Genomic DNA, 72,089 nt, shown 5'->3' with positions numbered 1-72,089 from the left:
CACACTATGGAAATGGAGAGCAAACCAACTCCAGCCGGTGCTTTGTTTCGCGTGCCACCATTTATGCCTACGAAGGCCGGGCTCTGGTTCTCGATCCTAGAGAGGTATTTCGACGTAACCGGCATCAGCCACGATAAGGAAAAAGCCGTAACCCTCATGGGATTCCTTGACCCAACATACCTCGCCAAGATCGAGGATACCGTGACCCACCTCCCTGATACCAACCAGTACGATAAATTGAAGAGCGAGCTGATCCGCACCCTGACCGAATCCGACAGCGCCAAAGTCGAAAGGTTAGTCGAACGCGAAGAGATGGGCGACAGAAAGCCCTCACAGTTTTACAACGACCTAAAGAAACTAGCCAGCCCGCTCGCGTCCGACGAGTTCATCCTAAACCTGTGGAGGAACCGCCTCCCAGACCGTATCAGGGAAGTCCTGGCCGCAGTTGACGTTACGAGCATAGAAAAGCTGACCAAGACCGCGGATAGAATCGACGAGGCGTACGTTCGCCACGGCCACCGCGCGCATAGGGTGGGCGCAGTCGCCGAGCCACTGGCATCATACGAAGATAAAACCGATGCACTGGCCGCCGCCGTCACCAGCAGGGTGCTAGACGGAATGAAGGCTATGAGAATCGACGGGCATCGTCGACCACGAAGACGCTCGAATTCTCTCACCCGACCCCGCCGCCGTTCGCGTTCGCGAGATAACCCGCGCCAGGACGGAATGTGCTTCTATCATGCGAGGTTTGGCGATCGCGCCAGGAAATGTAACGCCCCTTGTAAGTGGAAGTCGGGAAACGACACCAGCCGTCCGTAAAAGCGGCGAACGACAACGGCTTGGGATCTCGCCGCATCTTTGTTTTGGACCAGAGAACGAAGACTTCATTCTTAGTTGACACCGGTGCTGATATCAGCGTTTATCCCCGAAGCAGGCTATCCACGGACGTAAAGAAAACAGCGTATGAAGTATTCGCTGCCAATGGGACGCGCATCGCAACGTACGGCACTTTAGCGATGGAGCTAAACCTGTCCCTACGCAGAGCATTCAGATGGAACTTTACGGTAGCCGACGTGCAAACCCCCATCATCGGCATGGACTTCCTAAGCCATTACGGGTTGCTCGTGGACGCGCGAAACAAAAGCCTCACCGACACGGCAACTCGAATGTCATCGAGGGGATACACCGACACGACAGACGAAGTGTCCGTTAAGACCATTATCGGCGAATCACCATATCACCAACTCCTGGCAGAATTCCCGGACCTCACCCGCCCACCGATTTTTGGAAAAGAGAAGACTCGACACGGCGTGGTACACCACATCGAAACCACGCCTGGCCCGCCGGTCTACAACAAACCCCGCCGTCTTGCACCTGATCGACTTAAACAGGTAAAGGAGGAATTCGAGCTCATGATCGAGCAGGGCGTGATGCGACCATCGAAAAGCCCGTGGGCATCACCTCTGCACGTAGTGCCGAAAAAGGACGGAAACCTGCGACCATGCGGCGACTACCGCGCGTTGAACGCCCGCACCGTACCCGACAGGTACTCACCGCCGCATATCGAAGACTTCGCGCATCATCTGTTTGGTAAGCGAATCTTCTCAAAGATCGATCTCGTCCGCGCGTACCATCAAATTCCGATCGCGCCCGAGGACATCGAAAAAACCGCGATAGCAACACCGTTCGGCCTCTTCGAAGCAACAAACATGATGTTTGGGCTTCGGAACGCCGCGCAAACATGTCAGCGATTCGTCGACGAAATCACACGTGGGCTCGATTTCGTCTACGCGTACATCGATGATTTCCTAATAGCATCGGACGACGAAAGTCAACATCGCGAACATTTGAAAATTCTGTTCGACCGCCTCAACAATTACGGCGTCGTGATAAACCCCACGAAATGCGAATTCGGCGTGCACGAAATTACTTTCCTCGGATACTCGGTAAACTCCGACGGAATTAAACCGCCGCCCGAACGCGTCGAAGCGATTATAAAATTGTCGAAACCCGCGAACGCTAAGCAGCTACGTAGGTACCTCGGTATGATAAACTTCTACCGACGTTTCATACCGGGGGCCGCAAAAACACTCAAACCGCTCAATGATTTGTTAAAAGGCGCGAAAAAGGGCAACGCGCCCATAGAGTGGTCGGAACTGGCGGATAACAGCTTTCGCGAATCGCAACGCGCTCTCGCGGATGCCACGATGCTGGCGCATCCGATACCAGGTGCGCCTATCAGCCTCTCGGTAGATGCGTCCGACTACGCCGTGGGAGCGGTATTACAACAACACGCGAATAGCGAATGGCAACCGCTAGGGTTCGCAACGAAATCTCTGACCCCCACGCAGCAAAAATATAGCGCGTACGATCGCGAACTACTCGCAATATACACCGCAATCAAACACTTCCGACACGCTTTAGAAGGCAGAAACTTCGCAATATATACCGACCACAAACCTCTTACCTACGCGTTCAGACAAAAATTAGAAAAGTGTTCGCCGCGACAATTTCGATACCTCGACTACATCGGTCAATTCAGCACAGATATACGTTACATAAAGGGGCTAGATAATAACGTAGCCGACGCTCTGTCGCGCATCGAAGCAATAGGGAAGGCCGTGGACCATCAAACTCTCGCCGCCGCGCAAGAAAACGACAACGAACTAAGCGATATCGTCAACTCCGGTACAACCGCGTTACGGTTAAAGAAGATACGCTTTCCCGGTTACGACGCAGAAATATACTGCGACGTATCAGCCGACATTGTAAGACCGTACGTACCGAAATCCTTGCGGCGCGACGTATTCAATTCGCTCCACGGACTTTCCCACCCCGGGATACGTGCCACGCAAAAGTTGGTGACGTCGCGTTTCATTTGGCCGTCCGTAAACAAAGATTGCCGGACTTGGGCACGACAATGTATCCCGTGTCAACGATGCAAAGTCACCAGGCACGTATCCTCACCCGTCGGAACGTTCGAAACAACAGCAGGCCGGTTCGAGCACGTACACATAGATATTATCGCGATGCAATATTCGCAAGGCTACCGATATTGTCTAACGTGCATCGACCGTTTCTCGCGTTGGCCTGAAGCCATCCCCATCGCCGACATGGAAGCGACAACCGTTGCCTCGGCCCTCCTTTCTACATGGATAGCTCGTTTTGGCGTGCCTGCAAAAATAACAACCGACCAAGGACGCCAATTCGAATCAAACTTATTTAACGAACTGTGCCGGTTGCTCGGCATTAAGCATCTACGCACGACAGCCTATCACCCCGCGTCCAATGGGATGGTAGAGCGTTTACATCGGCAATTAAAGGCAGCAATAAAATGTCACAATACGAGCAACTGGGTAGAAATCCTACCAATTGTTTTACTTGGCATAAGAACCGCTATCAAGGAGGACCTGAACGCGACGGCCGCTGAAATGGTTTACGGCACCGGCATACGATTGCCGACAGAATTTTTCGCACCGACAAAGCAACAGCCCAACTCGGAATTCGCGAACCGTTTAAAGGAGCGAATTGAGAAAATCAGGCCTCGTTCGATTACGCGACACGGCGACAGGAAAACCTTCGTGTTCCGCGAGCTCGAAACATCACCATACGTATTCGTACGCCACGACGCGAGCGGTGGCCCGTTACAACCGCCTTACGACGGACCTTACCAGGTTATACAGCGTGGAACAAAGACCTTCACCGTCAAAATAAACAATAAAAACGTAATAGTCTCCATAGATCGTTTGAAACCCGCTTTTATTGTATCCGACGACATTGAACAACAGCAACGAGAAACCAGCGCAGAAACCCTCGTTACGTTTATACCGCGTAAAACCACAACTACGCAGAACACCGAGCAGGCACAACAAAGCGAAGATGACTCAGGAGTTCATCACACCACGCGCGCGGGCAGGAGAGTTCGCTTTCCTGATCGCTTTCAGGCGGGTCTGCGATAAGATAATAGGTCATAACTACCTGCGAGATGTAAGAAAAAAAGATAAACGTTGTCACTGGTAAGGGGGTACTGTAGCGGCACTCGAGCACGGAACTTTCCAACGGCTTCGCGACACAAAGCGCTATACCTTCAAAGCGTAAGGCCGACGTGCCTAATGTGCCATCGATATCCCTATGGTTCTTCCGCCGAATATTCGGAAGAATGCACGCACGGCAACCGCCGCGGTACATCTAATAAACGCGTGTGTAGTGGGGATATCGAAGGGCAACTAAGAAAAGAATCCGTTTGGTTTCGAACAAAAGATTCATTCTGCCTCCAACCGCGAAGTGCGAAAGGTTCAGCATCATAGCGAAGCAAACACAAGCCGAGATACGCGATTGTAAACTCTCGATGGTTAATCATAAGTGTGAATCGTATAAATTGTTGATCTGTTGATTGTTAATAGAAATAAACTTTTTGTTGAACATCTGAGGATTCCTTCCGCACCTATCACGACACACCACCTCAAAGAAGTAGAGGACGTAGTGAGGGCAACCTAAGGCACGAAATAAGTTTATCCGCTGCTCGTACGGCGGTCGTCGTTGGAAGGTTACGCTGTTCTCTGAAAATTTCGATGCGAGATCGCCCCATCGATGTTGGACTAATAAAATGTATTAGACTCTAACTCGTGTAAGTACCTTAATTTGACTGCTCGCTCTTGCGAGAACTTGAATCGGTCTTATCCGGATTCAGAACTGTAGCGTGAAGCTTGAAATAAAATGGTTTTACTGAGACGGCAATGTGTTTCAGTCACGCTAATACTATCGGTATCGTAATAGGCCCATTATTGAATATTAACTACAATGTATCACCGCTGCAATTGCAGATTTGTCGTCAATTAGATGCGAGATATACTTCTCATTGCCTGCCAAATACAGCTCACATCTACTGGCTCGTGCTATTATATCATCTCTGGTCCTCGACATATCAAGCTTAACTGCAGTTTTACAAATTAAGGTTAACATATTCAAATGAATGTATCTCCGTTTCTATTGCACATATGGCGACAAAGCGATGCCCGTTACATTTCACATCCGATGTCATGTGCACCGCACATCTGCTGGTTTGTACCATGTCAACTCCGGTTTCTGTCTAACCTAGCGAAATTGGTGCTTTGCATATTCATGATTAATTATTCAAATCACCGTATCGCCGTTTGCATTGCAGTTATGCCGACAATTCGATGCGCGATATACGCCACTTTTGCTGCCAAACACAATGTATATTACCTGGTTTGAGCTATGTAACGTGTGGGCGCAGCCAAACTAAGCGTATACGCAATTATGCATTTTCTGGAGAAATTTTCAAATATTACATATTCAAATGAACGTATCTTGGTTTCTATGTCGCCTATTCGATGCGCAGAATACTCCACATATGATGCCAAATCAGCCGGTCTGTGCTGTGTCAACTCTGGTCCCTGCAAAATCCAGCCCAAATGCAATTTTGTATGTTCAGGCTTAAATATTCAAATCAACGTGACTCCGATTCCATAGCACATATCTCGACAATACGATGCGCGTTACATTCCACATTGACTGCCATACGCAGAGCGCTTCATCTGGTTTAAGCCGTGTTAAATCCGGACCGAGTCAAATCCAGCGTATTTGTAGTTTTGCATATTCATGCCTAGTTATTCAAGTGAAAGTATCTCCGTATCCATTGTAGGTACGTCGACAATAGGATGCATGTTATACTCCACATTTGCTGCCAAATACAGCACACATCAGCCCGTTTGCACACTGTCAAGACTGGACTCGGAGAAATCCAGCGTAATTGCAGTTTTGGATATTAATGCTTACATATTCGAATCAAGGTATCTCCGTTTGTTTTGCAGAAACATAGGCCATGCTATGCGCGTTATATTCCGCATCTGATGCCAAGTACAGTGCACATCATACGGTTTACGCTATGTAAATTCTGGACCCAGCCAGATCCAGCGTAGTTGCAGTTTCGTATATTCAGGATTAAGTATTCAAACCGACGTATCTCCGATTCTATGGCATACATGGCTACAATTAGAGGCTCGTTATACTCCAAATTTGCTGGCAAACACAGTGCACGTTTTTCCGTTTGATGCATGTAAAATCGGGACCCAGCCGAACCCTGCGTATTTGCAGTTTTGCATAATCAGTATTAAATATTCGAACCAACGAATCTCTGGTTCTATGGCACACTTACAGACAATTCGGTGCGCGTTATATTTATCATCTGATGTCACATACAGCGCACATCAGTAGGTTAGAGTTATGTGCGCTCTTGTCCCTGTCAAATACACCATAATTGCAATTTAGCATATTCATGCTTGAATATCGAGAGCAACGTATCTCCGTTTCTGTGGCAGATATGACGACAATTCGGTGAGCGTTATGCTCCTGATTTGCTGGTGAGCACAGAGCACATCTTCCGATTCTATCATCTCTTCTGTCTTACGTCTTCTCTGGTCACTGACAGATTCAGCGTAACTGCTGTTTTGCATATTCATGCCTAAATGTTCAAACCAACGTATCAGCGCTGCTATTGGATACATATCGCAAATGCGATGCGCGCTATACTCCACAATTTCAGCCAAATACAGTACTTATGCGCTTTGCTCTACGTCGACTCTGGTTCCTGTTATATGCAGTGTAATTGTAGTTTCGCAGATTCAGACTCAAGAATTCAACTCTACGTTTCTCGGTTGCTATTGCTGATATGTCGACAATTCGATGTGCCTGGTACTCCACATTTCTTGCCAACTACATCGCTTACCAGCCAGTTTGCGCTATATCCACACTGGTCCCAGGCAGATCATGCATATATATGTCGGAGATGAAAGAACACCGGAACCTTCCCTTCGGAATTTTGGGAAGACTCCTAGTACTGTAATTTAGATTTCACCATAGCCGTATTATGAAACTGTTGTCATTCGATCCGACTGTACTTATTTGAGATTTATGATAGTGAGCTCGGGCTCGAGGCGACAACCAGTCGCCGAACGTAGTCGCGGTCAAGGGATAAACGTTTTGTCTAACAAAGGCATGAAGTAACGCTATAGCTCTCCTTAAAAGAAATACTTGGGACGGGGCACGACGGTAAGCATTTCAACGATTTCAGTCCCGTGGCTCGCCACACGCAGACTCTATTCTTTGAGTAAGATGATTACCAGATGTCGACACGTCTCGACAGTATATGTTCAGCTAGCCCGAGGACCGGCTATGAATCTTAAGATTTGTTTAACTAAAGTCCTTCAAACCGACAAACAGTCCTCGTTCCAACTACGAGAAAATAGGAGAAATCTATTTTTCTCACGAACGACGCTACCTCTTCTCGAAGCTCTTAAGGGCGGCTAGCACCCTTCCCTAACCACCAGCATGGAAATTGACCAATTAGCAGTAACGCCAATTTCCCTCACTTTCCGAACGAAGAATTTTCTCCACGAATCCGATGATTTCGTGCCCTTAGGCACACCCATCATAGTTTTCCTCGACAGCGTTACCGTGACGGAGAAACACTCTCCCGTACGATCACGACGACGATTCAAGTAACCCTCTGATACGTAATGATTGCCCCATGCATTAACATTGAGTACAACTTAGACGCTAAAGAAAAGTAGAGTTCGTCATCCCGTTGACCGCTGATTCGTTATTGAGCCTAGGATCATTGTCATTAGCTTCCCGAGTATCTAATTATCGCGATTACTTGTCCAATTCCATCATAGTCATATTTGCACTAGTAAATATCACCTCTATTGCATAATCATCACGTCTAGCGCCAATAGGGATTCGTTTCACGTCCTTAACCCTAACTCTAATTTTGACGCCAACCCGACATCTGAAGTGGGATCAGTGCCGACTATAACAGTGCTAGAACTTAAGACCATCGTGCGCAAGTAATTCAGTCGCTAGTGCAAAGATCGAGTGTGAAACCTAACAATTTTTCGCTACCACGTTTTAACCCTTAAAATCGCGTGCTCCGACTCCGCTGCATGGGGCGCAACTGCCAACCTGATTATGGAGGGAAACTATGATTTCAATAACGAGTGGCGAGTCGACTCGTGCGTACTGGAAGCATCAACGGATAGATCAAGTCATCTGGGTGAATCGTTTCCATTGTACTCCGATTCGGGAGCAGAGCGTTCACTAATTAAAGAGTCCACGGCCTCGGCATTTTCTGACAAAGGAATGACTGACATATTAGTAATGCGAGGAGTAGGGAATACCTGTATTAAACAAATGCCAACCATTTGTTCATCGTGTGTATTAATGATTTTTACATCGAAGATAATTTCTCATGTCCTTCCTGATAGTTATTTAAAATATGATATCGCGATTTGTTGCGGAACTCTAAGTCTGGGTTTTGACGTAACATTACACAAAATAGCCTCGCTATGTGTAAAACAAAAATAATTAATGTCTGTAATGAAACCACTGCAAACGAGATCGTCGTTAATGAAGTTGACACTGATGTACATGGTAATAATAAAAGTCGATCAATTTCTCTTCTCGTCAAATTCAAAGATTCATTCGTTACGGGTTTCCTACGTATTCGCGCAAATACAGGCCGGTTAGAAATACGATTAATTGATCCTAACACCACCGTACGAGGAAGTTCTTATAGACTTACCGAGGAGAAGCGAAGAGCGGTACGTGAGAAAACGTGCGTTTAAATTAATGCAACGATCATAAGGCCTAGTAATTCGCCATTTGCGAGCCCTACGTAACTCGTGAAGAAGAAAAACGGCTCAGATAGATTATGAGCAGGTTCCCGAGAGCTAAGTCAAAATATGGTCGCGGATCGGTACCCTTTACTCCTTATTGCGGATCAAGTCGCGAGATTGCAAGAGGCGAGATACTTTATTAGCCTGGACATGGTCAACGGGTTTCACCAAATTCCTATTTATCCTAATTCAGCTGAGTATACAGCGTTCGTTACCCCCGACAGATAATATGAATAGATATCGATGCCGTTTGGACTGAAAAATTGCACCGTCCGTCTTTCGGAGGGCCATTCGCAACGCCCCAGGCGACCTCGCTCATTCGTACGTTGTTATTTATTTCGATAATGTCCTAATTATTGCCGACTCGATAGATCAAGCTTTAGAAAGATTGAAACACCGTCTTAGATACCCTCGTAAAAGCCGGATTCTCTTTTAGCTTTGCGAAACGTTCTCTCAAGGACATCGGTGCTCTATTTGAGATATGTAATTCATAACGGAGGAGTTCGTCCCGACCCGGGTAAAATACACACCTTAAGTTCTTTACCTGTGCCAACGACCGTCACACAGTTCATCCCAAAATTCTCACAGATGAGGAAACTACGCGCTCATCCCTGTACGCGCTCATCTCAGATAACAGAAATAAAACTTGGACAGATAGACACGAAAAAATAAGACAACAGGTAGTTTCCGTCCTGACCGACGCGCCGGTGCTAATGACATTCAACCCCAATTACCCGATAGAACTACCTACTGATGCTAGCTCGGAGAGTTACGGGGCGATTTTGACGCATCAAGCCGAAGGTAAGAACAAGGTAATAGAGTATTACAATAATACAACCAGCCCCGCGGAATCCAGATATCACTCCTATGAACTCGAAACATTAGCTATCGTAAACGCCGTAAAACATTTCCGTCACTATCTACATGGACGGAAATTTCTTGTCGTCACGGATTGCAACTCGTAGAAAGCGCTGAGTAATAAAGTACATTTAAATGACAGGGACCAGAGGTGATGGACTTACTTGCAGACTTTTATTTATGAATTTATGTATCGGGAAAGTAAACGGACGGCTCGCGTAGATTTCTTTTCGCGAAACCGCACAGGCGTTGACCCTATTAAATTCGACAAAATCAAAGAGAAAATAGTTAATCTGGCAGAAATTTCGGAAGATTGCCTGTTAGCGGAACAACGTCGTGATTCTCAAATCTTGGAAATCGTCAAGGAATTGCAAAACGATGGGCTAGCGGGAGACATCGCGAATACATACGAATTAAGGTCCGGTACTATTTACCGTAGGATACAAAGAAACGGCAGGACTCTCTGTTTACCTATAGTCCCAAGTGGTTTCAGATGGTCTGTTATTAACCGTGTGCACCAGTCAATTATGCAGTAAGGTTGGGAGAAACTATACGAATATTACTGTTTCGAAGTGATGGCGAAGTACGTTCGCCGATTCATTGAGAACTGTCATGCTTGTCAAGATTCGAAAGCTAGTTTAGGTAAGGTACAAGCCGAACTGCATCCTATACCTAAGACCAGCATACACTGACATACGGTCCACATGGACATAACAGGCAAGTTGAATGGTAAAAGCGATTCAAAGGAGCACGTCATTGTTTTGATCGACGTCTCCACTAAATTCGTATACCTGCATCATACTCGTAAGATAGATTCCCTTAACACCATTAAAGCGCTTAAATCCGCTATATTTTTATTCGGGAGGCCCTGCCAGATAATAGCAGATTAGGGAATATGTTTTAAGGGTAAGGAATTTCGAGAATTCTGCGAAAGCAAACGAATTAAAGTTCACTTGATAGCGACCGGTGCTAGTAGAGCCAAGGGACAGGTAGAGCGTGTTACGGGTGCGTTGAAAATTATGTTCACGGTAGTGGAAACGACCGGGCGGCCGTGGCAAGACGCGATTGGGGAAATACAGTTGGCTTTGAATTGCACCACCAACCGCGTGACAAACTCAAGCTCATTTGAACTACTAATAGGTAGAACGACAAGACCGTACGATCTGTTGTTACCCGATAACATCAAAAGTATCGATATCTCCAATATAAGACGACAGGCAATAAAGGGGATGGAAACTAGTGCTAGGTATGATGAGGATGGATTTGACAAAATTAAAGCTAAAGCGGTTAGGTTTAACCTCGGTGATTTCGTATTACGCAAAATGAGGAACGAAATCAAACCAAATTAGATCCAAAATTTAGAGGTCCATTTGTAATAGCAGAAGTTTTGAAAGGAGGCATGTATATCTTAAAGGTATTAAACGGTAAGCGATCGTTCAAGTACAGTCACGACATGTTGAGGAAAATGCCAGATGGTTGCACCCCTGCCGAGTTGGATGTCTGTAGTGAAGGCCATAACAGTGGCCATGACGATATGAGTACTTCGATCTCGGAAGATTAGTAGCACTATGCTAATAACACCCGGCAGGGGAAGTTCGCACGCTTTTCATTTCATGGTAACAGTGTGATAAAGCTCAGAGAGAACGTGTGATGTGGCTCACACACTTTTCATGGTAACAGTGTGATAAAGCTCAGAAAGAACGTGTGATGTGGCTCACACGCTTTTCATGGTAACAGTGTGATAAAGCTCAGAAAGAACGTGTAATGTGGCTCACACGCTTTTCATGGTAACAGTATGATAAGGCTCAGTGAGAACATGCGATGTGGCTCACACGCTTTTCATGGTAACAGTATGATAAGGCTCAGTGAGAACATGCGATGCGACTTGCATGCTTTTCGGGGTGACAATATGATAAGACTCAGTGAGACCGTGGAACGAAGCTCTATGTGCTCATACGATCTAGAAGACCGAGATCCTTTGGAGTGCGAAATCGAAAATGGTCCATCATGCCGTTACGATCCGACTGATAACCTGCAGGATGCAACTATCACATTGGATACTAAGTATAACGCTACTAATTTTCATAATCTTTTATTTTTTTGCTGCCAAATCCCCGAACAGGATTTGTTGCTACACTGGACCCTTGCCTTATTGGAACATCTAGTTAAATTGTGAATAATGTTAATTGTATCGAGTCTAATGTTAGGAAACTCAATATTTTAGTTACACACGAGGACGCGTGATAGTCAGAATGGCCGTGTCGGAGATGAAAGAACACCTGAAACTTCCCTCCGGAACTTTGGGAAGACCCCTAGTACTGTAATTTAGAGTTCACCATAGCCGTATTATGAAACTGTTGTCATTCAATCCGACTGTACTTATTTGAGATGAGGTAACGTGCGTGATAGGTATAGAAGAATCACTCGGTATTTTTTAACAATAACTGTTTATTTGCTTGTGTTCGTGATATACACTAGCGCGCCGAAAGCACGGTACAATTATCGATTCAAGATTACAAGTTCAAGCTCGGCGTGATACTTTACGCGGTGGTTCGAGTCGAGACGATTGCACATACGTCGAGAGATTCAGATTCGCTATTACGTACGACTGCGGACGAACAATCCAGAAGGCGTCTTCCAACTTGCCTCGCGGCTCGCGATAGAACAGAATGAATTTGTGTCGCGATGATGCTCCTTAGGAAAACTATGTTTGGATGTGTCTAAGGATACGGGATCATCGGATTCGTTAAGAAAAGTGTTAGTTCAGAGAGTGAGGGAAAGGGACGTCGCTGTTAATTGGCAAAATTGTGAGTTGGTTGTTGGAAAGGGATGACCGCTGCCCTTGAGAGAAAGTTGCTAGCGAGGAGCGTCGTACATGAGAAGAAGCAGATTTCCCGTAGTGGGTGGTATGTGTAGGGACTACTGAGACAAAGACTATTTGTCCCTTTAGAGAATCTTAGCTGCATGAAACCTAAGATTTATAGCGGGTCCTTAGGCTCGCTGTAAATATTCGGTGAGAGTGTATCTGACAGACATCTGGCAATCATCTGTTCGAAAGGTAGAGTCCTTGTGTAGCGAGGCATAGGACAGAAACCGTTGGGAAGTTTGCTGTCGAGTGCCGCTACAGAGATTTATGATAGTGAGCTCGGACTCGAGGAGACAGTCAGTCGCCGAACGTAGTCGCGGTCAAGGGATGAACGTTTTGTCTAACAAAGGCATGAAGTAACTCTATAGCTCTCCTTAAAAGGAATACTTGGGACGGGGCACGACGGTAAGCATTTCAACGATTTCTGTCCCGTGGCTCGCCACACGCAGACTCCATTATTTGAGTAAATACATGAGCAGCTAGTACGAGGACCCGCTATAAACCTTAAGATTTGTTTAACTAAAGTCCTTCAAACCGACAAACAGTCCTCGTTCCAACTACGAGAAAATAGGAGAAATCTATGTTTCTCACGATCGACGCTTCCTCTTCTCGAACTCTGTGAAAAGATATAGAATGGATTCGGAAATACAAAAAATTCCCTTTATTTAGCACACAACTGTTATACATATATCTTATACTCTTAAGACCTCAAAAACCTACTCGCACGCACGCTTGTTGTCAACCGACTCTTCCAGATACTTCTAACGACTGGCTCTTGTCTTTTGTCTCAACCAAGACCCGGACGTCCTCTGACGGTTACACACACATTCACATGTACAGTGTAAATGTATCATATTCCCAACAATATCTTATACTCTAAAGACCTCGAAATCCTACTCGCACGCACGCTTGTTGCCAACCGACTCTTCCAGATACTTGGAACGACTGACTCTTGTCTTTTGTCCCAACTAAGGCCTGGACGTCCTCTAACGCTTACACGCACATTGTCATGTACAGTTTAAATGTATCATGTTCCTAACAGCCACGAAATAAGGTTATCGATCTCGATAACCTTATTTCTGTTAGGATAATCGGGGTGGTTCAATTAAGTATACACTGATTTAACAGGTATAAATTACAGTTCATTCAAACAACTTGACTAGAGAAATATAAACTGCTAGAGCATAATTAGAAACGTGACGCTAGGCAAATGCCTCAGCGATCAACAGCTACAGGACGTCGAAGACCTTATGACAAACACCCCCAGACACGGGACGCTAGGATACCGACATTGCCTGGCGAAAATCGATCGTTTTTCGCGTTAGAACGAAGCCGTTCCCATCGCCGACATGGAGGCGGCAACCGTTGCTTCAGCCCTCCTTTCCACGTGGATATTCCGTTTCGACGTACCTTTAAGGATAAGGACCGATCAAGGACGCCAGTTCGAATCAAACTTATTTAACGAATTATGCCTGTTCCTCGGCATTAGGCATTTACGAACGACAGCCTATCACCCCGTGACCAACAGGATGGTAGATCGCCTGCCCCGACAACTAAAAGCAGCAATCAAATGCCACGATACGAGCCACTGTGTAGAAATCTTGCCAATAGTTTTATTGGGCATACGAACAGTTATTACGGACGTGAAAACGACGACAGCCGAAATGGTTTATGGCACCGGCATATGATTGCCGGCAGAATTCTGTGTACCAACGAAGCAACAGGCCAAGTCGAAATACGGAAGCCGTCTAAAACTACGAATAGAAAAGATCAGACCTCATCCGATTACGCAAAACGGCGAAAAAGAAACCTCCGTGTTCCACTCGAATCATCGTCTTACGTATTTCTACGTCACGATTACATCGGAAACCTCTTACAGCCACCCTACGGCGGACCGCATCAATTTATATCGAGAGCAAAGAGGATCATTGCGATTGAAGTTAGCAACAAGAACGTAATCGTACCTTTAGACCGTCCAAAACGCGTGAATTTTTATTGCACGATAACATTGAACACCATTACAGCGAAAATCGCGAAGCAATAATACCACCTGATGTTTGAAACGAGCAAAACGAAGACGACTCAGGAATTCATCACTCCAGGCGCTCGGGCAGAAAAGTTCGCTTCCCTGATCGTTCCCAGCCAGGCCGTCGTAAGCTAATCCGTAAGATCTACCAGCGACATAAATATAAGTCGGAGATGAAAGAACAAAGGAACCTTCCGTTTGAAATTTTGGGAAAATCCCGTAACATTGTAATCTAGATTCTACCATAGCTGTAATTCAACAATTGTAGCCATCCAGTCCGATTGTAATTGTTCGAAACTTGTGATACTGCACTTGTCCTCGAGGCGACAACCAGTCACCGAACGTAGCCGCGGTCAAGGGATGAACGTTTTTTCTAATAAAGGCATGGAGTAATTCTATAGCTGTCCTTAAATGAAATAATCGTAGCGGCACGTGACAGTAAAGATTCCAACGGTTTCTGTCCCGTGTCTCGCCACACGCAGACTCTATCCGTCGGATAAGATGATTGCCAGATGTCAACTCATCTCAACAGTATATGTTTAGCTAGCCTGAGGACCCATTATAAACCTTAAGATTTAGTTAATTAAAGTCCTTAACAGTCCTAAACAGGCAAACAGTCTTTGTTCCAACTACGGGATGATAGGTGAAATCTATTTTTCCACGGACGACGCTTCCCGCTAGTGTCACGTAAAAATATAGAGAAATTTTATAAGGAAGAAGAAGACTTTATTTTCACTTGGTTTATACAAGTATAAGACACTTCCGAGCTCTAGCCGTGACCGTACGAGAGTGAGTCTCTTGCAATCTTTTTACATTCGGTCATCTGTTCTCTCATTATCCCCACTACCCTGTAGGCGTACGTGACCGTTGCTACGCTTCTGGAACATTTGGTGGAAGGACCGTTAGGCCATAAATGAATCCTCAGGTACTCCGCCAATATACATTGTCGCCAAGGTCGCCATGTGTTTCTCTCGTCGGTCCATCGGGTTCGAATTATGCCGACCGGGACACCATCCTGCCCGCGGTATGTGTGTGTGTCCTGGTCTCTGATGTGATTTACGTTACATACCTCCCTTCTTAGATTGATTTTGGTCCTCCAAAATCTCAGTGTTTCTTCAGGATTGTTTTATGGAGGCTAATTGGCTAAAAAGTGTGTTTTCGTCTTTGTCTTAATCAACAAGACAAAACAAAAACAAAGTGCATAACTGCTACTTATGGAGAAGGTGAAGACCGTCCTGGAAAATAAGGTTTAATACGATTACCATGTATTTTCCTAATCGAGTCATTCACCATTATTTCGTAATAAGGGGTTTTTACTTTTTCAATGGTGTATGGCCCTAGCCGTTCAGTATCTAACTTGTGTTTTTTATGATCATTATGAACTAATATTAAATCTTCTTCTCTAAAAATGGATTGAGGTTTAATAATTTTTTTTCTTTGATCTCTTTGGTATCTTTGTTTACTCTTCATTAGAGTTTCCCTGGCTTTAAGTAGCTTGGCATCCCATTCTCGTTTCCTGAAGCTGACCTCATCAGCGTATGTTCTTTGCGGATTTTGGGATATGGTAGATGGGAGATTGGCCTTGTGTCCAAATGTTAGTTCGAAAGGGGTATATCCAGTGGCATCATGAACCATAGTGTTATATGCTAGACACACAAAATTTAGGTTTTGATCCCATTCTGTTTCATTATCGTTTTGTATAGCTTTTAACATGTCGGATATTACAGCATGTGTTCGTTCTAGGCTTCCGTTGGATTGTGGATGGAATGAGGTGGTTTTTATGTGTTTGATCCTAAATGCTTCTTCGTATCGTTGCATTAGCTCGCTAATGAAACTTTGTCCTCTGTCAGTTAATATACGTTTCGGTGCGGAGAATATATAAATGTAATGATTCAATAAAGCATTCCAGATTGATTGGGTCTGTTGTGTTTTTAGGGGCACAAGTATTAAATATTTGGTTAGTTCATCGTGTATAGAGAGAATGTATTGGTTTCCTATCTTGGTCTTTTTCAACGGGCCTATCACATCCATAGCGATTTTGTCGTTAGATTCTAACGGGGTGTCGGTTATCTGTGGTTCCTCCTTTCCTCTTATCCGAGTAGTCTTTGATGTTTGACATGTCGCGCAAGTTCCTATTCTGCTTTTTATTCTGTCTATTAGGTGTGGGATATGATATTTGCCTCGGATTCTGTCGTACGTCTTTTGTATTCCGGGATGTCCTACCAAGTCATGATTTTCTTTTAGTACTTGTTCTATTTCCTCTTCGCTTAAACTCTGTATTGGTTCGTAAGCAAATTCTATGTCGTCGCGTTGGTCATTGAAAAATAAAAGAAATCTTTTTATGTGTGCTTTGTCTTGTGCGTTTAAGTTATTGTCTCCTATTCCTATCTTTCTATTTGTTTTAAGTATGTCTGATATTTTCTGTAACCATACGGTTTCGTCATATGGGCCCAGATATGGTTTCGTTAATTGGAAAAAGTTGTCTTTGTTAGATGTTAGTTTCAATAATTTTGGTATTTCTTCTGATTTTTCCCAGTCTCTGAATTGTCTTAATAAAACGTCAGTTTGTGTTATCGCGTGTACTCTGGATAGGGTGTCAGCGGCTACGTTTTCCTTTCCTTTTACGTACTCTATATCGTATTCCTCTAATCTCAATCTCCATCGAATCAATCGACTAGAGGGGTCCTTGCAGTTGTGCAGCCATTTAAGGGCTTGGTGGTCTGTTTGAATTTTGAATTTGCGGCCTAGTAAATATTGCCTAAATCTTCTAACTGCCCAAACGATGGCCAATAATTCTTTTTCCGTCGTAGTATAATTTCGTTCAGGGGGGTTTAATGTCCTTGAAATGAAGCAACAAGGGTGTCCGTCTTGTGAAAGGATGGCTCCTAGACCTTCATTACTGGCGTCCGTTGTTAACGTAAATGTTTTCGTATAGTCGGGGTATTTTAGTACTCGTGCTTGGCATAGTCTTTCTTTTAATGTATCAAAGCTAAGTTGTGTTTTCTCAGTCCAGTGGAATTGTATGTCTTTCTTAGTTAGTTCCGTTAACGGTTTGGCAATTTTCGAGAAATTCTTAATAAATTTTCTATAGCATCCGGCTAACCCAAGGAACGATTTTACATCCGTAGGATTTTTGGGTAGTTTGAAGTTCTTTACTGCGTCTATCTTTTCAGGGTTAGGTTTTACTCCGTTTGCTGTCACTAAGTGTCCTAAATATTCCAATTCGGGTTTTAGGAATTCACATTTATCCGGTTGTACTTTTAGACCTACTTCCCTGAGTCTTTGGAGTATAATGGCTAGGTTTTTATTATGTTCTCTATCGATTGCCCGAATATAATGATATCATCGAGATAGACGAAACAATGATTATTAATTAAACCTCTTAACGCGGTGTTCATCATTCTTTGAAAGGTAGCGGGTGCGTTCTTTAGCCCGAATGGCATTCTGTTATAGTGGAAGTGCCCTTGTGGTGTGCTAAATGCAGTGTACTTCCTCGAATTCTCATCCATGGGTATTTGGTGGAATCCCGAGGATAAGTCTAAAGCGGAGAAATATTTTGCGTTCCCTAGTTGCGATAGTATATCGTCAATGTCGGGTAATGGATATGCGTCTTGGTCCGTTAATTCGTTTAACTTCCGAAAGTCAATCACTATTCGCCACTTTTGTTTCCCCGACGCGTCGATTTTCTTTGGAACGACCCAGACGGGAGAGTTATAGGGAGAGTCGGAGGGTTCTATAATCTTTCTGTCTAACATTTCCGTCATTTGTTTGTTTATTTCGATTTTATGGTGTTCGGGAGGACGGTAGGATTTTACGTTGATGATTTTATCTTCTTTAAATGTAATGGAATGTTTAGCAAGAGATGTACACGGTAATGTTTCGCTGTCTAAATTAAATACATCCATGTAATAGAGAAGAATCTTTTCTACAGGTTCTCTGAGAGGTTTTTCTATGTGCGATAGTCGAATCGAAGATTTCAATTTTTGGATTTGATCTATGGTATTTGTATTTTCGATAATGTTAGAAACTTGAATTGAAGACTTACCACCATTTATAAAGCACACTGGCGTTGGCTTCCCTTCGAGGTATATAATTTTTTGAATGGTTTCTCCTGGTGCAAGGGTTGATTCTTGTTGCAGCAGAAGGGTGTTGTTATCTAATTTCAATGTTTCGTTGGAGAGTTCGAATCGATATTGATTCAAACCGGGTAAGCCTAATATGCCATCTTCTATAATTGGGAAATCGTCATCTATTAAAGAGAAGTCTATCTTTTTGTCGAACAAATTCAACTTGACTTTGGAATTAGATTCGTATTCGGAATGTCCCATGGAGAATTTCTTTGTGTCTGGTATTGTTGTCTTTCCTGGGTAGCATCTTTGTTTAAGCAAGTTGATTCCTGCCCCGGAGTCAACGAGAAATCGCAATCCTGGTCGTCCTGGTAATTGTAATAGTATTGTGGGTAATCTTCCTGAGGTAGCATTGTTAATTCCGATTGTTCTTGAACGTGGTTTATTCCTGGAGGGGCTTTTCTTTGAGGCGGTATCCGAAAATTTTGGCATTGATTGGGAAGGTGTCCCAATCGATTGCATTTGGGACATTTCGCTTGCGTCCTTTCGCTTAATGGTCTGTTCCCAAACTTCGTAAAATTGTTCGTTCTTGGTAGAGTATTTTGTGTGAGTGGAGTTTTATTATTTGTGTTACTTGTAATAGCGAAGCGATTGTCTACTGGATGAGAAGCCTGGTTACGATAAAATGGCGGGGCGGTTGTCTGTCGCGTCATCTGTCTGCGAGAGCTGTGCTCGCGAAAGTATCTTTCCATATTCATTGCTTTCTTTTCTGCTTCGATGAGATTTGGGGGGAGATTAGCCATTAGCGCCTGCCCTATTTCTGGACGAAGGCCTCTTACATAGTCGGTCACAGAGTCCATGTATAGTTGCTCGTTCATCACCCGTCGAGTTAGTTCGTCTCTATACTCGTTGGTAATGCTGTGTTGGAGTTTGTTAAAAACGCTTCGAAATCTGATGTTATAGTTTTGCACGCTCTCGGTTAATCCTTGCCTCATTCCTCTTAATTCGTCCTGTTGTTCTCTCACTGATACTTGCGCAGCTACATTACGTCTCAATGCTTCGTACAGAGATTCGAATTCGGTAATACGAATATTGCGGATTGCCATTGCGGCTTTTCCTAAATCTTCTCTATTTTAATCACTTTAAGTAATAGTGTTGGTTCGCTACACATCATTCTTACTTCTTGTATTTCATGAATAAAATCCTCCACGTCTATATCATCCTCTCCGTTTAATATCGGAATGCATTTTAATGCACTCTCAGCTTTTAGCTCTGGTTGCGTATATTGTTCAGGAAAAGTCCTTTCCCAGGATGGTTGAGGTGGTGTTTGAAGTAATGGGCGAGGTTCTCGAAGGACCGATAGATCTTTAGCGGTGTGGGTTACTTCGTCTACGGTTATTAGGGAACTGGCCTCCGATACATTTCCCGTTTTTGTTTTTGCTACAACTTCATCCATACGCAGTGTAAGCATACTCATTTGTTGGGTCAGTCTCTCATTCTGCTTCTGCATTGCATCAAGCAAAGCTTTATCTGTTGGGTCTATTCCGCTGTTAGTTAAAGCGGCGCTAACAGTTCCGGTTCTGTCTTCTCGTGGCGTTGCCATTGTTATACTAATTGTGCTGTCTGTTCTCAATCTGTATTTGACAAAAGAATCCAGGGCTTGCTCACCTTGATCGTTTAACCCGTAGGAAAGGTTCCTTTGCGGTGTTCCTTTGTCGAAACGTCGAAAGTGTCTGCTCTGTTACAGTGGTCCGCTGATCCTCAATCTTCAAAGTTGACCGTAGCCCGAAATGCGTAATTTCGTTTTCTTGAAGTTGATGGATCCTGGCAGGATCGCCAAAATGTCACGTAAAAATAAAGAGAAATTTTATAAGGAAGAAGAAGACATTATTTTCACTTGGTTTATACAAGTATAAGACACTTCCGAACTCTAGCCGTGTTCGTACGAGAGTGAGTCCCTACAATCTTTTTACTTTCGGTCATCTGTTCTCTCATTATCCCCACTACCCTGTAGGCGTACGTGACCGTTGCTACGCTTCTGGAACATTTGGTGGAAGGACCGTTGGGCCATAAATGAATCCTCAGGTACTCCGCCAATATACATTGTTGCCAAGGTCGCCATGTGTTCCTCTCGTCGGTCCATCGGGTGCGAAGTATGCCGACCGGGACACCATCCTGCCCGTGGTGTGTGTGTGTGTCCTGGTCTCTGATGTGATTTACGTTACACTAGCAACGTTCCCTCAAGGGCTACTAGCATCCTTCTCTAACCATCAACATGGAAATTGTCCAATTAACGGTAACGTCACTTTCAATCTCTTTCCGAGCGAAGTCATTTCTCCACGTATCCGATGTTCTGGTGCCCTTAGACACACCCATCATAGTTTTCCTCTGCAGCATCATCGTGCCGGAAAATCATTCTCTCGTGAGGTCACATTAGCCAGATACAAAGAGCCTTAACACTCGGTGGATATTCTATGTTTTGACAAAGAGTTTGCTCAGTCCTACCTATACCGCAGATAAGGAAGTATGGTATAACTTGGAATCAGGATGAAAACGAATTCTGTTATCCCGTTGACCGCGGCTTTGTTATTGAACCCAGGATCATTGTCATTCGCTTCTCGAGTACCTAATTACCACGACTACTTGTCAAATTATATATCAATCAAATTTACACTAGTAAATATCTGCTCTATTGCATAACTTCAACGTCTAAACCAAATGAAGTTTCGTTTCGCGCCTCTAACTCTAATCATAATTGAAAAGGTATAGAATGCATTCGGAAATACAAATAATTCCCTTTATTTAGCACACAACTGTTATACATATATCTTATACTCTTAAGACCGCAAAATCCTACTCGCACGCACGCTTGTTGTCAACCGACTCTTCCAGATACTTCTAACGACAGACTCTTGTCTTTTGTCCCAACTAAGGCCTGGACGTCCTCTGACGCTTACACGCACATTTACATGTACAGTTTAAATGTATCATGTTCCCAACACGCCTCCTTACATTTATACTGTACACTTAATTGTATTTACATGCTTTGACGAATTACATAACAGAAACTTTAACACTTATTTATTTACATTTCTCTTAGTTTACATTCATCCATGACCTAAACCTTTCGAATTTCTCTCTACACAGTGCCTTCGTAAAAGTATCCGCAGTATTTTCGTCTGTACTTACTTCAAGTATGTTTATCTTGTTCTCCTTTAAGCATTCGTGAACGTAGTGGTAATGAACTTCAATGTGTTTAGAATTTTTCGTAAAATTTCCGTGCTTTGCTATACTTATCACTCCAGAGTTATCCTCATAAATTTTTACAGGGTTATCGTCTAGATTTACATTGAAGATTTTCATAATTTCCCTAATAGACATTAATTCACTCACCGCTTCCGGTAGAGCTACATACTCTGCATACGTCGAGGCTTTTGTCACATACCTTTGTTTTTTAGACTTCCAACCAATTACATTTCCATACAATCTAATTACATATTCAGAAGTCGATTTCCTATCTAAATGATCTCCTGCCCAATCAGCGTCCACATAACAATCTATCATATTTTTCATTCCTTTTATAATCTAATCTCAAATCTCTAGTCCGGTACAAATATTTCAATATTCACAAAGCATATTTAAAATGTGTCTCATTACAACAATCTTGAAATCTACTCAAATAATTCACACTATAACTTATATCGGGTCTGGTATTTACACTAATATACAACAATGCGCCAATTAAATTTTTGTAGCCAATATCCTCTCTATTCTTTGACTTCACCTAAATCTTTCATTTCAAATCTATTAGTTAATAACTTCTTTACCCTTTGTATCTTCCATTTATTTTTACTACAAATTAGCAAATCTTCTACATACATTAGCAAATAAACAACATTTTTCTCCCTCTCCATGTGTATATAGGCACAACTCTATGTTATTCTTCTTAAAACCTAATCTCGTCACATACTTATCAAAACACTCATACCAGTCCCTTGGACTTTCTTTTAACCCATACAGCGCTTTCGATAGTTTACAAACTCTATTCGTTCCGTCCGCATATCCCTTTGGTTGATTTACATATACCTCCGAGGTTACTTCACCATTTAAAAAGGCAGTTTCTACATCCATTTGCTCAATAATTAATCCATTTTGACAACAATATGATAGCAATATCTTGAGGTGATAAGGTGTCGATTAATTCACACAAACACCGGAATATACCTAACTACGTAGTTTATTAGAATATACCCGATGCTTACACTAGTCGTACAATATACTTGCTGTTTCGTTTCGCGGTCGCTAATCGATCGGCGCAAAGAAGTATCGGTTAATTGTCGCTGCTCGAATCTCTCGGTAACTAAGAACGCGTCGCTACCCTGTCCGCTATATTTATATCCGCCGGAGTTGACGACAGGCGTTGGGATTTGAATTTCGAGAATGTTCTCGAAATGTCCCAGCGGGCGCCGAGCTCGCGACCTGTTTACAATTGTTGGTTTTTGGGTAGCTGACTCACGAGCCTATGGTCACGGCAAAAACGACGGATTTGGCCTAATGATCGGAAGCGCCTAAGGTCGATATATCTATAATTAGCTCATGTTTGAGTAAACACGGTTTCTTGTGTAGCAGATTTGCTGGGCAAAAACCATGATGACTTTTGTCGACAAGTACCGCTACAGTACCCCCCTGACAGTGTTAACGTTCTTCTTTTATATTAGCTTATTTATGATAGCGGGGGTGCCCTTGCTAACCGCTTAATTCAAACCCGCTTGAAAGCGGACGGGAAAACGAACTTTCCGGCCCGAACGCGTGGTGTAATGCGCTCTTGCGTCTCCGTCGCTTTGTTGCGCTTGCTCGCTGCTTTGCGATCGGAAGATTTTCCTAGGTACAAATACGTCGTGGGCTTGTGCATTCCTTTCTAGGTGCTCAATATCTTCCGACACGATGAAGGCGGGTTTTAGACGGTCTACGGAGACTTTTACGCCTTTATCCTTCACACGTATGTTAAAGGTTTTTTCCCACGCTGTATCACTTGATAGGGGCCATCGTACGGCGGTTGCAGAGGGCCTCCGATTGCATCGTGACGAACGAACACATACGGCAACGTTTTTAAATCGCGGAACATGAATGTCGTCTTCTCGGTGTGTTGTGAAGTTGGCAGAGGTCTGATCTCGCTCATTCGCTCTCGCAGACGGTTTGCAAATTCCGCGTTGGCCTGTTGTTTTGCTGGTACGAAAAATTCCGCTGGCAATCGTATGCCCGTACCATAGATCATTTCCGCTGCCGTTGCGCCCAGATCTTCCTTGATAGCGGTTCTAATGCCTAGAAGAACTATGGGAAGGCTTTCGACCAAGTTGCTCGTATTGTGGCATTTGATTGCGGCTTTAAGCTACCGGTGGAAGCGCTCTACCATCCCGTTGGACGCGGGATGATAGGCTGTGGTACGCAAATGCTTAATGCCGAGCATCCGGCATAGTTCTTTGAAGAGATTGGATTCGAATTGGCGTCCTTGATCGGTTGTTATTTTTGCTGGGCCGCCAAAACGCGCTATCCATGTGGAAAGAAGAGCCGAGGCAACGGTCGTTGCTTCCATATCCGGTATAGGAATCGCTTCGGGCCAACGTGAAAAACGATCGATACATGTTAGACAATATCGGCAGCCTTGAGAGTACTGCATAACGATAATGTCTAAATGTATATGCTCGAATCGTCCTGCGAGCTCTCCGAATGTTCCGAACGGCGTCGATACGTGTCGCGTTATTTTACATTGCTGGCAGGGGATGCATTGCCGTGTCCATGTTTGGCAATCTTTGTTTAACGCAGGCCAAACAAAACGCGATTTTACTAATTTCTGAGTTGCGTGAATTCCTGGGTGGGAAAGTCCGTGGAGTGCATTAAATACGTCGCGCCTCAAGGATTTCGGTACGTACGGTCGTACGATGCCGCTTGACACGTCACAGTATATTTCCGCGTCGTAATCCGGAAAACGAATTTTCTTAAGCTGTAACGCGGATGTACCGGAGTTAACGATATTGCGGAGATCTTCATCGTTTTCTTGCGCGGCGGCGAGGGTTTTGTGATCCACGGATTTTCCTATAGCTTCGATGCGCGATAGGGCGTCGGCAACATTATTGTTTAGCCCTTTTATATGCCTTATATCGGTCGTGAACTGACCGATATAATCTAGCAGCCGGAACTGTCTCGGCGAACACTTGTCGGGATATTGACCGAACGCGTAAGTGAGGGGTTTATGGTCAGTGAAGATAATGAAATTTCTCCCCTCTACTGCGTGTCTAAATCGTTTGACCGCGGTGTACATAGCGAGCAATTCGCGATCATACGCGCTATATTTTCGCTGCGCGGCGTTTAAGGGTTTAGTTAAGAAACCCAACGGTTGCCAAGTGTTGTTCGCACGTTGCTGCAACACCGCTCCTAATGCAAAGTCGGACGCGTCTGCAGCGAGGCTGATGGGCGCGCCAGGTATAGGATGTGCTAACATCGTCGCGTTAGCTAGGGCGCGTTTCGATTCGCTAAAGCTCGTTTTGGCGTCTTTCGACCAGGTAATGGGCATGTTGCCCTTTTTCGCCCCTCGCAGCAAATCGTTGAGGGGTTGTAAGATTTTGGCTGCCCCCGGTATGAAACGTCGATAAAAGTTAATCATACCGAGGTACCTACGGAGAGCTTTGATGTTCGCGGGGAGGGGTGCTTCAGTTACGGCTTTTACTCGATCGGCGAGCGGTTTTATATCCTGCGCGTTTACCGTATGGCCTAGGAAGGATATCTCATCGACGCCTAACTCGCACTTTGCTAGGTTGATTACAACGCCGTAATGATTTAGACGTTCGAACAAAATCCGCAAGTGCTTGCGGTGCTGTTCCTCGGTTTCCGAAACTACCAGGAAATCATCGATGTACGCGTATACGAAATCTAAGCCACGCGTGGTTTCATCGACGAAACGTTGACACGTTTGCGCGGCGTTTCGAAGCCGAAACATCATATTGGTTGCCTCGAAAAGGCCGAATGGTGCCGCGATTGCTGTTTTTTTAATGTCCCGAGGCGCGATTGGAATTTGATGGTAGGCGCGCACTAAGTCAACTTTTGAGAAAATTTTCCTACCGTGTAGCTGCTACGCGAAGTCTTGGATGTGCGGTGGAGAGTACCTGTCGGGAACAGTGCGGGCGTTCAGCGCCCTGTAGTCACCGCAGGGTCGAAGACTTCCATCCTTCTTTAGGACGACGTGTAGCGGAGATGCCCAGGAACTCTTCGATGGGCGCATGACTCCTTGTTCAATCAGCGTTGCAAATTCCGCCTTGACTTGTTTGAGCCGGTCTGGTGCGAGCCGGGGGTTTGCAGTACACGGGTGGGCTTGGTGTGGTTTCTATGTGGTGCTCCACGCCGTGCCGGATTTTTTCTCGCCCAAAGGCCGGTGGGCGCGTTATATCTGGATATTTTGCCAGCAGTTGATGATAGACCGAATCCCCCTTTACGGTCTTAATCATGAGTTGTTCGCAGTTGGCGGCGTATCCCCGGGTCGTTAGCTGGGTTGTTGTGTCAAGAAGACGTCTTTTTCTTGTGTCTACAAACAACCCGTAATGGCTCAGGAAGTCCAGGCCGATGATGGGGGTTTGCACGTCGGCGATCGTGAAGTGCCATTTGAAGGCACGTCTGAGGGACAGGTTCAGCTCCATCGCCAAGGTGCCGTACGTTGCGATGGGCGTCCCATTGGCAGCGAATAATTCGTACGCTGCTTTTTTCACGACCCTGGATAGCCTGCTTCGGGGATAAACGCTGATGTCGGCCCCGGTGTCCACTAAGAACGAGGTTTTCGTTCTCTGATCCACGATGAATATGCGGCGTGATCCGAAGCCGTCGTCGTCCGCCGCTTTTACGGACGGCTGGGGTCGTTTCCCGTCTTCCACTTACACGGGACGGTGCATTTTGTGGCGCGATCGCCGAATCTCGCGTGATAAAAACAAATTCCGTCCTGACGCGGGTTGTCTCGCGAACGGGAACGGCGACGGCGTCGAGTAAGGGAGTACGAGCGTCTTCGCGGTCGACGATACCCGCCGATTTTTAAAGCCTTAATTTCCTCCCTCAGCCTGCCGACTTCGGCGGCCAGCGCGTTGTTTTTGTCTGCTTGCGATGCCGGTAGCTCGGAGATTGTGCCCACCCTATGCGCGCGGTGGCCGTGGCGATCGTACGCCTCGTCGATTCTATCCGCAGTCCTGTTCAGCTTTTCTATGCTCGTATCGTCAACTGCGGCCAGGACTTCCCTGGTACGGACTGGGAGGCGGTTCCTCCACAGGTTTAGAATGAACTCGTCGGACGCGAGCGGGCTGGCTAGTTTCTTTAGGTCATTGTAAAACTGTGAGGGCTTTCTGTCGCCCATCTCTTCGCGTTCAACTAACCTTTCAACCTTGACGCTGTCCGATTCTGTCAGGACGCGGATTAGCTCGCTCTTCAGTTTCTCGTACTGGCCGGTGGCGTGGAGGTTGGTCACGGTGTCCTCTATCTTTGCGAGGTATGGTGGGTCGAGGAATCCTATGAGGGCTAAGGCTTTTTCGTCATCGTGGCTAATGCCGGCTACGCCGAAATACTACTCTAGGATCGAAAACCAGATCCCGAACTTCGTAGGCATAAATGGCGGCACGCGGAACGAAGCACCGGCTGGAGTTGGTTTGCTCTCCTTTTCCATAGTGTGATTTGCGGACAATACTGTACACACCGCGACTAGTCTATCACTGTCTCCTCTTACACAAAAAAAAAAAATCACGTCGGGGTCACCAGTTGAGGTGATAAGGTGTCGATTAATTCACACAAACACCGGAATATATCTAACTACGTAGTTTATTAGAATATACCCGATGCTTACACTAGTCGTACAATATACTTGCTGTTTCGTTTCGCGGTCGCTAATCGATCGGCGCAAAGAAGTATCGGTTAATTGTCGCTGCTCGAATCTCTCGGTAACTAAGAACGCGTCGCTACCCTGTCCGCTATATTTATATCCGCCGGAGTTGACGACAGGCGTTGGGATTTGAATTTCGAGAATGTTCTCAAAACGTCCCAACGGACGCCGAGCTCGCGACCTGTTTACAATTGTTGGTTTTTTGGGTAGCTGACTCACGAGCCTATGGTCACGGCAAAAACGACGGATTTGGCCTAATGATTGGTACCGCCTAAGGTCGATAAATCTATAATTAGCTCGTATTTGAGTAAACACGGTTTCTTGTGTAGCGGATTTGCTGGGCAAAAACCATGATGACTTCTGTCGACAAGTACCGCTACATCTTAAAGGTCTGATTACTCGCTACTGGGGAGTATATGTCATCGGCTATGTTTCTTTGTTGGAATCCTCTTACCACTAATCTAGTCTTATACCTGTCATCTGATTTTCTCGTGTAAACCCATTTTACATCTAATACGTCTTTGCCTTTTACCCTTTCTACCAATTTCCAAGTTTTATTCTTATAAAGGCATTCCATTTCCTTATCCATAGCTTGTTTCCAATCTTCACTATCTTCGCAACAAATCGCCTCCTCAAATGTACAAGGGATATCTACTCTACAATAATTTGCATGGATTTCACTAATGTTTTCTTTTTCTGGATATCTTACTGGAGTTCTCTTATTACGTGTAGATCTTCTAGGGATGTTTATGCTTTCAAGACTGTTATCATTTTCATCTTCCCTACTTTCTAACTCTTCCTTATTCAGGTTTACCAATAAATCATTATCCACAATGTCATCGTTATCTTTATCGAATGAATTTTCCATAAAGCCGATATATTTTGTGTCTGTTCCTATGACCTCTACATGTCTCGCTATTGTTATTTTCCCACCTAATAAGACTCTGTAACCTACTTCACTGTATTTTCGAGCTATCGCGGGGAGACGAGGTCGTTAGAATATGCGCCAACGGGAGTCGTAAATTCCCGTTACGATCAGAATGATCGACACCACGAATAGTTCGATCCCCGTATTTCGATTAAGATAATAGGGGTGATTCAGGTATGATAACACTGTGGCTGACAGAGTTAAAATTTATATTTCCAACACTTAATATACACGAATGAATAGATATAAACACTTAATAACTTATCACGCTGCAATAATAGAGTAGCACGGTATGAGACTTAATGTTAGAAATTCGGCGTTAGATCTTTGACTCAATGTGTAACGTTCGACGCGTCACAAGGAACTGATCGACTTTAGATGATTTCTTTGTCTCATCTTTAAGACGATCCCCACTATACTTAGGTCACGCCACCGTTCGCGCCTATGATCACGTATGTCTGTTCTTGCGTGGAAAACGTAACGGACCAAATTCGATGTTTCGAGAACTCGCTGCTTGGCGACAGCTATGCGCTCGTCGATACATTGTATATGATCCGGCGGTCAGATAAGACGATCTCACCGAGACATTGTAGGGCCGCGAGTGACGGTTAGAAAATACAGACTGTGTTAAGCCTCGTGGCGTAACATTCACTATATCCCAACAAAAATCCCATATCTGCCTTCTTATCCCATTTAGAAACTCTTTTTTGTTCTGGTCTTCTTACAAAAACTTTACTTCCATATAGATGTAGATTTTCAACACTTGGTTTTCTCCCGAAGAATATTTCAAAAGTGTCTTTCTCTCTATAGTATTTGCCAGTATTCGATTTTTGAAGTATACCGCTGTACAAACTATTTCCGGTCAGTATCTTTTATGTACTTTCGCTTCCGCTAACAAGCAACGCGCCATGTCCATAACTGTTCTATTATACCTTTCCGCTGTCCCGTTTAACTCATGTACGTAGGTTGGGCAATTATTAATTCTGATACCTTTATCCCTAGCATATTTATAAATTCGATTATTCAAATACTCTTTTCCATTATCACATCTCAATATTTTTAACTTCTTGCCCGTCAAATACTCGGCTTCATTTACAAACTGTACGAAACAATCAAAGACCTCACCCTTTGATTTTATACAATAAACTCTAGCTATTTTGCTATAATCATCGATAAATGAGATGAAATATTTCTCTTCATTGAATCCGGTAGTCTTAAAGGGACCGCACACGTCCGTATGAATAATTTCCATTATCTCCCTAGCCTTAGTTTGATTATTTTTGAATGGTAAATTGTGCATTTTACTTTCTATGCACACCCTACATTTCAAAAATTCCTTCTCAATTTCATTCGGTATACAGTAACTAGCTGCTCTTTACCCAAAATATTTAAATATTTAAAATTTACGTGTCCTAACATCCTATGCCATCTTTCCTTTTTACTCATACCACTACGTTCGGCGCTGTTTGCTAAGTGCTCCTTCCCTTTCAATATACTTTTCATTCTATATGTTCCCTTTTCTTTAACCGCTACCGCTGTAAGCTTATTGTCCTCACCTATTACTTTTGCAATATTTCCTTTTGAAATAACCGTGTTCTTATTATCTGTTAGCTTGCCTAAACTAATCAAGTTTGCGGACACTTCTTTCGCGTAAAAAACGTTATTCATATTTATTTCATTTTCTTTCCAAACGCTTCAAAATAAGTTATAACATTCCCTACTTTTGTTGCCTTTATCGATCTATTATCGCCTAAATATATATTTACCGGTTCTTTAAGGTCAATACAATTGTCGAAATAATTTACGTTGTTAATTATGTGATCTGTGCAACCGCTATCTAATAGCCACATTACTTCATTATTACTTATCTCGTTCGCCTCGCCGCTGTGTGCTGCGTGCGCCATTGCTATCAATGTGCCTGATCTTGAGTTACCATGCTCGCTCGTGGCGGTTGTTGATTGACGATGGAAATTTCCACGTTCCCTGCTCGTATTTCCTTTGTTTTCTCTTCCTCTGCTGCGACCACATGTTGACCCACGCCAGAAACTGTTACTGCTTCCCGCTTCGACGCCATTTTGACACTCTCTCGCAAAATGTCCTACTCTTCCACGTCTGAAGCATCCTTCCTTTTTTGCAGAAAAGGCGTTGATTTGCATTTCTTCTCGATTGGACTTATTTTTCTTCTCCGCTATTTCAATTTTATTTTTTACATACGCTACCGTTTGATTTTCTGCTTTCATGCATCTACTATATCCGGTATGTAGGTGTATTCTTCGGGTAACGTATTCAGCATGTAATTTAGTTTTTCCCTCTCACTCACTTGTGCACTCGCACATTTTAATTCGTTTATTAATTTTTCGAAATCGCTAAAGAATGTTGCTGAATCAGTGTATTTCTCAAGTCTTATCTTTTCCTATCTCCTTCTGCATACGATATGTAGTGCCGTCGACGCTTTCAAGTACATTTTATCAAACTTTTTTACTATCCCATATGCCGTTTATTCTTCTCTAATATATTCCAATTGTCTATTTGTAACGGCATTATAAATTATATTTATTGCCTCCAGATCCTTTTTGTCCCAGTCTACATTGTCTGTTTCTGTATTCACCCTGTCTTCAACGAGTTGTGACAATCTCGCATTCTTTACATCTGAGAAGCATCGTTATTCTTTGCTTCCACATACCGTAATCCTCACCATCGAAAATAGGTATCATGATTTCCGATCTCTCCGTTTTAAATGATTCCTGATCTCTTACTCAAGCGTTCCTACGTGCTCGAAGTGTATTTTTCCTCTTTGTAACCTTTGAACGTTTCCTTCCTTACTGAGAATTCACACGAACTAACTCGCAATATTGAAAAACACGCACTAAAATAACTTACAAAATTATGAACCACGCTCTGCTACCATGAAAAGATATAGAATGGATTCGGAAATACAAATAATTCCCTTTATTTAGCACACAACTGTTATACATATATCTTATACTCTTAAGACCTCAAAATCCTACTCGCACGCACGCTTGTTGTCAACCGACTCTTCCAGATACTTCTAACGACTGGCTCTTGTCTTTTGTCTCAACCAAGACCCGGACGTCCTCTGACGCTTACACACACATTCACATGTACAGTGTAAATGTATCATGTTCCTAACAGCGTAATTAGGAACGTGACGCTGGGCAAATGCCTCAGCGATCAACAGCTACAGGACGTCGAAGACCTTATGACAAACCCCCCCAGACACGGGACGCTAGGATACCGACATTGCCTGGCGGAAATCGATCGTTTTTCGCGTTAGACCGAAGCCGTTCCCATCGCCGACATGGAGGCGGCAACCGTTGTTTCAGCCATCCTTTCCACGTGGATATTCCGTTTCGACGTACCTTTAAGGATAAGGACCGATCAAGGACGCCAGTTCGAGTCAAACTTATTTAACGAATTATGCCTGTTCCTCGGCATTAGGCATTTACGAACGACAGCCTATCACCCCGTGACCAACGGGATGGTAGATCGCCTGCCCCGACAACTAAAAGCAGCAATCAAATGCCACGATACGAGCAACTGTGTAGAAATCTTGCCAATAGTTTTATTAGGCATACGAACAGTTATTACGGACGTGAAAACGACGACAGCCGAAATGGTTTATGGCACCGGCATACGATTGCCGGCAGAATTCTGTGTACCAACGAAGCAACAGGCCAAGTCGAAATACGGAAGCCGTCTAAAGTCTTACGTATTTCTACGTCACGATTACATCGGAAACCCCTTACAAGCACCCTACGGCGGACAGCATCAATTTATATCGAGAGCAAAAAGGACCATTGCGATTGAAGTTAGCAACAAGAACGTAATCGTACACTTAGACCGTCCGAAATGCGTGAATTTTTATTGCACGGTAACATTGAACACCATTACAGCGAAAATCGCGAAGTAATAATACCACCTGATGTTTGAAACGAGCAAAACAAAGAGGACTCAGGAATTCATCACTCCAGGTGCGCGGGCAGAAAAGTTCGCTTCCCTATTCGTTCCCAGCCAGGCCGTCGATAAGCTAATGCGAAAGAACTACCAGCGACATAAATATAAGTCGCAGATGAAAGAACACCGCAACATTCTATTTGGAATTTTGGGAAAATCCCGAAACATTGTAATCTAGATTCTACCGTAGCGGTAATTAAACAATTGTAGTCATCCAGTCCGATTGTAATTGTTCGAAACTTGTGATACCGAACATGGCCTCGAGGCGACAACCAGTCACCGAACGTAGCCGCGGTCAAGAGATGAACGTTTTGTCTAATAAAGCCATGGAGTAATTCTATATCTGTCCTTAAAAGAAATACTTGGGACGGGACACGACAGTAAACATTCCAACGGTTTCTGTCCCCAGTCTCGCCACACGCAGACATCCGTCGGATAAGATGATTGCCAGATATCAACGCATCTCCACAGTATATGTTTAGCTAGCCTGAGGACCCATTATAAACCTTAAGATTTAGTTAACTAAAGTCCTTAACAGTCCTAAACAGGCAAACAGTCTTTGTTCCAACTACGGGATGATAGGTGAAATATATTTTTCTACGGACGACGCTTCCCGCTAGCAACGTTCCCCCAAGGGTTACTAGCATACTTCTCTAACCATCAACCTGGAAATTATCCAATTAACAGTAACGTCACTTTCAATCTCTTTCCGAGCGAAGTCTTTTCTCCACGTTTCCGATGTTCTGGTACCCTTAGACACACCCATCATAGTTTTCCTCTGCAGCATCATCGTGCCGGAAAATCATTCTCTCGTGAGGTCACATTAGCCAGTTACAAAGAGCCTTAACACTCGGTGGATATTCTATGTTTTGACAAAGAGTTTGTTCAGTCCTACCTATTCCGTAGATAAGGAAGTATGGTACAACTTGGAATCAGGATGAAAACGAATTCTGTTATCCCGTTGACCACGGCTTTGTTATTGAACCCAGGATCATTGTCATTAGCTTCTCGAGTACCTCATCACCACGACTACTTTCCAATTATATAACAATCATATTTACACTAGTAAATATCTGCTCTATTGCATAACTACAAACGTCTAAACCAAATGAAGATTCGTTTCGCGCCTCTAACTCTAATCATAATGTGAACCCGATGTAAGTGAAAATACATGCACATACCATCGATTCTGCCTGACCAGCATTCTCACCCGGAACCGGAACTCGAAGTGCACCGTGACGAACAGCTCATATATAAGCCTCAACTCTTAGCCAAACCGTCGGTCGTGCTCGCGCAACAGTAGAAGCAACATGGAGTTTTTTAGATCTCTACTACGCGTCGTTGGTTTGTTCGTGCCAAGTAAGGTAGATATCACTTCCGAACTACCACTGGAGGTTTCGCACTTGATACTTCGAAAATGGGATCCCTCGTCCCTGCAGAGCGCCGCGCTTGTCTCGCGCTAATGGTTCAACGTATGTAGATCCGACAATTGTCTACGGCGGAAAGTGAGACGTCACATGCGACATGCGAGCAAGCGGGTCAAGATGCAATTTCTCGGACCTGCAGCCGCTAAAGCTACCAACCAAGAATCAAGAAGTAGAGGACGCGGTGAGGGCAACCTAAGGCACGAAATAAGTTTATCCGCTGCTCGTACGGCGGTCGTCGTTGGAAGGTTACGCGGTCCTCTGAAAATTTCGATGCGAGATCGCCCCATCGATGTTGGACCAATAAAATGTATTAGACTCTAACTCGTGTAAATACCTTAATTTGACTGCTTGCTCTTGCGAGAACTTGAAACGGTCTTGTCCGGATTCAGAACTGTAGCGCGAAGCTTGAAATAAAATGGTTTTACTGAGACGGCAATGTGTCTCAGTCACGATAATACTATCTGTATCGTAATAGGCCCATTATTGAATATTAACTACAATGTATCATCGCTGCAATTGCAAATTTGTCGTCAATTAGATGCGAGATATACTCCTCATTGCCTGCCAAATACAGCTCACATCAGCTGGCTCGTGCTATTATATCATCTCAGGTCCTCGACATATCAAGCGTAATTGCAGTTTTACAAATTAAGGTTAACATATTCAAATGAATGTATCTCCGTTTCTATTGCACATATGGCGACAAAGCGATGCCCTTTACATTTCACATCCGATGTCATGTGCACCGCACATCTGCTGGTTTGTACCATGTCAACTCCGGCCTCTGTCAAACCTAGCGAAATTGGTGCTTTGCATATTCATGATTAATTATTCAAATCACCGTATCGCCGTTTGCATTGCAGATATGCCGACAATTCTATGCGCGATATACGCCACTTTTTCTGCCAAACACAATGTATATTACCTGGTTTGAGTTATGTAACGTGTGGGCGCAGCCAAACTCAGCGTATACGCAATTATGCATTTTCGGGCGAAATATTCAAATATTACATATTCAAATGAACGTATCTTGGTTTCTATGTCGCCTATTCCATGCGCAGAACATTCCACATATGATGTCAAATCAGCCGGTCTGTGCTATGTCAACTCTGGACCCTGTAAAATCCAGCGTAATTGTAGTTTTTGTTGTTAATGCTTAAATATTGCATTCAAAGATTCGCCGCTTCTTTTGCACATATGTCGACAATTCCATACGCCTTGTACTCAGCATTTGCTGTAGTTTCATTGCCCATCAGCTCGTTTGCGCTGTGTCAACTCTGGTCCCTGCAAAATCCAGCCCAAATGCAATTTTCTATGTTCGGGCTTAAATATTCAAATCAACGTTACTCCGATTCAATAGCACATATGTCGACAATACGATGCGCTTTATATTCCACATTGACTGCCATACGCAGGGCGCTTCATCTGGTTTAAGCCGTATTAAATCCGGACCGAGTCAAATCCAGCGTATTTGTAGTTTTGCATATTCAAGCCTTGTTATTAAAGTGAAAGTATCTCCGTATCCATTGTAGGTACGTCGACAATAGGATGTACGTAATACTGCACATTTGCTGCCAAATACAGCACACACCAGCCCGTTTGCACACTGTCAAGACTGGACTCGGAGAAATCCATCGAAATTGCAGTTTTGGATATTAATGCTTACATATTCGAATCAAGGTATCTCCGCTTGTTTTCCAGAAACATTGGCCATGCGATGCGCGTTATATTCCACATCTGATGCCAAGTACAGTGCACATCATCCGGTTTACGCTATGTAAAATCTGGACCCAGCCAGATCCAGCGTAGTTGCAGTTTCGTATATTCAGGATTAAGTATTCAAACCGACGTATCTCCGATTCTATGGCACATATGGCTACAATTAGAGGCTCGTTATACTCCAAATTTGCTGCCAAACACAGTGCACGTTATTCCGTTTGATACATGTAAAATCGGGACCCAGCCGAACCCTGCGTATTTGCAGCTTTACATATTCAGTATTAAATATTCCAACCAACGAATCTCCGTTTCTATGGCACACTTACAGACAATTCGGTGCGCGTTATATTTGACAACTGATGTCATATACAGCGCACATCAGTAGGTTAGCGTTTTGTTCACTCTTGTCCCTGTCAAATACACCATAATAGCAGTTTAGCATATTCATGCTTGAATATCGAAAGCAACGTATCTTCGTTTCTATGGCAGATATGACGACAATTCGGTGAGCGTTATGCTCCTGATTTGCTGGTGAGCACACAGCACATCTTTCGATTCTATCATCTCTTCTGTCTTTCGTCTTCTCTGGTCACTGACAGATTCAGCGTAATTGCTGTTTTGCATATTCATGCCTAAATGTTCAAACCAACGTATCAGCGCTGCTGTTGGATACATATCGCAAATGCGATGCGCGCTATACTCCACAATTACAGCCAAATACAGTACTTATTCGGTTTGCGCTATGTCGATTGTATTTTCGAGCTATCGCGGGGAGACGCGTTCGTTTGAATACGCGTCAATGGGAGTCGTAAATTCCCGTTACGATTGGAATAATCGACTCCACGGATAGTTCGATCCCCGTATTTCGCTTAGGATAATAGGTGTAGTCGTTGTGGTATAACACTGGGGGTCACAAAGTTATAAAAAATATATGTATTTCCAACGATATATACAATCACACTGAGTAAGAACGCCGTTGCTTAAGATACAGATAACGAAGAAATGGATTATTCTTAGATGAGAGTGTGAACTATAGGAGCTCTAGGTCCGTGAGAGCTGTAGGAGCTGTCGGACTTCTGGATACTGTGAGAGAAATAGGAGGCTCTTAGAGATATAGGAACGGTGAGAGTTATAGGGATTGCAGGAACTTTAGTCACCGCGAGAGACGATGGAACTCTGAGAGATATAGGAACGGTAAGAGTTATAGGGATTGCAGGAACTCTAGTCACCGTGAGAGATGATGTAACTGTAAAGTTTATTCTGATGTGAGTACGAAGCTCTGTATTGGTGTGCCCTTAGAGCGAAGAACGCGCATTCGTTGATTACATTGTTAGTTAGGAAAGTGAGGGCAATGATCCGCGATGCCGATTGGTTATGACTAATGTTAGAAAGGAAGAGAGGAGGAAGAAGCATCCTACCAACGTGGGTCCTAGGCGACATTGTTTATGGGAAATCTCAGATTTTCCGTTAGGTAGATGTCCGCTTTTTTCGTTAGGCCAATACCCGCCTTCTCCGTAATTCTTAAGAGGGCGTAATAAACCCAAGGACCCTTCTAAAAACCGACCGAAAACACTTCTAGAATTAGAAAGTCTTTTCGAGCGAACAGATTGACTTAGGCCATATGTGCGAACAATGCAGTTGGGATTTCGGCTTTATGATGGGTCCTTGGGCCTATGGAGGATTCGAAGGATGGCACGTGGACCGTTGGATGCCAAGCCGCGCGGGATGGAGTGCAGATGTGTTGCGCGCCAGAACATCGACTCTGGTCTCTGTTATATGCAGTGTAATTGTTGTTTTGCAGATTCAGACTCAAATATTCAACTCCACGTATCTCCGTTGCTGTTGCTGATATGTCGACAATTCGATGTGCCTGGTACTCCACATTTCTTGCCAAATACATCGTTTGCCAGCCAGTTTGCGCTATATCCAGACTGGTCCCAGACAGATCAAGCATAAATATAAATCGGAGATGATAGAACACGGGAATCTTCCGTTTAGAATTTTGGGAAAATCCCGTAACATTGTAATCTAGATTCTACCATAGCGGTAATTAAACAATCGTAGTCATCTAGTCCGATTGTAATTGTTCGAAACTTGTGATACTGCACTTGGCCTCGAGGCGACAACCAGTCACCGAACGTAGCCGCGGTCAAGGGATGAACGTTTTGTCTAATAAAGGCATGGAGTAATTCTATAGCTGTCCTTAAATGAAATAATCGTAGCGGCACGTGACAGTAAACATTCCAACGGTTTCTGTCCCGTGACTCGCCACACGCAGACTCTATCCGTCGGATAAGATGATTGCCAGATGTCAACGCATCTCAACAGTATATGTTTAGCTAGCCTGAGGACCCATTATAAACCTTAAGATTTAGTTAATTAAAGTCCATAACAGTCCTAAACAGGCAAACAGTCTTTGTTTCAAGTACGGGATGATAGGTGAAATCTATTTTTCCACGGACGACGCTTCCCGCTAGCAACGTTCCCTCAAGGGCTACTAGCATCCTTCTCTAACCATCAACATGGAAATTGTCTAATTAACAGTAACGTCACTTTCAATCTCTTTCCGAGCGGAGTCATTTCTCCACGTATCCGATGTTCTGGTGCCCTTAGACACACCCATCATAGTTTTCCTCTGCAGCATCATCGTGCCGGAAAATCATTCTCTCGTGAGGTCACATTAGCCAGTTACAAAGAGCCTTAACATTCGGTGGATATTCTATGTTTTGACAAAGAGTTTGTTCAGTCCTACCTATACCGTAGATAAGGAAGTATGGTACAACTTGGAATCAGGATGAAAACGAATTCTGTTGTCCCGTTGACCGCGGCTTTGTTATTGAAACCAGGATCATTGTCATTAGCTTCTCGAGTACCTAATTACCACGACTACTTGTCAAATTATATAACAATCAAATTTACACTAGTAAATATCTGCTCTATTGCATAACTACAACGTCTAAACCAAATGAAGATCCGTTTCGCGCCTCTGACTCTAATCATAATGTGAACCCGATGTAAGTGAAAATACATGCACATACCATCGATTCTGCCTGACCAGCACTCTCACCCGGAACCGGAACTCGCAGTGCACCGTGACGAACAGCACATATATAAGCCTCCACTCTTAGCCAGACCGTCAGTCGTGCTCGCGCAACAGTAGAAGCAACATGGAATTTTTTAGATCTCTACTACGCGTCGTTGGTTTGTTCGTGCCAAGTAAAGTAGATATCATTTCCGAACTACCACTGGAGGTATCGCACTTGATACTTCGAAAATTGGATCCCTCGTCCCTGCAGAGCGCCGTGCTTGTCTCGCGCAAATGGTTCTACGTTTGTAGATCCGACAAGTGTCTACGGCGGAAAGTGAGACGTCACATGCGACATTCGAGAAAGCGGGTCAAGATGCAATTTCTCGGACCTGCAGCCGCTAAAGCTACCAACCAAGAATCAAGAAGTAGAGGACGCGGTGAGGGCAACCTAAGGCACGAAATAAGTTTATCCGCTGCCCGTACGGCGGTCGTCGTTGGAAGGTTACGCGGTCCTCTGAAAATTTCGATGCGAGATCGCCCCATCGATGTTGGACCAATAAAATGTATTAGACTCTAACTCGTGTAAATACCTTAATTTGACTGCTTGCTCTTGCGAGAACTTGAAACGGTCTTGTCCGGATTCAGAACTGTAGCGCGAAGCTTGAAATAAAATGGTTTTACTGAGACGGCAATGCGTCTCAGTCACGATAATACTATCTGTATCGTAATAGGCCCATTATTGAATATTAACTACAATGTATCATCGCTGCAATTGCAAATTTGTCGTCAATTAGATGCGAGATATACTCCTCATTGCCTGCCAAATACAGCTCACATCAGCTGGCTCGTGCTATTATATCATCGCAGGTCCTCGACATATCAAGCGTAATTGCAGTATTACAAATTAAGGTTAACATATTCAAATGAATGTATCTCCGTTTCTATTGCATATATGGCGACAAAGCGATGCCCTTTACATTTCACATCCGATGTCATGTGCACCGCACATCTGCTGGTTTGTACCATGTCAACTCCGGCCTCTGTCAAACCTAGCGAAATTGGTGCTTTGCATATTCATGATTAATTATTCAAATCACCGTATCGCCGTTTGCATTGCAGATATGCCGACAATTCTATGCGCGATATACGCCACTTTTTCTGCCAAACACAATGTATATTACCTGGTTTGAGTTATGTAACGTGTGGGCGCAGCCAAACTCAGCGTATACGCAATTATGCATTTTCGGGCGAAATATTCAAATATTACATATTCAAATGAACGTATCTTGGTTTCTATGTCGCCTATTCCATGCGCAGAACATTCCACATATGATGCCAAATCAGCCGGTCTGTGCTATGTCAACTCTGGACCCTGTAAAATCCAGCGTAATTGTAGTTTTTGTTGTTAATGCTTAAATATTGCATTCAAAGATTCGCCGCTTCTTTTGCACATATGTCGACAATTCCATACGCCTTGTACTCAGCATTTGCTGTAGTTTCATTGCCCATCAGCTCGTTTGCGCTGTGTCAACTCTGGTCCCTGCAAAATCCAGCCCAAATGCAATTTTCTATGTTCGGGCTTAAATATTCAAATCAACGTTACTCCGATTCAATAGCACATATGTCGACAATACGATGCGCTTTATATTCCACATTGACTGCCATACGCAGGGCGCTTCATCTGGTTTAAGCCGTATTAAATCCGGACCGAGTCAAATCCAGCGTATTTGTAGTTTTGCATATTCAAGCCTTGTTATTCAAGTGAAAGTATCTCCGTATCCATTGTAGGTACGTCGACAATAGGATGTACGTAATACTGCACATTTGCTGCCAAATACAGCACACACCAGCCCGTTTGCACACTGTCAAGACTGGACTCGGAGAAATCCGTCGAAATTGCAGTTTTGGATATTAATGCTTACATATTCGAATCAAGGTACCTCCGCTTGTTTTCCAGAAACATTGGCCATGCGATGCGCGTTATATTCCACATCTGATGCCAAGTACAGTGCACATCATCCGGTTTACGCTATGTAAAATCTGGACCCAGCCAGATCCAGCGTAGTTGCAGTTTCGTATATTCAGGATTAAGTATTCAAACCGACGTATCTCCGATTCTATGGCACATATGGCTACAATTAGAGGCTCGTTATACTCCAAATTTGCTGCCAAACACAGTGCATGTTATTCCGTTTGATACATGTAAAATCGGGACCCAGCCGAACCCTGCGTATTTGCAGCTTTACATATTCAGTATTAAATATTCCAACCAACGAATCTCCGTTTCTATGGCACACTTACAGACAATTCGGTGCGCGTTATATTTGACAACTGATGTCATATACAGCGCACATCAGTAGGTTAGCGTTTTGTTCACTCTTGTCCCTGTCAAATACACCATAATAGCAGTTTAGCATATTCATGCTTGAATATCGAAAGCAACGTATCTTCGTTTCTATGGCAGATATGACGACAATTCGGTGAGCGTTATGCTCCTGATTTGCTGGTGAGCACACAGCACATCTTTCGATTCTATCATCTCTTCTGTCTTTCGTCTTCTCTGGTCACTGACAGATTCAGCGTAATTGCTGTTTTGCATATTCATGCCTAAATGTTCAAACCAACGTATCAGCGCTGCTATTGGATACATATCGCAAATGCGATGCGCGCTATACTCCACAATTACAGCCAAATACAGTACTTATTCGGTTTGCGCTATGTCGACTGTATTTTCGAGCTATCGCGGGGAGACGCGTTCGTTTGAATACGCGTCAATGGGAGTCGTAAATTCCCGTTACGATTGGAATAATCGACTCCACGGATAGTTCGATCCCCGTATTTCGCTTAGGATAATAGGTGTAGTCGTTGTGGTATAACACTGGGGGTCACAAAGTTATAAAAAATATATGTATTTCCAACGATTTATACAATCACACTGAGTAAGAACGCCGTTGCTTAAGATACAGATAACGAAGAAATGGATTATTCTTAGATGAGAGTGTGAGCTATAGGAGCTCTAGGTCCGTGAGAGCTGTAGGAGCTGTCGGACTTCTGGATACTGTGAGAGAAATAGGAGGCTCTTAGAGATATAGGAACGGTGAGAGTTATAGGGATTGCAGGAACTTTAGTCACCGCGAGAGACGATGGAACTCTAAAGTTTATTCTGATGTGAGTACGAAGCTCGGTATTGGTGTGCCCTTTGAGCGAAGAACGCGGATTCGTTGATTACATTGTTAGTTAGGAAAGTGAGGGCAATGATCCGCGATGCCGATTGGTTACGACTAATGTTAGAAAGGAAGAGAGGAGGAAGAAGCCTCCTACCAACGTGGGTCCTAGGCGACATTGTTTATGGGAAATCTCAGATTTTCCGTTAGGTAGATGTCCGCTTTTTTCGTTAAGTCAATACCCGCCTTCTCCGTAACTCTTAAGAGGGCGTAATAAACCCAAGGACCTTTCTAAAAACCGACCGAAAACACTTCTAGAATTAGAAAGTCTTTTCGGGAAAACAGATTGACTTAGGCCATATGTGCGAACAATGCAGTTGGGATTTCGGCTTTATGATGGGTCCTTGGGCCTATGGAGGATTCGAAGGATGGCACGTGGACCGTTGGATGCCAAGCCGCGCGGGATGGAGTGCAGATGTGTTGCGCGCCAGAACATCGACTCTGGTCTCTGTTATATGCAGTGTAATTGTTGTTTTGCAGATTCAGACTCAAATATTCAACTCCACGTATCTCCGTTGCTGTTGCTGATATGTCGACAATTCGATGTGCCAGGTACTCCACATTTCTTGCCAAATACATCGTTTGCCAGCCAGTTTGCGCTATATCCAGACTGGTCCCAGACAGATCAAGCATAAATATAAATCGGAGATGATAAAACACGGGAACCTTCCGTTTGGAATTTTGGGAAAATCCCGTAACATTGTAATCTAGATTCTACCATAGCTGTAATTAAACAATCGTAGTCATCTAGTCCGATTGTAATTGTTCGAAACTTGTGATACTGCACTTGGCCTCGAGGCGACAACCAGTCACCGAACGTAGCCGCGGTCAAGGGATGAACGTTTTGTCTAATAAAGGCATGGAGTAATTCGATAGCTGTCCTTAAATGAAATAATCGTAGCGGCACGTGACAGTAAACATTCCAACGGTTTCTGTCCCGTGACTCGCCACACGCAGACTCTATCCGTCGGATAAGATGATTGCCAGATGTCAACGCATCTCAACAGTATATGTTTAGCTAGCCTGAGGACCCATTATAAACCTTAAGATTTAGTTAATTAAAGTCCTTAACAGTCCTAAACAGGCAAACAGTCTTTGTTTCACCTACGGGATGATAGGTGAAATCTATTTTTCCGCGGACGACGCTTCCCGCTAGCAACGTTCCCTCAAGGGCTACTAGCATCCTTCTCTAACCATCAACATGGAAATTGTCTAATTAACAGTAACGTCACTTTCAATCTCTTTCCGAGCGGAGTCATTTCTCCACGTATCCGATGTTCTGGTGCCCTTAGACACACCCATCATAGTTTTCCTCTGCAGCATCATCGTGCCGGAAAATCATTCTCTCGTGAGGTCACATTAGCCAGTTACAAAGAGCCTTAACATTCGGTGGATATTCTATGTTTTGACAAAGAGTTTGTTCAGTCCTACCTATACCGTAGATAAGGAAGTATGGTACAACTTGGAATCAGGATGAAAACGAATTCTGTTGTCCCGTTGACCGCGGCTTTGTTATTGAAACCAGGATCATTATTATTAGCTTCTCGAGTACCTAATTACCACGACTACTTGTCAAATTATATAACAATCAAATTTACACTAGTAAATATCTGCTCTATTGCATAACTACAACGTCTAAACCAAATGAAGATCCGTTTCGCGCCTCTGACTCTAATCATAATGTGAACCCGATGTAAGTGAAAATACATGCACATACCATCGATTCTGCCTGACCAGCACTCTCACCCGGAACCGGAACTCGAAGTGCACCGTGACGAACAGCACATATATAAGCCTCCACTCTTAGCCAGACCGTCAGTCGTGCTCGCGCAACAGTAGAAGCAACATGGAATTTTTTAGATCTCTACTACGCGTCGTTGGTTTGTTCGTGCCAAGTAAAGTAGATATCATTTCCGAACTACCACTGGAGGTATCGCACTTGATACTTCGAAAATTGGATCCCTCGTCCCTGCAGAGCGCCGTGCTTGTCTCGCGCAAATGGCTCTACGTTTGTAGATCCGACAAGTGTCTACGGCGGAAAGTGAGACGTCACATGCGACATTCGAGAAAGCGGGTCAAGATGCAATTTCTCGGACCTGCAGCCGCTAAAGCTACCAACCAAGAATCAAGAAGTAGAGGACGCGGTGAGGGCAACCTAAGGCACGAAATAAGTTTATCCGCTGCCCGTACGGCGGTCGTCGTTGGAAGGTTACGCGGTCCTCTGAAAATTTCGATGCGAGATCGCCCCATCGATGTTGGACCAATAAAATGTATTAGACTCTAACTCGTGTAAATACCTTAATTTGACTGCTTGCTCTTGCGAGAACTTGAAACGGTCTTGTCCGGATTCAGAACTGTAGCGCGAAGCTTGAAATAACATGGTTTTACTGAGACGGCAATGCGTCTCAGTCACGATAATACTATCTGTATCGTAATAGGCCCATTATTGAATATTAACTACAATGTATCATCGCTGCAATTGCAAATTTGTCGTCAATTAGATGCGAGATATACTCCTCATTGCCTGCCAAATACAGCTCACATCAGCTGGCTCGTGCTATTATATCATCTCAGGTCCTCGTCATATCAAGCGTAATTGCAGTTTTACAAATTAAGGTTAACATATTCAAATGAATGTATCTCCGTTTCTATTGCACATATGGCGACAAAGCGATGCCCTTTACATTTCACATCCGATGTCATGTGCACCGCACATCTGCTGGTTTGTACCATGTCAACTCCGGCCTCTGTCAAACCTAGCGAAATTGGTGCTTTGCATATTCATGATTAATTATTCAAATCACCGTATCGCCGTTTGCATTGCAGATATGCCGACAATTCTATGCGCGATATACGCCACTTTTTCTGCCAAACACAATGTATATTACCTGGTTTGAGTTATGTAACGTGTGGGCGCAGCCAAACTCAGCGTATACGCAATTATGCATTTTCGGGCGAAATATTCAAATATTACATATTCAAATGAACGTATCTTGGTTTCTATGTCGCCTATTCCATGCGCAGAACATTCCACATATGATGCCAAATCAGCCGGTCTGTGCTATGTCAACTCTGGACCCTGTAAAATCCAGCGTAATTGTAGTTTTTGTTGTTAATGCTTAAATATTGCATTCAAAGATTCGCCGCTTCTTTTGCACATATGTCGACAATTCCATACGCCTTGTACTCCGCATTTGCTGTAGTTTCATTGCCCATCAGCTCGTTTGCGCTGTGTCAACTCTGGTCCCTGCAAAATCCAGCCCAAATGCAATTTTGTATGTTCAGGCTTAGATATTCAAATCAACGTGACTCCGATTCCATAGCACATATGTCGACAATACGATGCGCGTTATATTCCACATTGACTGCCATACGCAGAGCGCTTCATCTGGTTTAAGCCGTGTTAAATCCGGACCGAGTCAAATCCAGCGTATTTGTAGTTTTGAATATTCAAGCCTAGTTATTCAAGTGAAAGTATCTCCGTATCCATTGTAGGTACGTCGACAATAGGATGCATGTTATACTCCACATTTGCTGCCAAATACAGCACACATCAGCCCGTTTGCACACTGTCAAGACTGGACTCGGAGAAATCCAGCGTGATTGCAGTTTTGGATATTAATGCTTACATATTCGAATCAAGGTATCTCCGCTTGTTTTGCAGAAACATTGGTCATACGATGCGCGTTATATTCCACATCTGATGCCGGTTTACTCTATGTAAAATCTGGACCCAGCCAGATCCAGCGTAGTTGCAGTTTCGTATATTCAGGATTAAGTATTCAAACCGACGTATCTCCGATTCTATGGCATACATGGCTACAATTAGAGGCTCGTTATACTCCAAATTTGCTGGCAAACACAGTGCACGTTTTTCCGTTTGATGCATGTAAAATCGGGACCCAGCCGAACCCTGCGTATTTGCAGTTTTGCAGACAACCAGTCGCCGAACGTAGTCGCGGTCAAGGGATAAACGTTTTGTCTAACAAAGGCATGAAGTAACGCTATAGCTCTCCTTAAAAGAAATACTTCGGACGGGGCACGACGGTAAGCATTTCAACGATTTCAGTCCCGTGGCTCGCCACACGCAGACTCTATTCTTTGAGTAAGATGATTACCAGATGTCGACACGTCTCGACAGTATATGTTCAGCTAGCCCGAGGACCGGCTATGAATCTTAAGATTTGTTTAACTAAAGTCCTTCAAACCGACAAACAGTCCTCGTTCCAACTACGAGAAAATAGGAGAAATCTATTTTTCTCACGAACGACACTACCTCTTCTCGAAGCTCTTAAGGGCGGCTAGCATCCTTCCCTAACCACCAACATGGAAATTGACCAAATAACAGTAACGCCAATTTCCCTCACTTTCCGAACGAAGAATTTTCTCCACGAATCCGATGGTTTCGTGCCCTTAGGCACACCCATCATAGATTTCCTCGACAGCGTTACCGTGATGGAGATCCACTCTCCCGTACGATCTCGACGACGATTCAAGTAACCCTCTGATACGTAGTGATTGCCCCATGCATTAACATTGAGTACAACATAGACGCTAAAGAAAAGTAGAGTTCGTCATCCCGTTGACCGCTGATTCGTTATTGAGCCTAGGATCATTGTCATTAGCTTCTAGAGTATCTAATTACCGCGATTACTTGTCCAATTCCATCATAGTCATATTTGCACTAGTAAATATCACCTCTATTGCATAATGATCACGTCTAGCGCCAATAGGGATTCGTTTCACGTCCTTAACCCTAACTCTAATCTTAACGCCAACCCGACATCTGAAGTGGGATCAGTGCCGACTATAACAGTGCTAGCACTTAAGACCATCGTGCGCAAGTAATTCAGTCGCTAGTGCAAAAATCGAGTGTGAAACCTAACAATTTTTCGCTACCACGTTTTAACCCTTAAAATCGCGTGCTCCGAATCCGCTGCATGGGGCGCAGCTGCCAACCTGATTATGGAAGGAAACTATAATTTCAATAACGAGTGGCGAGTCGACTCGTGCGTACTGGAAGCATCAACGGATAGATCAAGTCATCTGGGTGAATCGTTTCCATTTTACTCCGATTCGGGAGCAGCGCGTTCACTAATTAAAGAGTCCACGGCCTCGAGATTTTCTGACAAAGGAATGACTGACATATTAGTAATGCGAGGGGTAGGGAATACCTGTATTAAACAAATGCCACCCATTTGTTCATCGTGTGAATTAATGATTTTTACATCGAAGATAATTTCTCATGCCCTTCCTGATAGTTATTTAAAATATGATATCGCGATTAGTTGCGGAACTCTAAGTCTGGGTTTTGACGTAACATTACACAAAATAGCCTCGCTATGTGTAAAACAAAAATAATTAATGTCTGTAATGAAACCACTGCAAACGAGATCGTCGTTAATGAAGTTGACACTGATGTACATGGTAATAATAAAAGTCGATCAATTTCTCTTCTCGTCAAATTCAAAGATTCATTCGTTACGGGTTTCCTACGTATTCGCGCAAATACAGGCCGGTTAGAAATACGATTAATTGATCCTAACACCACCGTACGAGGAAGTTCTTATAGACTTACCGAGGAGAAGCGAAGAGCGGTACGTGAGAAAACGAGCGTTTTAATTAATGCAAAGATCATAAGGCCTAGTAATTCGCCATTTGCGAGCCCTACGTAACTCGTGAAGAAGAAAAACGGCTCAGATAGATTATGAGCAGGTTCCCGAGAGCTAAGTCAAAATATGGTCGCGGATCGGTACCCTTTACTCCTTATTGCGGATCAAGTCGCGAGATTGCAAGAGGCGAGATACTTTATTAGCCTGGACATGGTCAGCGGGTTTCACCAAAGTCCTATTTATCCTAATTCAGCGGAGTATACAGCGTTCGTTACCCCCGACAGATAATATGAATAGATAACGATGCCGTTTGGACTGAAAAATTGCACCGTCCGTCTTTCGGAGGGCTATTCGCAACGCCCCAGGCGACCTCGCTCATTCGTACGTTATTATTTATTTCGATAACGTCCTAATTATTGCCGACTCGATAGATCAAGCTTTACAAAGATTGAAACACCGTATTAGATACCCTCGTAAAAGCCGGATTCTCTTTTAGCTTTGCGAAACGTTCTCTCAAGGACATCGGTGCTCTATTTGAGATATGTAATTCATAACGGAGGAGTTCGTCCCGACCCGGGTAAAATACACACCTTAAGTTCTTTACCTGTGCCAACGACCGTCACACAGTTCATCCCAAAATTCTCACAGATGAGGAAACTACGCGCTCATCCCTGTACGCGCTCATCTCAGATAACAGAAATAAAACTTGGACAGATAGACACGAAAAAATAAGACAACAGGTAGTTTCCGTCCTGACCGACGCGCCGGTGCTAATGACATTCAACCCCAATTACCCGATAGCACTACCTACTGATGCTAGCTCGGAGAGTTACGGGGCGATTTGGCGCATCAAGCCGAAGGTAAGAACAAGGTAATAGAGTATTACAATAATAGAACCAGCCCCGCCGAATCCAGATATCACTCCTATGAACTCGAAACATTAGCTATCGTAAACGCCGTAAAACATTTCCGTCACTATCTACATGGACGGAAATTTCTTGTCGTCACGGATTGCAACTCGTAGAAAGCGCTGAGTAATAAAGTACATTTAAATGACAGGGACCAGAGGTGATGGACTTACTTGCAGACTTTTATTTATGACTTTATGTATCGGGAAAGTAAACGGACGGCTCACGTAGATTTCTTTTCGCGAAACCGCACAGGCGTTGACCCTATTAAATTCGACAAAATCAAAGAGAAAATAGTTAATCTGGCAGAAATTTCGGAAGATTGCCTGTTAGCGGAACAACGTCGTGATTCTCAAATCTTGGAAATCGTCAAGGAATTGCAAAACGATGGGCTCGCGGGAGACATCGCGAATACATACGAATTAAGGTCCGGTACTATTTACCGTAGGATACAAAGAAACGGCAGGACTCTCTGTTTACCTATAGTCCCAAGTGGTTTTAGATGGTCTGTTATTAACCGTGTGCACCAGTCAATTATGCAGTAAGGTTGGGAGAAACTATACGAATATTACTGTTTCGAAGTGATGGCGAAGTACGTTCGCCGATTCATTGAGAACTGTCATGCTTGTCAAGATTCGAAAGCTAGTTTAGGTAAGGTACAAGCCGAACTGCATCCTATACCTAAGACCAGCATACCCTGGCATACGGTCCACATGGACATAACAGGCAAGTTGAATGGTAAAAGCGATTCAAAGGAGCACGTCATTGTTTTGATCGACGTCTTCACTAAATTCGTATACCTGCATCATACTCGTAAGATAGATTCCCTTAACACCATTAAAGCGCTTAAATCCGCTATATTTTTATTCGGGAGGCCCTGCCAGATAATAGCAGATCAGGGAATATGTTTTAAGGGTAAGGAATTTCGAGAATTCTGCGAAAGCAAACGAATTAAAGTTCACTTGATAGCGACCGGTGCTAGTAGAGCCAAGGGACAGGTAGAGCGTGTTACGGGTGCATTGAAAATTATGTTCACGGTAGTGGAAACGACCGGGCGGCCGTGGCAAGACGCGATTGGGGAAATACAGTTGGCTTTGAATTGCACCACCAACCGCGTGACAAACTCGAGCTCATTTGAACTACTAATAGGTAGAACGACAAGACCGTACGATCTGTTGTTACCCGATAACATCAAAAGTATCGATATCTCCAATATAAGACGACAGGCAATAAAGGGGATGGAAACTAGTGCTAGGTATGATGAGGATGGATTTGACAAAATTAAAGCTAAAGCGGTTAGGTTTAACCTCGGTGATTTCGTATTACGCAAAATGAGGAACGAAATCAAACCAAATTAGATCCAAAATTTAGAGGTCCATTTGTAATAGCAGAAGTTTTGAAAGGAGGCATGTATATCTTAAAGGTATTAAACGGTAAGCGATCGTTCAAGTACAGTCACGACATGTTGAGGAAAATGCCAGATGGTTGCACCCCTGCCGAGTTGGATGTCTGTAGTGAAGGCCATAACAGTGGCCATGACGATACGAGTACTTCGATCTCGGAAGATTAGTAGCACTATGCCAATAACACCCGGCAGGGGAAGTTCGCACGCTTTTCATTTCATGGTAACAGTGTGATAAAGCTCAGAGAGAACGTGTGATGTGGCTCACACACTTTTCATGGTAACAGTGTGATAAAGCTCAGAAAGAACGTGTGATGTGGCTCACACGCTTTTCATGGTAACAGTGTGATAAAGCTCAGAAAGAACGTGTAATGTGGCTCACACGCTTTTCATGGTAACAGTATGATAAGGCTCAGTGAGAACATGCGATGTGGCTCACACGCTTTTCATGGTAACAGTATGATAAGGCTCAGTGAGAACATGCGATGCGACTTGCATGCTTTTCGGGGTGACAATATGATAAGACTCAGTGAGACCGTGGAACGAAGCTCTATGTGCTCATACGATCTAGAAGACCGAGATCCTTTGGAGTGCGAAATCGAAAATGGTCCATCATGCCGTTACGATCCGACTGATAACCTGCAGGATGCAACTATCACATTGGATACTAAGTATAACGCTACTAATTTTCATAATCTTTTATTTTTCTGCTGCCAAATCCCCGAACAGGATTTGTTGCTACACTGGACCCTTGCCTTATTCGAACATCTAGTTAAATTGTGAATAATGTTAATTGTATCGAGTCTAATGTTAGGAAACTCAATATTTTAGTTACATACGAGGACGCGTGATAGTCAGAATGGCCGTGTCGGAGATGAAAGAACACCTGAAACTTCCCTTCGGAACTTTGGGAAGACCCCTAGTACTGTAATTTAGACTTCACCATAGCCGTATTATGAAACTGTTGTCATTCAATCCGACTGTACTTATTTGAGATGAGGTAACGTGCGTGATAGGTATAGAAGAATCACTCGGTATTGTTTAACAATAACTGTTTATTTGCTTGTGTTCGTGATATACACTAGCGCGCCGAAAGCACGGTACAATTATCGATTCAAGATTACAAGTTCAAGCTCGGCGTGATACTTTACGCGGTGGTTCGAGTCGAGACGATTGCACATACGTCGAGAGATTCAGATTCGCTATTACGTACGACTGCGGACGAACAATCCAGAAGGCGTCTTCCAACTTGCCTCGCGGCTCGCGATAGAACAGAATGAATTTGTGTCGCGATGATGCTCCTTAGGAGAACTATGTTTGGGTGTGTCTAAGGATACGGGATCATCGGATTCGTTAAGAAAAGTGTTAGTTCAGAGAGTGAGGGAAAGGGACGTCGCTGTTAATTGGCAAAATTGTGAGTTGGTTGTTGGAAAGGGATGACCGCTGCCCTTGAGAGAAAGTTGCTAGCGAGGAGCGTCGTACGTAAGAAGAAGCAGATTTCCCGTAGTGGGTGGTATGTGTAGGGACTACTGAGACAAAGACTATTTGTCCCTTTAGAGAATCTTAGCTGCATGAAACCTAAGATTTATAGCGGGTCCTTAGGCTCGCTGTAAATATTCGGTGAGAGTGTATCTGACAGACATCTGGCAATCATCTGTTCGAAAGGTAGAGTCCTTGTGTAGCGAGGCATAGGACAGAAACCGTTGGGAAGTTTGCTGTCGAGTGCCGCTACAGAGATTTATGATAGTGAGCTCGGACTCGAGGAGACAGTCAGTCGCCGAACGTAGTCGCGGTCAAGGTATGAACGTTTTGTCTAACAAAGGCATGAAGTAACTCTATAGCTCTCCTTAAAAGGTATACTTGGGACGGGGCACGACGGTAAGCATTTCAACGATTTCTGTCCCGTGGCTCGCCACACGCAGACTCCATTATTTGAGTAAATACATGAGCAGCTAGTACGAGGACCCGCTATAAACCTTAAGATTTGTTTAACTAAAGTCCTTCAAACCGACAAACAGTCCTCGTTCCAACTACGAGAAAATAGGAGAAATCTATGTTTCTCACGATCGACGCTTCCTCTTCTCGAACTCTGTGAAAAGATATAGAATGGATTCGGAAATACAAAAAATTCCCTTTATTTAGCACACAACTGTTATACATATATCTTATACTCTTAAGACCTCAAAAACCTACTCGCACGCACGCTTGTTGTCAACCGACTCTTCCAAATACTTCTAACGACTGGCTCTTGTCTTTTGTCTCAACCAAGACCCGGACGTCCTCTGACGGTTACACACACATTCACATGTACAGTGTAAATGTATCATATTCCCAACAATATCTTATACTCTAAAGACCTCGAAATCCTACTCGCACGCACGCTTGTTGCCAACCGACTCTTCCAGATACTTGAAACGACTGACTCTTGTCTTTTGTCCCAACTAAGGCCTGGACGTCCTCTGACGCTTACACGCACATTCACATGTACAGTGTAAATGTATCATGTTCCTAACAGCCACGAACAGATCGATAACCTTATTTCTGTTAGGATAATCGGGGTGGTTCAATTAAGTATACACTGATTTAACAGGTATAAATTACAGTTCATTCAAACAACTTGCCTAGAGAAATATAAACTGCTAGAGCATAATTAGGAACGTGACGCTGGGCAAATGCCTCAGCGATCAACAGCTACAGGACGTCGATGACCTTATGGCAAACCCCCCCAGACACGGTACGCTAGGATACCGACATTGCCTGGCGAAAATCGATCGTTTTTCGCATTAGACCGAAGCCGTTCCCATCGCCGACATGGAGGCGGCAACCGTTGTTTCAGCCATCCTTTCCACGTGGATATTCCGTTTCGACGTACCTTTAAGGATAAGGACCCATCAAGGACGCCAGTTCCAATCAACCATATTTAACGAATTATGCCTGTTCCTGGGCATTAGGCATTTACGAACGACAGCCTATCACCCCGCGACCAACGGGATGGTAGAGCGCCTGCACCGTCAACTAAAAGCAGCAATCAAATGCCACGATACGAGCAACTGTGTAGAAATCTTGCCAACAGTTTTATTTGGCATACGAACAGTTATTACGGACGTGAAAACGACGACAGCCGAAATGGTTTATGGCACCGGCATACGATTGCCGGCAGAATTCTGTGTACCAACGAAGCAACAGGCCAAGTCGAAATACGGAAGCCGTCTAAAACTACGAATAGAAAAGATCAGGCCTCATCCGATTACGCGACACGGCGAAAAAGAAACCTCCGTGTTCCACTCGAAACATCGTCTTACGTATTTCTACGTCACGATGCCATCGGATACCCCTTACAACCACCCTACGGCGGACCGCATCAATTTATATCGAGAGCAAAAGGGACCATTGCGATTGAAGTTAGCAACAAGAACGTAATCGTACCCTTAGACCGTCCGAAACGCGTGAATTTTTATTGCACGGTAACATTGAACACCATTACAGCGAAAATCGCGAAGTAATAATACCACCTGATGTTTGAGATGAGCAAAACGAAGACGACTCTGGAATTCATCACTCCAGGCGCGCGGGCAGAGAAGCTCGCTTCCCTGATCGTTCTCAGCCAGGCCGTCGATAAGCTAATGCGTAAGAACTACCAGCGACATAAATATAAGTCGCAGATGAAAGAACACCGCATCATTCCGTTTGGAATTTTGGGAAAATCCCGAAACATTGTAATCTAGATTCTACGGTAGCGGTAATTAAACAATTGTAGTCATCCAGTCCGATTGTAATTGTTCGAAACTTGTGATACCGAACATGGCCTCGAGGCGACAACCAGTCACCGAACGTAGCCGCGGTCAAGGGATGAACGTTTTGTCTAATAAAGGCATGGAGTAATTCTATAGCTGTCCTTAAATGAAATAATCGTAGCGGCACGTGACAGTAAACATTCCAACGGTTTCTGTCCCGTGTCTCGCCACACGCAGACTCTATCCTTCGGATAAGATGATTGCCAGATGTCAACGCATCTCAACAGTATATGTTTAGCTAGCCTGAGGACCCATTATAAACCTTAAGATTTAGTTAACTAAAGTCCTTAACAGTCCTAAACAGGCAAACAGTCTTTGTTCCAACTACGGGATGATAGGTGAAATCTATTTTTCCACGGACGACGCTTCCCGCTAGCAACGTTCCCTCAAGGGCTACTAGCATCCTTCTCCAACCATCAACATGGAAATTGTCCAATTAACAGTAACGTCACTTACAATCTCTTTCCGAGCGAAATCATTTCTCCACGAATCCGATGTTCTGGTGCTCTTAGACACACCCATCATAGTTTTCCTCTGCAGCATCATCGTGCCGGAAAATCATTCTCTCGTGAGGTCACATTAGCCAGTTACAAAGAGCCTTAACACTCGGTGGATATTCTATGTTTTGACAAAGAGTTTGTTCAGTCCTACCTATACCGTAGATAAGGAAGTATGGTACAACTTGGAATCAGGATGAAAACGAATTCTGTTATCCCGTTGACCGCGGCTTTGTTATTGAACCCAGGATCATTGTCATTAGCTTCTCGAGTACCTAATTACCACGACTACTTGTCAAATTATATAACAATCAAATTTACACTAGTAAATATCTGCTCTATTGCATAACTACAACGTCTAAACCAAATGAAGATCCGTTTCGCGCCTCTAACTCTAATCATAATGTGAACCCGATGTAAGTGAAAATACATGCACATACCATCGATTCTGCCTGACCAGCACTCTCACCCGGAACCGGAACTCGCAGTGCACCGTGACGAACAGCACATATATAAGCCTCCACTCTTAGCCAGTCCGTCAGTCGTGCTCGCGCAACAGTAGAAGCAACATGGAATTTTTTAGATCTCTACTACGCGTCGTTGGTTTGTTCGTGCCAAGTAAAGTAGATATCATTTCCGAACTACCACTGGAGGTATCGCACTTGATACTTCGAAAATTGGATCCCTCGTCCCTGCAGAGCGCCGCGCTTGTCTCGCGCAAATGGTTCAACGTTTGTAGATCCGACAAGTGTCTACGGCGAAAAGTGAGACGTCACATGCGACATACGAGAAAGCGGGTCAAGATGCAATTTCTCGGACCTGCAGCCGCAAAAGCTACCAACCAAGAATCAAGAAGTAGAGGACGTGGTGAGGGCAACCTAACGCACGAAATAAGTTTATCCGCTGCTCGTACGGCGGTCGTCGTTGGAAGGTTACGCGGTCCTTTGAGAATTTCGATGCGAGATCGCCCCATCGATGTTGGACCAATAAAATGTATTAGACTCTAACTCGTGTAAGTACCTTAATTTGACTGCTTGCTCTTGCGAGAACTTGAAACGGTCTTGTCCGGATTCAGAACTGTAGCGCGAAGCTTGAAATAAAATGGTTTTACTGAGACGGCAATGTGTTTCAGTCACGATAATACTATCTGTATCGTAATAGGCCCATTATTGAATATTAACTACAATGTATCATCGCTGTAGTTGCAGATTTGTCATCAATTAGATGCGAGATATACTCCTCATTGCTTGCCAAATACAGCTCACATCAGCTGGCTCGTGCTATTATATCATCTCTGGTCCTCGACATATCAAGCGTAATTGCAGTTTTACAAATTAAGGTTAACATATTCAAATGAATGTATCTCCGTTTCTATTGCACATATGGCGACAAAGCGATGCCCGTTACATTTCACATCCGATGTCATGTGCACCGCACATCTGCTGGTTTGTACCATGTCAACTCCGGTCTCTGTCAAACCTAGCGAAATTGCTGCTTTGCATATTCATGATTAATTATTCAAATCACCGTATTGCCGTTTGCGTTGCAGATATGCCGACAATTCGATGCTCGATATACGCCACTTTCGCTGCCAAACACAATGTATATTGTCTGGTTTGAGTTATGTAACGTGTGGGCGCAGCCAAACTCAGCGTATACGCAATTATGAATTTTCAGGCGAAATATTCAAATATTACATATTCAAATGAACGTATCTTGGTTTCTATGTCGCCTATTCGATGCACAGAATACTCCACATATGATGCCAAATCAGCCGGTCTGTGCTATGTCAACTCTGGACCCTGTAAAATCCAGCGTAATTGTAGTGTTTGTTGTTAATGCTCAAATATTGCATTCAAAGGTTCGCCGCTTCTTTTGCACATATGTCGACAATTCCATACGCCTTGTACTCCGCATTTGCTGTAGTTACATTGCCCATCAGCTCGTTTGCGCTGTGTCAACTCTGGTCCCTGCAAAATCCAGCCCAAATGCAATTTTGTATGTTCGGGCTTAAATATTCAAATCAACGTTACTCCGATTCAATAGCACATATGTCGACAATACGATGCGCTTTATATTCCACATTGACTGCCATACGCAGAGCGCTTCATCTGGTTTAAGCCGTGTTAAATCCGGACCGAGTCAAATCCAGCGTATTTGTAGTTTTGCATATTCAAGCCTTGTTATTCAAGTGAAAGTATCTCCGTATCCATTGTAGGTACGTCGACAATAGGATGTACGTAATACTGCACATTTGCTGCCAAATACAGCACACATCAGCCCGTTTGCACACTGTCAAGACTGGACTCGGAGAAATCCATCGAAATTGCAGTTTTGGATATTAATGCTTACATATTCGAATCAAGGTATCTCCGCTTGTTTTCTAGAAACATTGGCCATGCGATGCGCGTTGTATTCCACATCTGATGCCAAGTACAGTGCACATCATCCGGTTTACGCTACGTAAAATCTGGACCCAGCCAGATCCAGCGTAGTTGCAGTTTCGTATATTCAGGATTAAGTATTCATACCGACGTATCTCCGATTCTATGGCACATATGGCTACAATTAGAGGCTCGTTATACTCCAAATTTGCTGCCAAACACAGTGCACGTTATTCCGTTTGATGCATGTAAAATCGGGACCCAGCCGAACCCTGCGTATTTGCAGCTTTACAGATTCAGTATTAAATATTCCAACCAACGAATCTCCGTTCCTATGGCACACTTACAGACAATTCGGTGCGCGTTATATTTGACAACTGATGTCATATACAGCGCACATCAGTATGTTAGCGTTTTGTTCACTCTTGTCCCTGTCAAATACACCATAATAGCAGTTTAGCATATTCATGCTTGAATATCGAAAGCAACGTATCTTCGTTTCTATGGCAGATATGACGACAATTCGGTGAGCGTTATGCTCCTGATTTGCTGGTGAGCACTGAGCACATCTTCCGATTCTATCATCTCTTCTGTCTTACGTCTTCTCTGGTCACTGACAGACTCAGCGTAATTGCTGTTTTGCATATTCATGCCTAAATGTTCAAGCCAACGTATCAGCGCTGCTATTGGATACATATCGCAAATGCGATGCGCGCTATACTCCACAATTACAGCCAAATACAGTACTTATTCGGTTTGCGCTATGTCGACTGTATTTTCGAGCTATCGCGGCGAGACGCGTTCGTTTGAATACGCGTCAATGGGAGTCGTAAATTCCCGTTACGATTGGAATAATCGACTCCACGGATAGTTCGATCCCCGTATTTCGCTTAGGATAATAGGTGTAGTCGTTGTGGTATAACACTGGGGGTCACAAAGTTATAAAAAATATATGTATTTCCAACGATTCATACAATCACACTGAGTAAGAACGCCGTTGTCTAAGATACAGATAACGAAGAAATGGATTATTCTTAGATGAGAGTGTGAGCTATAGGAGCTCTAGGTCCGTGAGAGCTGTAGGAGCTGTCGGACTTGTGGATACTGTGAGAGAAATAGGAGGCTCTTAGAGATATAGGAACGGTGAGAGTTATAGGGACTGCAGGAACTTTAGTCACCGCGAGAGACGATGGAACTCTGAGAGATATAGGAACGGTAAGAGTTATAGGGATTGCAGGAACTCTAGTCACCGTGAGAGATGATGTAACACTAAAGTTTATTCTCATGTGAGTACGAAGCTCGGTATTGGTGTGCCCTTTGAGCGAAGAACGCGGATTCGTTGATTACATTGTTAGTTAGGAAAGTGAGGGCAATGATCCGCGATGCCGATTGGTTATGACTAATGTTAGAAAGGAAGAGAGGAGGAAGAAGCCTCCTACCAACGTGGGTCCTAGGCGACATTGTTTATGGGAAATCTCAGATTTTCCGTTAGGTAGATGTCCGCTTTTTTCGTTAGGCCAATACCCGCCTTCTCCGTAATTCATAAGAGGGCGTAATAAACGCAAGGACCTTTCTAAAAACCGACCGAAAACACTTCTAGAATTAGAAAGTCTTTTCGGGCAAACAGATTGACTTAGACCATATGTGCGAACAATGCAGTTGGGATTTCGGCTTTATGATGGGTCCTTGGGCCAATGGAGGATTCGAAGGATGGCACGTGGACCGTTGGATGCCAAGCCGCGCGGGATGGAGTGCAGATGTGTTGCGCGCCAGAACATCGACTCTGGTCTCTGTTATATGCAGTGTAATTGTTGTTTTGCAGATTCAGACTCAAATATTCAACTCCACGTATCTCCGTTGCTGTTGCTGATATGTCGACAATTCGATGTGCCTGGTACTCCAAATTTCTTGCCAAATACATCGTTTGCCAGCCAGTTTGCGCTATATCCAGACTGGTCCCAGACAGATGAAGCATAAATATAAATCGGAGATGATAGAACACGGGAACCTTCCGTTTGGAATTTTGGGAAAATCCCGTAACATTGTAATCTAGATTCTACCATAGCTGTAATTAAACAATCGTAGTCATCTGGTCCGATTGTAATTGTTCGAAACTTGTGGTACTGCACTTGGCCTCGAGGCGACAACCAGTCACCGAACGTAGCCGCGGTCAAGGGATGAACGTTTTGTCTAATAAAGGCATGGAGTAATTCTATAGCTGTCCTTAAATGAAATAATGGTAGCGGCACGTGACAGTAAACATTCCAACGGTTGCTGTCCCGTGTCTCGCCACTCGCAGACTCTATCCGTCGGATAAGATGATTGCCAGATGTCAACGCATCTCAACAGTATATGTTTAGCTAGCCTGAGGATTCATTATACACCTATAGCGGCATTCGTCGGTAAAATTCATATCGGTTTCGGTCCAGTGAACCCGCTACACAAGAAATCGTGTTTACTGAAAGATGAGTTTATTATAGATTCGACAACCTTAGGCGGTTACCGAAGGTTAATCAAATTCCGTCGTTTTTGTCGTGATCACATGCCCTCGAGTCAACTACCCGAAATGTCAACATTTGTAAACAAGGTCAAAAGTTCAGCGTCCGTTCTGATTTTTCGAGAACATCTTGGAAATTTAAATCCCAACGTCTTTTGTCAACTCCGACGCATATAAATATAGCGAACAGGGTAGCGAGGCATTCTTTGTTATCGAATGACACGAGCAGTAGCAGTTAAGTCGATACTTCTTTGCGCCGATCTATTCGTAATCACGAATCAAGATAACAAGTGTATTATACGTCTAGTGTACACGTAGGGTATATTTTAATAAACTACGCAGTTAAATATACTCTTGTGTTTTTAAGCCTAAATCGCTGCCATACATCTCAAACTGGTGACACCGACGTGAGTTTTGTGTAAGAGGTGACAGCGATAGGCTAGTCGCAGTTTGAATATCATAGTCCGCAACTCACACAATGGAAAAGGAGAGCAAACGAACTCCAGCCGGCTCATCGTTCCGCGTGCCGCCCTTTATGCCCACGATGACCAGGATTTGGTTTTCCATTTTAGAGAAATATTTCGGGGTAGCCGGCATCTTCCATGACGATGAAAAATCCTTAGCCCTCATGGGATTCCTCGAACCACATTACCTCGCGAAGATTGAGGATACAGTGACCAACCTCCTCGCCACAGGCCAGTACGATAAATTGAAGAGCGAGCTGATCCGCGCCCTGACCGAATCGGACAGCGCCAAGTTCGAAAGGTTAGTCGAACGTGAAGAGATGGGCGACAGAAAACCCTCACAGTTTTATAATGACTTAAAAAATTAGCCAGCCCCCTCGCTTCCAATGAATTCATCCACAGCTTGTGGAGGAATCGCATCAGGGAAGTCCTGGCTGCAGTGGACGATACGAGTATCGAGAAACTGACCAGGAGAGCGGATAAACTCGATGAGGCGTATAATCGTAATTGGCAGCGCGCTAAGGTAGTCACAATCGAGCCACCGGCATCACACGAAGGCAAAAACGACGCACTCGCCGCCGAGGTCAGTAGACTGCGAGAACAGATTAAGGCTATGGGAATCAGCGGGTATCATCGACTACGAAGACGTTCGAATTCTCTCACTCGACCCCGCCGCCGTTCGCGTTCCCGAGACTATCCGCGCCAGGACGGAATTTGCTTCTATCATGCGAGGTTCGGCGATCGCGCCACGATTGTAAGTGGAAGTCGGGAAACGACCCCTGACGTCCGTAAAAGCGGAGGACGGCGACGGCTTGGGATCTCGCCGCATCTTTATTTTGGACAAGAGAACGAAGACTTCGTTCTTAGTTGACACCGGTGCTGATATCGGCGTTCATCCCCGAAGCAGGCTATCTAGGGACGTAAAGAAAACAACGTATGAACTATTCGCTGCCAGTGGGACGCGCATCGCAACGTACGGCACTATAGCGATGGAGCTGAACCTGTCCCTTAGACGTGCCGTCAAATGGCACTTCACCGTCGCCGATGTGCAAACCCCCATCATCGACCTAGATTTCCTAAGTCATTACAGGTTGCTTGTGGATCCAAGAAAAAGACGACTTCTCGACACAACAAACCAGCTATCGACCAGGGGATACGCCGCCAACTGCGAACAGCTTATGATTAAGACCGTAAACGGGGATTTGGTCTACCACCAATTGTTGGCGAAATGTGCAGATCTAACGCGCCCACCGGCCTTTGGGTGAGAGAAAATACGGCACAGTGTGGAGCACCACATCGAAACCACACCCCGCCCGCCCGTATATTGCAAACCCCGCCCTCTCGCACCGGACCGTCTCAAGCCAATCAAGGCGGAATTTGCAACACTTATCGAGCAAGGAGTCATGCGCCCATCGAAGAGTTCCCGGGCATCTCGACTACACGTCGTCCCAAAGAAGGATGGAAGTCTGCGACATTGCGGTGACTACAGGGCGCTAAACGCCCGCACTGTACCCGACAGGTACTCTCCACCGCACATACAAGACTTCGCGCAGCATTTACACGGTCGGCGAATATTCTCAAAAATTGGTTTAGTTCGAGCCTACCATCAAATGTCAATCGCGCCTGAGGACGTTACAAAAACCGCGATTTCGACACCATTCGGCCTTTTCGAGGCAAACAACATGATGTTTGGGCTTCGAAACGCCGCGCAAACGTGTCAAAGATTTGTCGACGCGAGGCTTAGATTTCGTTTACGCGTACATAGATGACTTCTTGGTAGCTTCGGAAACCGAGGAGCAGCACCGCTGGCACTTGCGGATCTTGTTCGAACGTCTAAACCAGTACGGCGTAGTAATCAACCTCGCAAAGTGCGAGTACGGAATTAATGAAATAGCCTTCCTAGGCCATACGGTAAACGCGCACGGAATAAAACCGCTCGCCGATCGCGTTACAGCCATAAACGAAGCACCGCTCCCCGCGAACATCAAGGCACTACGCGGATACCTCGGTATGATTAACGTTTACCGACGTTTCATACCGGGGGCAGCTAAAATTTTGCAACCCCTCAACGATTTGTTGCAAGGGGCGAAAAAGGGCAACATGCCCATTATTTAGTCGGAGGAAGCCAAAACGAGCTTTAGCGAGTCAAAACGCGCCCTAGCTAACGCTACGATGTTAGCGCATCGTATACCTGGCGCGCCCATCAGCCTCGCAGTAGACGCGTCCGACTTTGCAATAGGGGCGGTGTTGCAGTAACGCGCGAATGACACTCGGCAACCATTGGGTTTCTTAACTAAAGCCTCAAATTTCGCGCAGCGAAAATATAGCGCGTACGATCGCGAATTACTTGCTATGTATACCGCGGGCAAGCGATTTAGACACGCCGTAGATGGGAGGAATTTCATTATTTTCATAGATCACAAACCCCACACCTATGCGTTCAGTCAAAATCCCGACAAGTGATCGCCGAGACAATTCCGTCAACTAGATTATATCGGGCAGTTCACGACCGATATAAGGGATATAAAAAGGCTGAATAACAATGCAGCCGACGCCCTATCTCGCATCGAAGCCATAGGAAAATCCGTGGATCACAAAATTCTCGCCGCCGCGCAAGAAAACGACAAGGAGCTCCGCGACATCATCAACTCCGATATATCCGCGTTGCAGGTTAAGAAAATTCGTTTTCCGGATTACGACGCGGAAATATACTGCGACGTATCAGGCGACATCGTACGACCGTAACCGAAACCCTTGCGGCGCGACGTATTCAATTCGCTCCACGGACTTTCCCATCTAGGGATACGCGCGACCCAAAAATTCGTAAAATCGCGTATAGTTTGGCCGGCGGTAAACAAAAATTAAATAAAAGCCAAACATGGACACGGCAATGCATCCCGTTGTCAACAATGTAAAATAGCGAGACACGTATCAACGCCGACCGGAACATTCGGAGAGCTCGCAGGACGATTCGAGCATATACATTAAGACGTCATCGTCATGCAATATTCACAAGGCTACCGATATTGTCTAACATGTATCGAACGTTTTTCACGTTGGCCCGAAGCGATTCCAATACCAGATATGGAAGCGACGACCGTTGCCTCGGCTCTTCTTTCCACATGGATAGCGCGTTTTGGCGTCCCAGCAAAAATAACAACCGATCAAGGACGCCAATTCGAATCCAGTCTTTTCAACGAACTATGCCGGATGCTCGGCATTAAGCATTTGCGTACCACAGCCTACCACCTCGCGTCCAACGGGATGGTAGAGCGCTTTCACAGGCAGCTTAAGGCCGCAATCAAATGCCACAATTCGAGCAACTGGGTTGAAAGCCTTCCCATAGTTCTTTTAGGCATTAGAACCGCTATCAAGGAGGACCTGAGCGCAACGGCAGTCGAAATGATTTATGGTACGGACATACGATTGCCAGCAGAATTCTTTGTACCAGCAAAACAACCGGCCAACGCGGAATTCGCAAACTGTCTGCGAGAGCGAATGAGCGATATTAGACCTCTGCCGACTTCACGACACGGCGAAAAGAAAACGTTCATGTTCCGCGATTTAGAAACGTCGCCGTGCGTTTTCGTACGCCACGATGCAATCGGAGGTCCACTGCAACCACCATACGATGGCCCCTATCAGGTTACACAGCGTGGATGAAAACCATTACCATACGGATGAAGGACAAAAGCGTGAAAGTCTCCGTAGATCGTATAAAACCCGCCTTCATCGTGTCGGAAGATATTGAGCATCTGGAAAGGAGCGCAGAAACCTACGACGTATTTTTACCTGGGAAAATCTTCCGACCGCAAAGCAGCGAGCAAGCGCAACAAAGCGACGGAGACGCAAGAACCAATTATACCACGCGTTCGGGCAGGAGAGTTCGTTCTCCTCCTCAAACGGGTTTGAATTAAGCGGTTAGCAGGGGCACCGCGCTAACATACATAAACAAACATAAAAAGAAGTAACGTTAACACTGGCAAGCGGGTACTGTAGCGGCACTCGTAGGTAAAATTCATAACGGTTTCGGTCTAGTGAGCCCGCTACACAAAAAATCGTGTTTACTGAAAGATGAGTTTATTATAGATCCGACAACCTTAGGCGGTTACCGAAGGTTAATCAAAATCCGTAGATTTTGTCGTGATCATATGCCCTCGAGTCAACTACCCGAAAATTCAACATTTGTAAACAAGGTCGAGAGTTCAGCGTCAGTTGCGAATTTTCGAGAACACCTTCAAAATTCAAATCCCAACGCCTTTTGTCAACTCCAACGCATATGAATATAGCGAGCAGGGTAGCGAGGCATTCTTTTTTATCGAGTGACACGAGCAGTAGCAGCTAAGTCGATACTTCTTTGCGCCCATCTATTCGTAATCACGAATCAAGACAACAATGTATTATACGACTAGTGTACACGTAGGGTATATTTTAATAAGCTACATAGTTAAATATACTCTTGTGCCTTTAAACCTAAATCGCTACCATACACCTCAAATCAAATTCGCACTGGTGAATATCTGCTCTATTGCATAACTACAACGTCTCATCCAAATGAAGATTCGTTTCACGCATCTAACACTAATAATAATGTGAACCCGATCTATAGGATGATACATGCACATGCGATCGATTCTGACTGTCCAGGACTCTCACCGGAGCCGGAACTCGCAGTGCACCGTGACGAACGGCACATATATAAGAATTCATTCTCAGCCAGACCGTCAGTCGTGCTCGCGCCACAATAGAAGCAACATGGAGTTTCTTTAGATCTGTGCTACGCGTCGTTGGTTTGTTCGTGCCAAGTAAGGTAGATATCATTTCCGAACTACCACTGGAGGTTTTGCACTTGATACATCGAAAATTGGATCCCTCGTCCCTGCAGAGCGCCGCGCTTGTCTCGCGCAAATGGTTCAACGTTTGTGGATCCGACAAGTGACTACGGCGGAAAGCGAGACGTCACATGAGACATACGAGAAAGCGGGTCAAGATGCAATTTCTCGGGCCTGCAGCCGCTAAAGCTACCAACCAAGAATCAAGAAGTAGAGGACGTGGTGAGGGCAACCTAAGGCACGAAATAAGTTTATCCGCTGCTCGTACGGCGGTCGTCGTTGGAAGGTTACGCGGTCCTCCGAAAATTTCGATGCGAGATCGCTCCATCGATGTTAGACCAATAAAATGTATTAGACTCTAACTCGTGTAAGTCCCTTAATTTGACTGCTTGCTCTTGCGAGAACTTGAAACGGTCTTGTCCGGATTCAGAACTGTAGCGTGAAGCTTGAAATAGAATGATTTTACTGAGACGGCAATGTGTTTCAGTCGCGCTAATACTATCGGTATCGTAACAGGCTCATTATTGAATATTAAATAAAACGTATCACCGCTGCGATTGGAGATTTGCCGTCAATTAGGTGCGAGATATACTCCTCATTGCCTGCCAAATACAGCTCACATCAGCTGGCTCGTGCTATTATATCATCTCTGGTCCACGACATATCAAGCGTAATTGCAGTTTTACAAATTAAGGTTAACATATTCAAATGAATGTATCTCCGTTTCTATTGCACATATCGCGACAAAGCGATGCCCGTTACATTTCACATCCGATGTCATGTGCACCGCACATCTGCTGGTTTGTACCATGTCAACTCCGGTCTCTGTCAAACCTAGCGAAATTGCTGCTTTGCATATTCATGATTAATTATTCAAAACACCGTATCGCCGATTGCATTGCAGATATGCCGACAATTCGATGCGCGATATACGCCACTTTTGCTGCCGAACACAATGCATATTATCTGGTTTGAGTTATGTAACGTGTGGACGCAGCCAACCTCAGCGCATTTGCAGTTTTGCATATTGAGGCTTAAATATTCAAGTCAACATATTGTAGTATCGCGAGGAAAAATCCTCATTAGAAATCGATCAAAACAATGTCGTGTGTACTTCGGTTGTTAGTTTACATCGGTAAGAAAGCCTATGTGACTAAAGTCACCTTGTACTTGCGGAGCGTTAACAGAATGTGGTTAGAGAGTTGGAAAAACTAACGCTAATGGTAGGGGACGATTTAACTTTAAAGTTTGGCTGATCGAGAAGCGTTGAGCGGTTGATCGAGAAATAAGAGTGAGTCGAGAGGTCAGAGTTAATCAAGGAGTCGAAGAGTAGAGTTGTTAGCGCTGTCGAGTTGCGAGAGTTGTTAGCGTTGTTGAGAGTGGAGTTGTTAGCGTTGTCGAGTTGTGAGAGGTGTTGGCGTTGCTGAGAGTGGTGTTGATACGGCTTTCCATTTTCAGGATTAAATATTCAAATCAAGCTATTTCGGATTCCGTTGCAGATATGTCCACAATTCGAGTTAGTATCGTACTGCCAAATGTATTACTCATCAGCCGGTTTGCGCTATGTCGATTCTGACCATTGTTAAATCCAGCGTAATTGCAATTTTGGATACTCATGCACGAATAATCAAATCAACGTATCTCCGTCATTGTGGCAAATATGTCGAGAATTCGATGTGACTTGTACCCCACATTTCTTGCCAAATGCAGCGCACACCAGCCTGTTTCCGTTATGTCCTCTCTGGTTTCAGTCAAATCCGGCATGATTGTAGTTACGCATATTCATACTTAAATGTTCAAATAAACCTATACAGCGCATATCTGCCAGTTTGCGCAATGTCAATTCTAGACCGTGTCAAATCCAGCGTATTTGCAGTTTTGCATACTCAATCTAAAATATTGAAATCCACGTATCTCCGCCTCAAGAGCTCAAATGACGACCATTCGATGCGCATAATACTGCACATATGCTGCCAAATCAGCCGGTTTGTGCAAATTTACATATTGAGGCTTAAATATTCAAATGAAGGTATCTTCGTTCCTATTACAGATATGTCGACAATACTATGCAAGTTGTATTCCACATTTACTACTAAATACAGCGCGCATCATCCGGGATGCGACCTTTCAACTGCTGCACTGGTATTGGATATACGTCGAAAATACTATGCGCGGTAGCTCCACATTTGCTGCCAAATAGAGCGCACCTAAGTGGGCTGGCGCTAAGTTAACTCTGGACCGTGTGAAATCCAGCGAAATTGCAGTTCTGCATATTCAGGCTTAAATATTCAAATCTACGTGTCTCTGTTTCTAATGCAGATATGACGATGAATTTATGTGTATTATATTCCACATTGGCTCCCAAATTAAGCACACATCGGAGGGTTTGTGCTATGTCATCTCTGGTCTCCGACAAATCCAACGTAGTTTCAGCTTTGCATATTCAGGCTGAAATATTCTAATCAACGTATCTCCGCTTCTGTTGCAGATATGCCGACAACGTAAAGCGTGTTATACGCCAAAATTGTTGCCAAATACAACACACATCAGCCGCTTTTGGCTATGTCGATTCTGGACCCTGTGAAGTGCAGCGTAATTGTAGTTTTGCATACTCAGGAATAAACGTTCAGATCAATGTGTCTCCGCCTCTATAACATATGTGCCGACATCCACTCCATATTTGCTGCCAAATACAGCGCACATTAGTGGGCTGGCGCTATGTCAACTCTGGCCCGTGTCAAACCCGCGTAATTGCAGTTTTGCAAATTCGTGCATAAATAATCAAATCAACGTATCTACGATTCTGTTACAGATATGCCGACAATTCGACTCAGGTTATACTTCACATTTGCCGCCAGTACAGTGCACATCATTCGATTTAAACTATGTCATCTCCGATCACCGACAAATCCAGCGTAATTGCAGTTTTTCATATACATTATTATATATTCAAATCCACGCATCTCCGCTACTGTTGGAAATGTGTCGCCAATACTTGCATTCCACATTTGTTGCAAATTAAACCAATATCATCCAATTAGCGCTATGTCCACTCTGGTCCGGTCAAACCCAACGCAACTGCAGTTTTGCATTATCACACCTAAATAATCAAATCAACGAATCTCCGTTTCGATTGCAGATATGTGGAAAATTCGATGCGCTTTATACTCCGTAGTTGCTATTAAATACAGCTCGCATCATCTGGTTTGCGCTATGTCAAATCCAGACCCCGTGAAATCAAGCGTAAATGCAGTAATGCATGATCAGGGTTCAATATTCAGATCGACGTGGCTCAGTTTCTGTTGCAGATATGTCGACAAATCGGTGCGCGTTATATTCCACATCGACTGCCATACACTGTGCGCTTGATCTGGTTTAAGCCATGTTAAATACGGAACGAGTCAAATCCAGCGTATTTGTAGTTTTGCTCATTCAAGCCTAAATATTCAACTGAATGTATCTCCGTTTTCATAGTAAGTATGTTCACAATAGGATGCATGTTATACTCCAAATTTGCTGCCAAATACAGCATACTCCAGCCGGTTTGCTCTATGTCAACTCTGGGCCGTGTCAAATACGGCGTCATTGCAGGTTTGCATATTCAGACTCAAATATTCAAATCCCCGTATTTCCGTTGCTGTTGCAGACATGCCGAGTATTCGATATGCCCGGTACTCCAGATTTCTTGCCCAATTCAGCGCACACTAGACAATTAGCGCTATGTCCGTGTAACGTAAATCACATCAGAGACCAGGACACACACACACCGCGGGCAGGATGGTGTCCCGGTCGGCATACTTCGAACCCGATGGACCGACGAGAGAAACACATGGCGACCTTGGCGACAATGTATATTGGCGGAGTACCTGAGGATTCATTTATGGCCTAACGGTCCTTCCACCAAATGTTCCAGAAGCGTAGCAACGGTCACGTACGCCTACAGGGTAATGGGGATAATGAGAGAACAGATGACCGAATGTAAAAAGATTGTAAGAGACTCACTCTCGTACGGTCACGGCTAGAGCTCGGAAGTGTCTTATAATTGTATAAACGAAGTAAAAATAAAGTTTTCTTCTTCTTACAAAATTTCTCTTTTATTTTACGTGACATCCGCACTGATCCCTGTCAAATCGAGCGTATCAGGTCTGTAAATATGAAACCGGAATTTGCCTATAGATGGCCCTAGCTGATAGTGTAGTTATCACTACACTACGTCATTGATGCCAAAAGTCGTTGTTGACATCTCACGAACATTTTCGACTGAGAACAGTACAATGATTCTGGCAATGATTCTTTGGAAGAAATTGCACACTTCATCCTATAGGCATACCGGACGATACAAGGGCTGGTCGTCCCTCCTTCCGAAGCAATACCAGCCTCGCCGTGCGCCATATCCGAGGGTTGGCACCCTCCTTCGATCACGATGTAAATAGAAGTCGCAGTCTAGGTGCCATGACCCGCATCATCTCCCATCATACCCGTCACGGGACTCCGTCAGGGCCAGGCGCTACTTCGCGGGAGGCTATCATCCTCGCCTCGTCCATCACCTCCCCGTGTGCATATACGCCGACGCAGCATCATACTAGCTTTTGTGATGGCGTGAACGATATTGAAATATGTAACCAAACCTAGTAACACTGTAAATTACTTCCCTACAGTACTTCAGCTTATTATATATGTCGGAGATGAAAGAACGCCGGAGCTCCTCCTTGGATTCGCGGGAATACCGCAACTCTGTAACTTGGATTAAACGAATGCCGCTCCGATTGTTCGAGATTTATGATCATGAGCTTGGGCTCGAGGCGACAATCAGTCGCCGAACGTAGCCGCGGTCAAAGGGATGAACGTTTTATCTAACAAAGGCACAGAGTAACTCTATACCTCTCCTTAAAAGAAATAGTCGTAGCGATACGTGGCAGTAAATACTTCAATAGTTTCTATCCCGCGGCCCGCCACACGCAGATTTTGTCCTTCGGGTAAGATGATCGCCGGGTGTCGGCATGCCTTTGTGGCGTATGTTTAGCTAACGTAAGGACCCGCTATAGATCTTAAGATTTAGTCAAGCGAAGTCCGTCAAATAGACTTTGTTGCAACTACGGGAAGATAGGAGAAACCTATCCTCCACGAGCGTTGCCCCCCGTCAACAACCTCCCCTCAAGGGCGGCCAGCATCTCTTTCAAAACGCCGATATGGAGATCGACCAATTAGCAACAGCGCTAATTTCCCTCTCCTTTGGAACGAAAGCTTTCTTTGACGAATCCGAGGATCTCATATCCTTAGACCCACTCAATATAGTTTTCCTCGACGACATCGTCGAGACGGAGATTCATTCTTTCGTACGATCTCATCGACGAATGACAGTGCCACCTTACAACCAGCGAATACATCACATCTAGTTAATAAAGAGTTAGACTTGAACTGTGCGAGAACATACGTTTACCATCCCGTGACCGCGGATTCGTTTCGAACCTAAGGTCATCATCACTAGTGCGTAATCTTGTTAATAAGCCCGTGCTAATAAACTCTCCATTGTATCACGGCAATGGCTAATTCCAATGAAAATTCACTAAACGCCCATCTCCATAATCCTGACTTCAATCCGACATATATTTTAGATAGTTCATAAGTACCTATACATGAGCACAAACTATAAAAATTTGTTGCGGCATATGAGCCAGAGGGCAATTCAAATCCTATTGTTATTTTGCCTCGGAGTATCAGGATCGTAAGGATACAAGTAAATACACTCGGATCATAAAAATGTTGCCGCTACTTCGAACAAAGTCGATTTTGAATCTTCCGACTTCCGCCCCGACCAGTATAAGTAAACCGAGGCAACACAAAGAGTAAAGTATCTTCGAATACCTACGGGTATCAACGAGCGATCTGCTGAATTTCGTGACGAACATTTATGGAATATTTTTACACATTGTATCTACGACTCAGGGCCCATAGGCTGTACCTTACTTTATTATTTTAAGTAAATTCGGCGATTACGACGACAATCGATAACCTCAAGTAAGTCTGACGGTCAAACTTCCCATATACCCTGTCCTCTACATATTTCATTATAAAAGACCTGAGTCAAATATTGATGTTGGGAAGTAATGGATTGTAGACTAAGGTACTGCAACTTATTCTATTATGGGAGCAGCTGCCACAAGCAGGTATCTAATCATTCCAAATAAAGACAAATTGTGTCGACTAAATATTTGTTATACAAATAGCATTGTCTTTTGGTAACGGGTGCTTTCCTCGAATATAATTCCACACAGTAGCCGGGCCCCCTAGGACCATAGGAGTTGAGATTACGCCCAACCATCGCACAAGGCACCCAATACCTTGCTCCCTGGATCAGCTTAGTCTGCAGGAGCTGTCGCTCGTATCAGGTCGAACGGGGCACATTCTAAGCCCTCCCGTCTCACCAGTACGGTTTCGGAGCAGGTGGGACGCTGCTCACCCGCCGAAGGCCATTCGGTGGAGTCTCCACCTTAAATCGGCCCTCTTGCCAGCATCTTGTCCATCAACCACTGCCACCACGTGTCCATACCCATTAATTGGCCGATCAGAGGGGTCGCTACTGCCTCCGGGCTGTAACTCGACCGCCCGTGGTACCAACCTTAGTCGTTGGTGGGAATATCGTATGGATGTACGGCCATCTGACTGCCGGCCAGCGACCTGCCAACCGAGCTCGGCGTTCCAGATGGGACTCACGTAAGCGGGGGCCTCAAGGTACTTTTGTACCCGGGAACTTATCCCGGCGGTCTCATCCTTGGCATCAGGATCGTGGGTGCGCTACTGCCCAAGGCCACGTAGAGAGGATGTAATAGTAATTAAACGCCTTTCACCCCCGACGACCTTCCCTGCGGAGTACATAGGGACTCGCGTATGCGAGACGCTTGTCCCGACGGTCCCCCTGGCTTCGGGAAAGTGGGTTTGCCAGCCCTCATAGGCTCACATAAGCGAGCCCTCCCTGCGGGAAATATTTGTTATACAATTATAAAATATGCTATGCAATCGTATCGTACGGTTTAACGTCATCATTCTTTCCTATAACCATTCAGTTATTATACGAAATGCCGCATATGATTTGAAAAAGTATATTTCATCCCAAATACTATTGCAATTAAACCACTCAGAAGACCATCTTATTAATTATATTTTCCGGTATTACCTCTGTAGTTGTCGCGTGTGAAGAGGACGAAGATCATGTGGACTAATAACGGAGTCTTTGTTGTTGTAACTGTCAGATGTATTTGAGTTAAGGCTACCTATACTAGTCGGGGGGGGGGGGGGGGTTGAAATAATTCGTATTTGAATTCGTAATTTGAATTCGTATTCGCCATAGAAAATGTTCCCTAAAACCTCCTCGCCCAGCACATACATCTGCAAAGTATAGCAGCCCATTCTCCCTCAAACCTTTTGGGTTAGTAAACATAAAGTTACATGCTCTATCTGTATTCGCCATTTTAACAGTAGCACGATTTAAAAAAAGTGCACCACGAATTGTTTCATGAGGATTACAACGTGTCCTTGCTCGACGCACTTCAACGTCATCCAAATGGGCGAATACCGTTTTCGCATTGATAACAGTTTTCACTATATCTTCACAACAGAAATCAATTTCATCATCTGTGGTCAACTTTTCATATCACCATTTCATATCTTTTACAAACTTTATAACTTCCTCTGCAGGATTCCATTTAAGACCTGAATCTTCACGTCCAGGAACATGATGTCCAAAGACTCTGCGACCATGCTGTCTAGGTGCTTGAACTGACTCTAAACGACCTTGTTCATTATTTCCGAGGCCGTAACCGCCTTATATCCCATCATTCGCATCATCCTTTTGCCGTTATCGAGGAGATTGTTTGACTCTTGTGTTATTACTTGTATTCTTCTATTGTCAACTACCTTTTCATCAATATCCTCCTCGTCAGATTCACTTGAACATATACGAATTTTTTGTCGTTTACT

At 44.3% G+C, this 72,089-nt stretch overlaps 1 protein-coding gene and 1 long non-coding RNA gene across 2 annotated transcripts; both read right to left on the bottom strand.

The window, feature by feature from the left end:
- Positions 1-18,670: 18,670 nt before the first annotated feature.
- LOC126927107 (uncharacterized) lies at positions 18,671-19,723 on the bottom strand. The gene is made up of 2 exons (XM_050743442.1): positions 19,694-19,723; positions 18,671-19,630 (listed from the first exon to the last, which is right to left on the bottom strand). Exon 2 carries the CDS (start codon positions 19,617-19,619, stop codon positions 18,732-18,734), a length of 888 nt encoding a protein of 295 aa, XP_050599399.1. The 5' UTR covers positions 19,620-19,630; positions 19,694-19,723; the 3' UTR covers positions 18,671-18,731.
- Positions 19,724-31,275: 11,552 nt separating this feature from the next.
- Positions 31,276-51,981, bottom strand: LOC126927108 (uncharacterized). Its single transcript, XR_007715163.1, has 2 exons — positions 51,834-51,981; positions 31,276-31,353 (listed from the first exon to the last, which is right to left on the bottom strand). It is a non-coding gene; the product is annotated as an uncharacterized LOC126927108 (long non-coding RNA).
- Between the last annotated feature and the right edge of the window lie 20,108 nt (positions 51,982-72,089).

The sequence above is a fragment of the Bombus affinis genome, unplaced genomic scaffold (assembly GCF_024516045.1).
Source record: "Bombus affinis isolate iyBomAffi1 unplaced genomic scaffold, iyBomAffi1.2 ctg00000074.1, whole genome shotgun sequence".
NCBI lineage: Eukaryota > Metazoa > Arthropoda > Insecta > Hymenoptera > Apidae > Bombus > Bombus affinis.
The sequence above is the reverse complement of the archived record's forward strand: the minus strand, read 5'-3'. Positions and strand labels throughout refer to the sequence as shown.

Coding starts and splice junctions, on each gene's coding strand:
- LOC126927107 (XM_050743442.1), bottom strand. CDS start 19,619: ATGGCAATCCGCAATATTCGTATTACCGAATTCGAATCTCTGTACGAA.